The sequence below is a fragment of the Melozone crissalis genome, unplaced genomic scaffold, assembly GCF_028551555.1.
Source record: "Melozone crissalis strain CALT ecotype California unplaced genomic scaffold, PUWL_Pcris_2 ptg000039l_1, whole genome shotgun sequence".
NCBI classification, from domain to species: Eukaryota; Metazoa; Chordata; class Aves; order Passeriformes; family Passerellidae; genus Melozone; species Melozone crissalis.
In genome coordinates, this window is record NW_026535817.1 from 4,392,561 (window position 1) to 4,464,649 (window position 72,089).

Sequence of the window (72,089 nt, forward strand, 5' to 3'; positions counted from 1 at the left end):
TAATATAGTAATATATACATAATACTATATTATTATATAATACTATATTATGTACTATATAATATATATACAATAATATCCTATAGTATTAAATAATATTTTTATCAGCAGAGATCAGCAAAATTCCCATGGTACAGAGCCCTTTTAATTTTGGTGTATAACCAACTTCTGTAAGAGCGTTTTTACCAGGATTTCCAAATTTCTTTTAAACACAATATTTGAGGTTTAGATTGTTTTATTAGCAGTCATACATTTTTATTTGTACTATTTATTATATCAAACAGACAAAGACGTGTTTTTAACATCCAGCTGTGTTTCAATTCATTCTTGATTTGATTAAAGGGGTCTGTTGCATTTTGTTAGTATAGAACCATTAACTAAGAACTTTTTTAAAAAGTGCTCTTCAGGTAGTCTAATCTACTAAATTCAGATAGTCTTTATAAAAGAGCTGCATTTTATTCCTTTTGTATGATATTCCACTATAAATGAAGATGAAATCTGTTGGTCTGCAACTCCTTTTCTTAATATTTCTTCACATTTGAAAAACCTCTACTCCTTTTTATTTTTATTTTTAAGAATGACATTTATATTAATTTTTACTAGTGAGGACTTAGCGTCACCCAGTGCAAAGATATAATGAAAAAATATAATCTTGACCACCACATCATTTTGCTTTGAATTTCAGGGTCATTTTCTTTAAATATTGTTATATGAATAATCTCCATTTACACTGATAATAAAAGGCTTTCTGGTGTTCTCAGACTCAAAAATTTATGAAAATAAAAAAACATGATGCAGACACAACAACACAAGTTTGTGAAACTGGAACATCCTGTACCATTACTTGAGATAAAATTCCAAGTTAAAATTTAAAATATTGGTGAAATGATTTCCTGAGGAAGTTATTTTGGGATTTTACGGTTAATTACACTTGAATAAAACCTATTCCTGTGAACAGCAATATTTTAAGTATTTTAAAATGCTCCAACTTTAAATAAATTGATGACCAGTGAGATCATCCCTAGACATTCAATAGCAACGGTGTTACAGTAGTGTCACTGAGATAGCAATAATGATATCATCACACTAACAAGCAAAATGTATTCTGTATGACTCACTGCTGCTTTTTTATGGAAGTCTTAGCTTCAGAAATGAGTATGTGAGATGATTGGCTTGGTGGATGAGCAGAGAAAACAGACAGAAATATAAAATAATCCATGTAATTTCTAATTTTTTTTTCTGACTTTCAAGATGCTGCCTGAAATCCAGACTTGCCACAAACTGAAGAGGTAACACAGTAATTTTTCTTGTTCAACTCTTCTGTGGAATTAAGTTTCAAGTCATGTTCATGGGTGGCACAGTTTAACTCAAGAACCTGACAACAAAGGGAATCTGGTAAAGCAGTTGCTTAAAAAGGATTTATATGTTTATAAATATGTTTATAAATGTGTTTATATGTTGCAGTAAATACTTCCCAGCTTTCATATTCTAATTACTACTTCAAACTGCTGCTTGAAAAGCAGTTGGTCATTATTACATTGAGACATGGTTTTGGTTTGTTTTCTTTCTGGTGCAATCTCTTCCAATTCTACAGGGATATATATATATATATACAAACACATTATATATGCATGAAACATTTCCCTTTAATTTAGATATATATATATATATTATATATGTATGAAATATTTATTTTAATTTTTTGGTTACAATCCTCATGCAAATTATTGTGCTTATTGCATGACCCAGTTCACTGAACTGGAAAGAGAGGTGATTTTGTCATTTGGAGCTGCTCTTGGTTTATTACCTCACCATGCAGAGTGTGCACAAGCACTGTGTGTGGCTTTATGGAGTGGGAAAAGAGTGAACAAGACAGACTATTTGGGTGAGAGCAGAATTTGAGGAATGTACACAGACCTGTCCTCCTTTGCCCTGGGTTAATCTTGAATGCTTTCGACAGTAATGCAGAACAGGCCTGGGTGTGCAGCTCTGATTATGTGGCCCAAACCACTGCTTTTATTTATTTTAATCCCATGTATTGAATTCATCACGCAGCTCTTCTGCTACAGGGAGAGCTGACAGATAGGATTTCCCCCCCATTTTCTCCCACAGAAACATTGAACAATAATCTTGTACTTGCCTAGGTAATAGTGTGTGATTTTTCCCAGACACTTAAGCTGCTATAAATCAAGTAAGTACATGTGTGTCAGAGGAAGACATAACCCTTTATTTATGAATGTGTTAGAAGAACTGTCAGAAAGGGATATTGATTCTGGTTTTGTACAGGGAACTAGTGAGAACAAACAATCAATGTAACATAGGGAGAACTTAACATTGGTATGAAATATTTAGGTTGTAGGGAAGTATAAAAATTAAGGAAATTTCCAATGGAAAACATCAGCATATTTTTTTTTTGCTAAAGAGAAGATGAAAAACAGAGATTGGTGATTAAAAAAAAGTAAAATGAAAGAGTAGAAGAAACTAATATATTGAGAAACTAATGTATCATGAAGACTGTTACATAAAGGCCCTGTCCATTGATGTATTTTGATTAGAATATTTTGACTAAGAGCACAATTCTGAGCGTCTGTTTACCAAAATGTATTCTATAATATGCAAGCCTGGACTTTGTTTTACTCAAGCACTCTTGTGGGCTTAACTGAGAGAAATTAATAAACAATTGCAAAAGTACTTAAATTGGTCATTAAATGTTGTGTAAGTAAAGAGAAAATACATATTAACATATATGGGTTTAGGAAAAGAAAAACACCAAAGCCAAACACCAAGATCTCAACAATTATTAAAAAAATCATCTGCAATACTTTATTTTTTTTCCTTGAGTTTTTTCTTACTGTACTAGTGCCCTTTTCAAGCTCAGTTTGTTTGGAGCAAGTGAGGTGTTTTGTTGGATCTAACTGTCTTTTGTTAAGAACTAATTATGTGTACTTGAAATATCTTTATGGTTGATGGCACTGAGGGCAAAAAAATTACCCTATGATATCAATAGCCAACCAAATTAGGCTCATGGCCTTCTTGTATTCCACCTACTGGAGCATTGGAAGAGCTATCTGCCAAAAAGATGGAGTTCATTGAAGCCCTTCAAAATGAATTAAAATTTGAGTCATGGAGTACTTGACAATTGTAATTTTTGTGTGTAAATTTTATAATTGATAAAATACTACAATTTAAGTGCACGTGGTGTTTGCTATTACAATTGGCTAACAATTACCTGAAGATTTTGGTGTTGACGTAGTGGCCTTTCCATATTTCTGAAATTTATGCCCTGAAAGCAGAGTGTACAATGAAGAAATAAAGAGTGGTTTTTCCTAATTTGACTGCAGAGTTCGACATTGTAAAAGAAAGTTTCTGCTTAAATAGCAAAATCATAGAATCAGAGAATGGTTTGGGTTGGAAGGAACCTCAGATTCCACCTGGCTGCCATGGGCAGGGACACCATCCAGTAGACCAGGTTGTTCAAGGTCCCATCCAGAGCAGCATTGAACACTTCCAGGGGAAGTCTTCAGAGGAGAAGTGCCCCAGACCTTTCATCATCTTGGTGACCTCCTCTGGATTTGCTCCAATAGGTCAGTGATGTTTCTGATGTTTCTGATGTTGCTGATGTTTCTACCATCACAGAATGGGTAGGTCGGGAGAGACCGCAGTGGGTCACTGTTGCAGACATCTTTTCATGAAAATCCTTTCCTTAGGATATTTTCCTCCTGAGAAGCTGGGAGGCCTCAGGAACAAAATGTAAACATTGATTATCTGCTGCTGTGACATGCAACAGGTGCATCTGTGATTGGCCCATGTTGGATGTTTGTAATTAATGGCCAATCACAGCCCAGCTGGCTTGAAGAGAGTCCGAGACAGAACCTTTGTTATCATTCTTTGGGGATTCTATTCTTAGCTTAGCTAGCCTTCTGTGATGAAACCTTTTAGTCTATTCTTTTAGTATAGTTTTAATGTAATATATATCATAAAAAAATTAATCAAGCCTTCTGAAACATGGAGTCAGATCCTCATCTCTTCCCTCATCCTGAGACCCCTGTGAACACCGTCACAGGTCACTGGTCCAACCTCCCTGCTCAAACAGGGTCATCCTAAAGCACATGTTACAGGATTGCACCCAAACATTTCTGGAATATCTCCAGTGGGAATACCTCTCCAACCTCTCTGGGCAAGCTGTTCCAGTGCAGTCACCCACACAGTACAGCAGTTCTTCCTCAGGTGGAACTTGCTGTGCATCAGTTTCTGTCCATTTCCTCCTGTTCCATTGCGTTGCACCACTGAGCAGAGCCTGATCCATCCTCTTGGCCTTTCAGATTCCCCTAGACACTGGTGAGGTCCCTCTCAGTCACCATTTCTTAAGTCAGCCCTACTCCCTCAGCCTTTCTTCATAAGAGAGACATTCCATCCCTCCATCACCTTCCATCTTTGCTGGATCTGCTGCAGGAGCTCCACATCTTTCTCGGAGTGAGTATCCCAGAGCTGCTCCAGATGCAGCCTCACAAGGGCTGACCCCCTAATTGCTGAGCTACCTAAGGAATCCTGCTGTGCTCTTCAAATACTCACAAGGGTGATGTTAACCTGGAAGAAACAACATCAAAATTCTGTTTTGCTCTAGGGTTGAACATGAATCTCGTGGCTCAGGTCTGTCACAGGCAGGGGGGAGGAGATGCCCACCATGACATGTCCTGCTCGTACAAAACATGGCCTTGTTTTTCATCAGAACAAATTGTTTTGCTCATGTCATGTTTAAATGAAGCAAACACTTGATTTTAATAGGATTTAGATGTGTGTTTAAGCACTTTGAACTGAGTTTTATAAACAGTATCTGTACCCAATCTCAGGTGCTTCTAGTCAGTCTGCTGCCTGCTTGTCTTCAGCATCTACGGCAAGGGATAATGAATTCTATTAAAATAAAGCTTTAGGGGGAAAAAAAAAAAAAAGAAGCAAAAAAAGAAAAAACTGAATTTTTTGTCTTTTTACAACACTTCTAAAGTGCAGAAAGGGGAAATTTAAAATATATGTTGAACCAAGAGGGCTGAGTATTGATCTGAAGTGTTTTGTGACATACACTAAGGATCTGATATCTCAAATGTCTTATCAGAGTCCATGATCAAGGAAGTTCAGTTTTACTGTCAAAGACAGAGACACAAGATGTTTGCACTAATCATTTTAAGAGGGTTGGTGCATAGAGGTGGGTAGAAAACTTCCAAAAGTTGAACTTCAGAATAAATAGCTACAGTCCAAAGGGAAATGTGAATTTCCCTGTGGCTTTTTTAGATAGGGCTGCTTCTTTCAGTAATGTTCACCTGGATCAAGAGCTGGTTCAACTGAAAATTACTCATAAGTTGTTGTTGTTTTAACTAACTGTCATTATAAAAACTTTTTTTTTTTTTGCTATTAAGGAAAAAAAAGTAACATTTAGCAATAAAAAAAAGATCATAAAGTGGATTTAGAAATTTAAAATGCAAAATCTCTGGAAATATTCAACCTTAAAGGTAAGACTTTGAAAGATAAGAGGTTTAGGCCAAATCTGGATTATCTTTCCAATTGGAATATCCTTAGGTCTTTTTAAAAACCATGAAGCTTTCCTTCCTCTTGCCCTACACTGATGTACAAAAAAGACCATGTTGTGACTTGGAGAAAATAATTTCTGTTAAACAAGATCATTATTAACTGTAATGTTTCATAGTAAATGGTCTTCCTAAATTGTTGTTCTAGCAGTGCAGTATTTGTTATGCCCTTCATTAATTCATTATCATTAATTCTAATGACTGAATTTGTTCTTTAATTTAATAACAGTATTAATGGAAGGGGGAGAGAGATGCATTTTGAAATAATTTTAATAAATCAACGTGAAAGATTATTTGAGATATTAGGTATAGATCTAAGAAAAGAATTCTATTTAAAAATGTATTTCTCACACTACTTTCACAATAACATTTATTTTCATGGAAAATACTAAATGAATGCTAAAATAAAGCAAATGTGGTTTTGCTGCCAAAGCTGAAGTTTTAATGTTTTGTATTAACATATACAAAACTGGTAAAAATATGTTAAAAGAAACATCTGCTATCATAATTCATGATTAATAGTAGCCTCTATCTTCAGTCATGAGTATTCCTCACTATGTACATAGTAAAACTTGATAGAGATTGTCGTTGGAAATAGGCTGGAAACTGAAATAACTTCAGAAAAGGAAAATGTCAATATCTTTCTTTGTAAACAGGATGTGATAGCCATCAAAGAGACAAAAACAGATGAAAAAGGACAATAGGTTGTGTGTAAGTTACAAGAAACATGCAAATATTAAACAAGTCCGCTACCAACATCTGAACTATGGAGAATCTTGGATGCTTCTCTTTACATTGGATGTCTGAGCACCCACTGAGGTTTGCCCTGGGATGTCCTTGAGCAGTGGCCAAGCATCCAGCCAGAACCAAACCAGTTCATCCATGTAACTCTAGGGAGCACTGCAGTGCTGGAAATCTGACAAAAGAGAACACAAAGATGAGGTTCTGGCAGTTCAAAGTTGTTTAGGAGTCCATGAATCTTTAAACAAGAGCAGCAGTCATTAAAATTAAAACATTAAGTCCTAAACTGAGTTATGACATTTTGCTACTTTGCATTTCCCTGTTCTCTTAAAATAATGTGCTGTGATGTTTATTACAATATCCTGCTTTTTTTAGTTCCTTCTTTTGCCCTACTAGCTCTATGCTAGTATTGACAGTGAGGAAGAATGGGGGATGAGAAGTGCTCAGGTGCAATTTTCAAAGTTGATGGGGAGGCTTGTTGCTTTGTTTTCCTCAAATTTATTTTCAGAGATCTTAAAGATGGCCTTAAAAATGTTTTTGGTTTAGTAATCTGGGAAATATGCTGATACTAAACTTCAAAGTAAAATACCAGACACTATATATGTAATTCCTAATATTTATTATACACAGGCCTATTTGCTGTGACAAAAATTAAAGGGAAAAATTGCTAAGTGCTACGGCCCACAGTTACTGAAACAATACAAATTGTAATTTTGTTAATTGATTTACCTGTTTTTCGTGTCTGAATTTTGATTCTATATATGCTCTGTTTCTTTTGAATGTGGCAACTAAATACATTCCAAATACTTTGCACAAACTCTTTCATATTCCCTTAGGTCTGATGGTGGTCAGGGTGGCTTAGTGACCTATGACTGGCTTTATTTCAATCTCAGAAACATAGAGTACCATGTCCAAAGAAGACCTTTAGGATTATCTGGTCCAGCTTCTTCTCCTTCTCCTCCTCCTCCTCCTCTTCCTCCTCCTTTTCCTTTTCCTTTTCCTTTTCCTTTTCCTTTTCCTTTTCCCTTTTTTCCTCGTCTCGTCTCGTCTCGTCTCGTCTCGTCTAGTCTCCTCTCCTCTCCTCTCCTCTCCTCTCCTCTCCTCTCCTCTCCTCTCTTTTTGCTTTTCTTTTTCCTTTTCTTTTTTCTTTCCTTTGATATAATTGATTTCTTTTCCAGCATTGCACCTTACAATTTGATATTAAGGGAGTAGAGCACACACAGACTGGCTGGAAAGGTTTCTCTGGAGGAGTGGAGAGTTCCAGTGCTGCAAGTCTCTTAAGGGCTTGGTGGAGAAATGTTGTTATGTTTGTGCTGACCCTGCTAACTTGGCTTGGCCCCTTTGGGCTGCTGCCTTGGACTGCTGGAACCTTGGATGGACAATAGCAGCCTTGAGGAGAGACACCCTTTTACCTCTCAAAATGTTTTCACTCCATTCACTGCTGGAGGGAGGTTTGTGCTGTAAAACCACGAGCTTTTCTCCCAGCAGCAAGGATGGGAAAGGCATAAGCCAGGTTCACTCTCTGTTTCCCAAGAGAAACTCAAATTATTGTCACGGACCAGTATCACTGAGGTAAAGATGAGTCTGGGGAATCCAGATAAATCTGTTCAATCCTAACTGGAATTTCAGCTCAGCCTATGGGGATATAAACTGTCAAATGCAGTGGATCAGGCCTGTCACTTCTTCCATCAAAACCAAAAATAAAACACTTTTTTTTGTCCCATTATTTAGTTTCAAACTGTTTCTCACAGTGTGAAGAAAAATCAGAAAGCAAAGGTTTTATTATAAGACATTTGAGGTGTAACTGATTGAGTAATCAATGTATTTGAGTTCTTTGTCACATAATAACAAAAAAAAAAATCTAATGAACTTCTTAAAAATTGTATTTCTTGAAAGGATGAAAGTATGTAATTAGAAATTGATTGGTGTAGCAATGAGATTAAACTGAGGGCTTAAAATGTAATGGTTGAAAATTAGTTTTTAGGCTACCCAGTCATCACAAAATAAGAGAAAATTATACACACAGTCTCAGTTTGCAACAGCAGCCCTTTGATGGCCAGGAGGGAAAGAAAACATGTAAAGTCCAATGAGTTAATAGCAATCAAAGTCCAGCACTTCCCATGAAGCCTTCTGGTGGAATAATAATTGTAAATATAAACAAAAGCTGTGAAATGGGCCATACCTTCCATTGCCTGTTGTATATTCTGCTGGAGCATTATTCTCAGTTCTCTGGTCTCTCTAGGATCTCTATGCCTCAAGAATTCTGAAATAACCTCATAGATCTAGTTCTGTATTCCTGTCAATGGAAGAAATTACTAGGTTATTAAAGATATTGCCTCTTATTTTGCATGTTTAGGGGAAAAATTGCTAATATTTAAGTGATATATGATTTTTATTACCAGTTTTGATTGCAATTTCTTAAATAAGAGACCTTTCTTAAGATTTTTTAAGAGAGATTTAGAGAGGGAAAATATTATGTCTTTTTAAAAGAAAATGCAGTCTTAACTTCTTTGGGTTAGAGATATCTTTATTCCTTTTTCCACTGTCGAAAAGGTCATTAAAAAAGCTAACAAGAGAAAAAAAATCCTTAATTATCTTAAATGTGAAAATGTTATTATATTTTGTTTGAAAAATATGGGGTGATAAACTTAGATTCTCTGTGAGAACCAGAGCAGATTGCATTTTATTGTAAAAGCAATGGATTTTTTTTGTTCCTCCGGCCTTGCTGAGGATGAGTATGTCAGCAGACCATTTTGACCACTCAAAGCTGATTATTATATTGAAATTCTGCATAAACATGTGCAAGTTAAGATGCAATATTAAATTAGATGCTTGAAGAAAACTGATGCAGAAGAAGGGGTTGAGCTTTATATTTAGCACCTAACATTTGTGAGTCTTCATGCTTGATGAACTTACATGAGCTTTTGAAATGTAGCAAATCTCTTCCCAAAATTAAGTTATGCTTTTATAAATGTGATTTTAGCAAGGAGCGAAAGCAACTAACACAATTTATTTTCCGTATTTCATCACGGGAGAAAAATTTTCTTCACTGAATTTTTATCTGTGCTAAAAGAGCTTTCTTTCTTTAAGTGACTCAGTACCCCAGTTTTATTGTGCAGATAAAAGAGTTTGGTTTGTGCAGCAAAAGCATTATTCATTTTATTTTAGAGGTAATTTTAAAATACGGGCTGTATATTAATATAGCCTATTCATTGTAGGTGACACATAAAGCAGGCTTATCTTGACTTAGCTTTTCAATGGTGCAACTCTGTGTTCCTGCTTTCTTCATTGTTATACCAGTAGCATACTGGACCCATTTTCTTTACATCACCTGATATATATTCTTTTTTTTTTTCCTTCCTCTTCCTAATTCATTGTTTAATGTTAAATAGTGTGGTCTGGTATTTTCTCCCCACATCTTTTATGCATTATTTCTCACTTTCAAAACGTTATACGGTCTGATTATTTTAATTTATTTCTCATGTGCTAAATATGGATTGGTCCTGAACTTTAGACTGCTAAAATTTTGGACTGGAACTTTGCATTTTAAAGAAAGTAGATAGGGAGTAAAACTAAGTAGTTGAGACATTCACTTAAAATAAGTTAGATTAATGGAAAATTAGAGTTTTCTGAATAGAAATGAGCAGAAACAGAAGGGTTTTACAGAGATTTGTAACCCATATAGGCTCTAATACTTTTTCAAATAGTAGAATGTAACATGTTGGCAATTCATTGAATGCTATGAAAAAAGAAAGACTTTCATCATCATATTTGCTCATCTAATTAAAATTAAATTGCTATGGGATATCTGAGGATTCTATAGAACTGCCAAAAATAAGATCAGAACTGCAAGAGAAATTAAGACCAATCATTGTGTGTTCCTCCTACCACAGAAATTATGTGCTATATGTGATCACTAGTCAACAGCCTAATAAACTTCACTTACTGCTTCATAACCCTGGAGTTTTATTAGAATGTGTAATATTTCTTGAGATATGTAAGGCATGTTTAATTGTACTCACTCACACCTTTTAATGAGATGAAACTTCTTAGCCATCCATTTTTATTTGTTATTGAAGTGGTAGGACTGCTGAATTAATGGAGGTTAATAAAAAATCCCTAATGCCTTAGTCAAACTTTGCCAGTCCTGGAGACGGAGAATTGATTTAAGTTGTGTTTGCTATAGACACAGATAAACTCCATAAAGGGCACATTTTCATATTCCTACCTATGAATAAATTATTTTAAGGAGAACAAATGATTTAGACTGTTATCTCTGCTGGGCGTCTGTGATCATGTGGGACATAATGAGCTCTTTCTCATGCAGGCTGTACACTGAGGCATCACAGAAGACATAGCAGGAATTTGGGACTCAATTTCTGATGTGATAGAAATACGATGCTGTTTCATTGAGGGCTCCTCTAACCACGTATAAGATTCACTAAACAGCATTAAACTGAATTTGGGATCACCTTTAAAAAATTTTTGGGCCATAGTTTTAATTTCCTATCAGTACACTTTTATTAACAAACTTGGAATGCTTTGAGTTGCTAGGTTTTCTTGGATGAATAGTTACCTTTTTCTTTTTTTAAATCAAATGTACTATATGAGAACAGTCAAATGTTCTTTTTTGTGTGTTTCTGGGTTGCAGTTTAAGCTCTTTCTGAAAACAGAGAGTTTTGTGACATAGCATTATACTTTGTAATGAAATATACCAAGATCTCCCATATCAGGTCAGGAAAGGCTTATGTAGCCCAATTTTCATGTTTACCAGAGAAAAACAATTAAGGAAAAAAAAAAATGAAAGGAGGGCATGCTAAAAGTGATTTTTCCCTCTTTTGCAGTCCTTTTCAGTTTCTTTCTAGTCTTTTCCCTCTCACCTGCCTTGTGCCAGCAGAGAGCACAGGATCCCTGTATTTGCTCTGTGGATCTGTGAAAGGGCTCAGACCTGGTAAGTGAGAAGCCAGGTGTTGCTGCAGTTGATGTGCTGTGAGATAGCACAGTACACATGTGGGTTTCACATCTGAGCAATGGGTCTGTTCACCTGGTTCTGTCAGGGACCATGGATAAAGGTTTATTCCTGCAAATCCTAAAATGGGGGATTTGCTTAATTTACAGAGCATAATCCTGGTAAACTATACATTGTCTTAAAAAAAGAATTAGTGTTAAATAAAGAAAAACTGATAATAATTTACAAGTATTTTAGCTCACTTCAGTTCTTCAGCAATATGGTGATACACAAACCCTCAGCTCTCATGGTTTGCTTTTCCCTCTCCTACATGTACCCCCAGCTCCCAAACTCTTCCTCTTTCTCACATCTAACAAAAAACATTTGAAAGACAGCTTCTAGCAGCATGTCTGCATGCTGCTGTGAGAGTCAGGGAGGATGGAAGGCATATTGCTCTAACTGTACCAGTGTGTCTAAATTGAGTGCAGATGAAAAATAACTCAGGTGCAAAGGTCTGGGAGAGATTTCATAAAAGTTATCAAGATTTATGTCACCTCAGATCAACGTATTTTATTACATCTGTTCTGAGCAAGGATGTTTTTTTGCATCCACACCATCATTTTGATGAAGAGGCACCTGAATGTCCACAGCAGAAGCTATTGGGTGAGAAAGAACATGAAATTGGACTTGGAGTGTTTGACTCATCCCAAACCACACCTCTTTGAGCTGAAGAGTCTCATTCATGGGAATTCTGTTCTTTCTCTCTCTGTACTCCTGGATATTTCAGCTTTATCCTAGGGTAATGGAGTTGAGAAAACTGCTAACAGGTACAACTGTGGGATTTTGTTTAGTTGTTGTTTATTACAGCACAAATAGCTGCAAAGCTACATAGCTGTGAAATGTCCCATTTGGTTACAAAATGGTGAATATCCTGCTACCAGTTGTTGAGCTTGATCTAAGTACATTTGTGTTGTTCCTATTAATTTTCTTTATTTCTAGAAGGCAAAGGTGATATTAGCATTTAAATTAAAAAATATTTGTTTTTCTGATTCCTTATTATTTACTGTTCTATGGACCCATTTAAAACTACTAAATTGTTTTTCCTCATTTGGTCTGTAATTTTCTGAAGCAACTTTTATTCCATAATGTTTGCCCTTTACATACAGACATTGCCCTCAAATGCTGAACCTTCATCAAAAGCACTTTCCAAAGTGGAAATAACTTTGTCATTAGAAAAAGGAGAATTGTGTTCTGAAACAATTCTTTGTTTAATCTTCAAGATTATCAGCACCTTTCATCCTTTCGTATCCATTTGATTTCTGGCTGGAGTCTTCAATTATATTCTCCTGAAAAGAAATGAACTGTCTAGTGCCTGGCTCAGTGTTGAGTTTGGGTTGCTTACCCAAACTTTGTATAATACCTTACTTTTAGGTCATGTAACCTTCCAAAGAGGTGCTGAAAATGAAAATAAAAAGCACCTTCAAGCAAAGATGATTATAACATTACATGACAATAATCATCTTACCATTAGAAGAATTATTACTGTCTGTTGAAAGATAGGAAATTTGATTCTTTGTTGCAGTTTGCTATCCTGTAACAAGCACTCCATTTTGGATATATTTTAGTCAGCTTTTGGTGCAGAGCCGAATGTTTCCTAGTCAGAACATAAAGATGCAGCTGTTCAATGTCTGGGCTTAAATATGAAGCTCAGCTTGATATATTGCTTTAAACGTGACAAGAAAATTAAAACTCAAAAGCTTGACATACACAAAAGCTTTAGAATGAGCTGTAGAAGAAAAAAAAATATATATTACTATAGCATATGTAGCTAAGTTATCCCTAAAGCTGTCTACACTTTAAAAATACATGGAGTACACACCAGGCATCCCTTTGCACATCTATATGATGCTGTAGACAAGATATTATTCCACACATTTTGGCTAGATTTTCCTTGTACAGAACCTGATGATTGCATGTTGAATTATATAAAAGGTTACTACAGGTTACATAATCATTTGCACCACAAAATAATTCTACACCACAAAATGCATTTCAAAGTCATTTTCTTGAACAATGTAGATTACAGGATCAGAGCTGCTCAGCAAGTCCCAGTCATCTTATGCCGCACATTCCACATCAAAAACAGGTTGGGGATTCTTGTGTGGGCTTTTTTCTTTTCAGTTTTGCTTTGAACACTTGAGGTGAAAACCTTGTCCTTTTGAAGTCATCATCAGGAGTTAATCCAGCATGAAAATAGAGTCTACGAAGATTGGATCCCAACAGACTAGGGATTTGTGTCTCCCTCACAAGCCAGTTTCTTCAGTTTTTGTAGATTGGGTATGTAGAACTTTTTAAAATTGTTTCTTTTCTTTCTTTTCTTTCTTTCTTTTCTTTCTTTCTTTTCTTTCTTTCTTTTCTTTCTTTCTTTCTTTCTTTCTTTCTTTCTTTCTTTCTTTCTTTCTTTCTTTCTTTCTTTCTTTCTTTCTTTCTTTCTTTCTTTCTTTTTTCTTTTTCCTTCCTTCCTTCCTTCCTTCCTTCCTTCCTTCCTTCCTTCCTTCCTTCCTTCCTTCCTTCCTTCCTTCCTTCCTTCCTTCCTTCCTTCCTTCCTTCTTCTGCTGTCTATTTTCCTTGTCTGAACACAATGACTAATGATATCTAAAGAAAATAAATATTAAAGGGAAAGCAAGTACATTTAAAAGGGATATATACTCAAAGGGCAGAACATCAACTTTATCGCAAGCTCCTAATTATGATGAATGACAAAATGTTTTCAGACTGTGCTTGTCAGCATGAGTTTGCTTGCTATCGTAAAATTTTAATGCAACATCAGTTTGGTGAGTTATAGCCTGGTATTTTCATTGTTTAAAGCACGGTACCCACGAGCAGGAATGCTTCTTTTCACTCATGCTTGCAAGGTACCATTAGATAGCCATGGCCTGGTCTAAGTGCACGCTCTCCTGTTGTGGTAATTGGGAAAGTATTGCTTTGGCTTTGTTCTTTGCATTGTATGAAACTGATCCCTTGTGAAGTTTGACCTAGAACAGAGACTAGGCAGTTAAAGAATACAGTAGGGATTTATTTGGAGGCCTCAGTGGATCCACCTTGGGCATCACAAGAGCCCAGCCAGGGCTACACCCAAGATGAACCAAAATGGGCACAAAATGGATGGTCAGTCACAGGGTCTCACACTTTTATAAGTTCTGATTCATTTGCATATTAGGGTTAGTTGTCCAATTACAGCTTTAGGTAATGAAGTCCCATCCTTCTTGTTTTTCTCTCTTCATTCTGCCATTGTTTATGCTCTTGGGCCTGAGATCTGGATTCGCTGTCCTTGGTCCCCATCTAGAGAAGGAATTGTTTTGTCTGCCTATTCCATGAAGAGAGCTCACCATCTCCTAATATAAAGCTCAGATCCACACACTGAAGCAGCACAGAATCTAAAAAATATAGAAGCTAAAACCTTATAAAAGTTAAAACCTGAGGCATCAAAACAAGTTGGAACAAACCAATGGCTCTTTCGAAAAAGATAAATTAATCTAGGCCTTCAGGTGTGCCCTAGGGGTGGTGGGTTTCAAAGGCCACAAAAGTAGGTGATGGAAGGCTACAAAGTCTGGGCTCTGATGGGTGTGTCTTCTGCTGATAGCAGTCACAGTTGATAGAGGTTTGCAGGCAGCTCAGAGAATATTATGCACAAGAAGGGGAATTAATTAATTGGCTCCAAAGTATTTCTTCCACAGGAAGAAAAACTACTGGTTTGTGTAAATAAGTTGCATATGTGGTTCTATCTGCAGTATGCTGTAATTTTGGGCAGATTAGGACAAAAAATGGTTAATAATGAAAAGTTAAATGAAAAACAAATGCATAGTTTTATCATTAAAAGTCTAATGAAAAATTGCATAGTTTTATCTCATGCTACAGCTAGTAACGAGACAACTTGTACAGTATTAAACCCCTGACAGAGGGGTGCTCTAGCAGTTCTACCTTTATATTTCATTAATGTTTTTTTCTTATTATTCTTCTTCCTTTGCATGTAAGAATGAAAAGTGAAAGATTTTTTGTCCTGACTCATTCTTTCGAGGACCTGGAGTTACCATAAAATTGTTGTCTGCAGTTGTCCCACATGACAGCAGAAAGTTTTTGTCCAAGCAGATCTTTAGAATTTCTGGTGAGGAGAAAGCAAAAACCTCCTCCCAATCCAGCCGACTTTTCTGAACAGTCAATAAGAAAAAATAAACCACAGTCAAGATTTCCATTGGCACCCCCAGGTTTGACTGAAGCTAGGCACATGATAGTATCCCAAATGCAGAGCCATTGTACTCCCAAAATTAAAATTATCAGAGAGAATAAGAGGGAAATCAGACAGAAGAAAAAATAAAAGAGTACAACATAGCTTGCATTACTTGTTGAAGATGCAAAAAAACTTTCTGTAGATAACTTCAGTGAGCTCATTGCATGGCTGGGAATCCAGCCAAGGAAAATCCAAATTTCTGAGAGTTTACTGACTATAGAAAGACAATTAAAAAATAGAGGATGAGGAAACCATTATAGGAATAAAAAATTTGGAGCTTTTTCTTGATATCTTGTGTTCTTTTCTTTTTCTTTGTCACAAAGCAGGTTGCCTCTATTTCCGAAGCCAGGGTGGAAAAGAAAGCACCACCACAGCACAGCATTTCTTTGACTGATACTCTTTCTCATGTCATGAGGAGTCAGGTTTTCCCAATGAAAAATGCCTCAAACCCTTCATGAGCTTATGATTATGGAAATGGAGCCACAAGAGAACAATTTGGACTCGAAATGGTGAGAAATTTGTCAGGAAGCACAGATAAATCTTACTGCTGCTGAAGATGCACTTGATATTATCAGTCTGGTAACATCTGTGCTTGTCTCATGTTGAAACAAGCTCTTTCCCTCTCTCACTTTTGCAATGTGTTTAATTATTATAGTGAATATTAACTTAGTGTGTTCATTGTCTTCTCTTATGACTTATTTTTTCTCCTTGCCATTTCATCTGGTTATTGCTGCTTGAGTTCTGTTTCCCATGATGCCAGATCCTTATTAGCTGACAGTGTTTATTTCTGGAGTAAATCTGTCCGTAAAAACTTGTATTTCATTTACAAGTTTTGACCTTACTGAATAAGTAGTGCCAAATAAAAATGTATTTTGTTATGGAAGAGATCATCAACAGTGACAACATGGATAGGATTTTTTTTCCTAAACCCATATCTTTTTTCTTTTGGCCTACTTATGAAAAGGATTAATGTCAGTTTATAAGCCTACTCAACATAATAATAACATTTTTCAGTACCATAAACCATATAAAATTCCAAACACAACTTTACCACCAAATAAAAAATGAAAACAACCAAATTTTCACAGAAGTTCATATGACAATTCTGATGAATCTGTATTACATTTGTCTATAGAAAAAAAAATCCCAAACACCTGCACACTCTCCTTGTCTCTTAGACTAAAAAAATCTCAAGCCTTTTATGTGCAAAACAGCAAATGAGATTATGGAAAATGTACCTGTTCTCTTTGATAAATATAAAATCTTATTTTAGCAGTATATTAATGCACAAAATACTTATTGTTCTATTGCTAACAATTTTTTTGAGTGCGACTAGAATTTTGATAAAAATGTTTTTCAAGAAAATAAACCAGAAAAAGCTGTCTTTACAGTAATGGAAACCATTGTTGTATGCCCAACAAAAATCCATTTTTCTCCACATGTTTTACATGTAGATTTTAAGTAATCTTTCTCTAAATTTACTGTGGAGAATCTAGTTTCTAAAGTAAAGACCAGACTGGCTATATTTGTGTAATACTTGGCTATCATTTGTTTTGTAATATAAATTACTTCAGAGGATTTGTTCTCATCGATTTTTGTCATGTACAAAATAGTATTTACATTGATAAGAATGGTGAAATATGCTGCAATAAATTTTCAAACTCTAGACCCAGCCTGTTTAGCAAAATATTTTCATGATTTCACAGAACTTATTTTCCACTTATAAGCAGAGGCATAAATGGGTTTAAGGGGCAGATGCTTCCTAAAAATATTCAGTAGCAAGAGAAACCACTCCAACATAGTCACAGAAATGAACTCTCAGACAGGGGCAGCATCTTTGTGAATGTTCTCTTGTCTTTCAGGTCCCAAATACCTCCCTTTCTCCCCATTCCCCACATGGAAATTTGATTTTGCTTGAATACAACTGGTATTATTATTTATATTTTAATTCATTCCTGTTTGGTCCCACATTTGTTGTCTCCTTAAGTAATTCTGTTGGTCTGCTGTCGATTTTCAGTTTTATGGCCTTAGCATCCTGAAGACTTTTCTTCATAAGCTATCAAAATGCTACATACACTGAGGAAAAAGGTTAACATCTTTACTTTTGTTCTTCTGCTCATCTTAGTTGTCTTTGCCTGTTTAATACAAAAAATGATGAAGTAAAAAAATGGTAAGGCCTGCCTGTGGCTTCCAAACGGATAAAGCCTTGGTAAGTCCTCTCCCTCTCTCTCTCTCTCCCTCCTTTAAATCACTGAATTTATGGGTAGACAGGAGAGCTGACATTTCTAAGGGAAAAATTGTGAGGAGAAATTGTCTTCACAGACATTTGTGGTACATGGGTGAAAACTGAATTTCTCCCTATGCTTTCTTGTAAAAGAGGGTGCTGGTGAGGGGCAGAAGAAAATGAATTTTAGGCCAGGGCTTGACAAGTGTGCAGGATTCTGGTGAATTTGGTTGGAGCAAGCTGTGTGTTAGCAACAAAAGGCAATTTTCTCTCTGTCGTCCTTACAGTTTTTATTTAATCATATTTTATGCAGCACTTTAGTCTAGGCTTTCTTTACATCATTGCAAAGGTTAATGGCCAAGGAAAGGACATTAAAATTCAAAAAAATATAAGAACAAATCTCTTAAAGATTAAGTAGAAAATATAGTAGTAACTGTAAGAAAGAGAGGTGGCAAGGGACTATTTTTGGTGTACAAAAAGCCCCCCAAAAACTTTCCATTGCTGCTGTCACACCGTGTTGTGCATGGGAGTGAAGAGTAACAAAAAAACACTCCTTGAAGTGCTCCATTTTTGTTTTCTAATTTTGAAAGCACTTTCTGTAATTCTGTTGTCATTTCTAAGTAATAACTGCTTACAAGGAACACTTCTCAGCCGTAGATATCACGGCACTTAAAATAGACATTAGTTTTTCCTTTTTATATCTGAGCAACCTGAGAAGCAGGGAAGTGACAATTCTCTCCTAAAGTGACATGCAAAGCCAGTGCTGGAATCAAGAAGAAAACCAACCACATCAGCTGGAAAACATATAGTTCTATTGAAAAAAAAAACATGGAGAAATGGGATTGGAAGGCAGAAAATTCTTGTCACTCTTCCACAGAAAATTAAGGAGGGGGCCACAATTCAGAAAATCAAATACCTTTTGAAGGTCTGGGCAGGAACCACCTCTTCTTCCAGAATTTGTAAAGCATCCAGCTCAGCAGTCTTGTTCCACCCCCACAATCCTTTGCTGTGATGGGGACATTTGGGGACCCCTTCCAGTGGCATTGTTGTCAACTCCAGTTGTGCTGTTTTGAAGGGTTCAAGTCACTGGCTTACTCATATTTGAAAGTAATTGTGTATTTAATAGAGGAACTTTGGAAAACCCTGAGCGCCATGAAAAATTAAGTAGGTTTTTTAGAGACTGGTGGATGGCTGCCAAAATATTTGGCATTCTCGAAAGTTTTAAATTTTTATTTGATGTGTCTTTGGTGGATGATAGGCAGTAGTAATGCTTGACTCAGATCCAGCAAAACTATAAAATGGGAGTAATTGATTTGCTTCAATAATAATTAAAATGAATGTCTTTGTTAGAAGTTCTTGAATGCTCAGGATGCCTCCTGTTTTGTGATGAGTGAATGGTCCCTAAATATTTTTGTGGCCAAGGATTGTCAATGTCGGAAAGCAGATAGACTTATTAGAGATTTACACTAGGAAAAAAAGGATCCCTGAGAATTTAGGGATGCTGTCTGGGAACTCACCTATCCATGGTATAAAGAGCTAACAGAACATTTGCCATGACAGATGCATGTGATTTAAAACAGAAAAGATAAATATTAATACATCAGCAATGCAAAAATTGTGGGGGTTTTTTTGTCATGTCAGATAATGAAATTGACGCCAGAAGCTGAAAATAAATGTAAAAGAGCTTAAAACAACATTATAAAAATACAACTAACTGTCTATATAATCTTTAAATTACAATTATAAATAATAAGCAAGGCATAATCAGTTTGACTAGAACTAATAGCAAATGCACAGAGTATGCTGCTGGTGGATAAAATTCAGAAGCAGCCTCAGAGTGGAACTGTTCCAGAAGGGAAGGACAGAAAAAATTTGCTCTGTCTTTCAGTTCTAGTGGAGTTTGGTTAAAACTGGAGTATCAGTTAAGTGGCTGCCTGCTAATGCATAATTTATGGAGAGTAAAAGATCCATGCATTTAATTGAATTCATATTGCAAGGCTCTTGCCACGCGACAAATAATTCTTCATAAACCCAATTCAACTTTCTTCTCTTGAAAGTTACTTCTTCCTCCCCTGCCAGAAGAACGGCTGGTGTATCCTGAAGCACATTTTTCAGCCATTCAGGTTGACCTCTCTCCATTTTGGGGTGCAGAATCTGTGGCAGGAAAGGGAGATGGCACTTCTTGGGGGTACATTGAGGAAGCAAAGAGAGAAGAGGAGGAAAACCATAGGCTCAGGACCAGCCATGATGGGGCAATTTTGGAAAAGTCTCATGTGCTAGCTTGAGCCACTGTCTTTTCATGATACAATATCTTCAGCTGAAGGAAAAAGAAAGAAATTTTAGAAAGGCTCCCTTTGGGGTTTTTAGACCAGCTCAGCCTTTGGTTGCTTCTTTAGGATGGCAGTGGGACAAAGAGAAGCCAGTCCCTGGAATGAAGGATCTGAGCTAAGCAGTCTCAATTGAATGAGCTGGAGTGAGATAAATCCTTGCATATCCCATGATTTCCTTCTGCTGAGAAACTGTTGTGCATTGCCTATAACTCAGCAAGATTGCATCTTTGTTCTGGATGAAAAGAGCATCTGCAACATCGATATATTATGTGCTGTAAGGTAAGCATATTAATGATTCTATATTTTTTTTAAATTATTATTATCTTCTAGTCTGGTGTTAGGTCTGCAAAGAAAAAATGGGTAACAGTTTATCATCTATGTGATTTTTCCTCTTCAGTTCCCTTTTAATTCCCCCACACTTCTTTGAGGGTATTATGTATTTAATCTTAGAGCCAATAAAAACTTCTTTTAATGCTGATTTTTTTCCAGTAATTTAAGAATTGACTTTAAGTAGCACCACTTATAGTGAAGGTGAATATATAAAGCATTTCGTGAAAAAATTCCCAGTGGGTCCATGAGCAAGTTCCTTGTTTATTTTTTGTCATGAATTGAAGTCTCTAAAAACTGTGAAATCAGTCCACTGTACCTAAGCAGGTAAGGAAGCACATTTCATTCCCTTCTATATAATTTACAGATGTGCAGATTTGAAAACCTGAAAACACCTAGACTATAAAATACAGGCCACTAAAATTTCACAAAGTTGTACTCAGGTGGAAGGGTATACATAGAGATATAAAGCCATCAAATAGTGTGAAATTCCCTGGTGACTTGGTCCTTACTGATTAGTTATTCATTAACCTATTCCAGGGCTGAAGTTTGTTCATTTTACTTAGCAGCAACTAAGACTTGCAATATTTAAAAAACACTTTAAAATGTGTCAATATGCTTTACCTTGGAATATGTATTACACTTCTGGCAGCTTTTTGTATGGAAAGATTAAACTCCTGTAGTTGGTGGATTTTATCATCTTTGTGACAAATTTTGACCAGTGGATTGTTCTCAAATGGGCTGGCCTACATTTTTTCAGAGTAAAAATTACACCAGCGTGTTTTGAATGTGCCCAAAAATCTCTCCCTTACTTTTCAATCAAGAACCATGAACCAGAAACATGTGCTGTTGGCATCAGGCATTTGGCTATTGCCCACTGAAGGTGAAAGCTAGTGTATGTTTGTTTTGTTACAGATATCAAATCCTTGAAAACCCAGAAAAAATAAAGGTGATTTTGAATTGGTAATAGAAACTTGCCGTTCCTAGAAATGTATCCATACACACCACACCAGACCATTAATTAATTAATTATTAAAATTAATTAATTAAGATCATTAATTAATTATTAAATTAATAATTTTATTAAAGGTTCAGAAATGTTGTGAGCTTCATATGCCATCGCTCTTTTCCCCTTACCTCTTTTTCAAGACAAACATTAAGTTCGATATACAGAAGTCTACAAAAAAGCTCTTTGGAGAAACCCATCTTTTTATTTAGAGGAAAGTCACAGCTGTTATGCATTCCAAGTTCAGTTCCAAAAGGAACATTACTGTTCCCAGCACTAGACAGCATCAGCACACTCAAGACATGTTTTAAGAAGGATAACTTCCTATTTTCAATTGCACCAGAAGATGGCAATAGTAATTTTTAATAATCAATAGCAATAATAATTTCACCAAAGTCAGTGAGAGTTCATGAGGAAAGGAGCTTGCAAAGATGGTTTCATACTCTTTGGGTTAACTTGCATCTCTACTTTCCAACTTCAATCAAAATTTGAGATGCAGAGAGTTAAGAATGTGGGTTTAAAAATAAGTATTCAAGACAATTTGTATTTATTCTGTTTTTAAAAGTACAGTGGAATAGAATACTTGTAAACTGGAGTACTTAAATCAGCATTAGCTTCAGAATACTCTGCTTCCATCACTGGTGTGTCGTCTTGCTAGAAGGTGAGGGTAACAAAGCTTCTTGTTATAGATCCCTTGGGGCTGAATAGAGGAAAATAACACAGATTGACCTGTGTTTATACATATATGTAGGGTTAATTTTGGAACAGTTTGATTGCAGTGGAAGGCAGATATACAGCCATCTTCGTTGTTACCTATAGAAATAAAAAAAAAAAAATTTCAAAGTATAGAGATATTACTTAGGAAAGTACATAAGGGAAAGAAAAAGAAAAGCAGAAAGATGTCACCACCTGTGGATGTGTAAGGACTTCAAGAATGTAGTTAACTTCTTAGAACACTGTCAAAGAAGGAACTTCCCATAGGATAAGCCTCCACAACAGGAATTTATATAAGCAGAAACAGCAGAAAGAAGATAATTCCAGGCTTAACAGAGGTGGAGGTTCAGTTTGCATCCAGACAAAAGTTCCCACCATGGCAAACTGTGGGAAAGGAAGCAAGTGCTTATACACATACCTTCTCAAGTTATGAGAGTGGCATCCATGACCCAGGAAACTGGAGCTTGGACTGCATAAGGTGATACCCCAGGTAAACAAGTCCAGGACCCCCACCACTGAGAAGGCCGGGGTGAAAAAGGACCAGTGGGATGCCATAGGGATCCACATGAGGGGGATATCTTTTGGTATCTCTCCTGTCTTAGGTTAGAAATGTGGGATGTGGCTGGAGGTGTGTGTTCTATTGCCATCTGTAAGAAGTGGGGCAGTTACCTTCTGTTAATTGGGCCACCTGTAAAAAGTAGGTGGGGCAGTTTTTTTTATCTCTTCCGCAACCAATCCTCCCTCCAAGGAGATATCTGCTGTTAATGGACCACTGAGTGTCACTGCATGGCTGATAAAATTCCATCATCCCATTGTGAGATGCTCCACCCAGGGGGAGGAGCCAAACATTCCTACCTGGATATAATCTGAGATTTGGAACACCACAGGCAGCCTTTTCCCCCTGGATTCCCAGAGGAGCAGCTTTCTTCTCCACTGGATTCCCAGAGGAGCAGCTTTCTTCTCCACTGGATTCCCAGAGGAAGACCAGGCCCATCTTCACCACCAATGGATCTTCAGAGGAAAACTCCACCCTTCTACAGGATCCCTGCTCCAGCAGAACCACCCCTGTTACTGCAGGAGGGCTGCAGCCACCATTTAATGGGACTGCTGCCAACACCCTGACCCACAGCGTGTCAGGCCATATTCTGGCTCTGTCAGTGGGGGTTTTTTGTACTATTGTATTTTTTTTTTTAACTTTCCTATTATTATTGGAAAATTATTCCTATTCCCATATCTTTGCCTGAGAGCCCCTGAATTTCAAAATTATAGCACCAAGTTCAATGGGTTAATGCACATTCAGGTTCAGGTGGGAATGCCCAGGTAACTCCCCTTGTGACGGTGTTCACAGGGGTCTTAGGATGAGGGAAGAGATGAGGATCTGACTCCATGTTTCAGAAGGCTTGATTTATTATTTTATTATATATATTACATTAAAACTATACTAAAAGAATAGAAGAAAGGATTTCCTCAGAAGGCTAGCTAAGAATAGAATAGCAAAGAATGATAACAAAGGTTTGTGGCTCAGCTCTCTGTCCGAGCCAGCTGGGCTGTGATTGGCCATTAATTACAAGCATCCAACATGGGCCAATCACAGATGCACCTGTTGCATTCCACAGCAGCAGATAATCAGTGTTTGCATTTTGTTCCTGAGGCCTCCCAGCTTCTCAGGAGGAAAAATCCTAAGGAAAGCATTTTCCATAAAAGATGTCTGCGACATCCCCTGGCAGGGAAGGTGTTTTGCACTGTCTTTTGCAGCACTGTGGATTATGGGCAGTCCTCTGGTGGAAGGCCTCAGAAATGAGTCTGGGGGTGCTTCAGGGGTCTATGACGGTTTGTGACCCCTTCTGAGACATGATTGCTGCTTCTCACACCAGTGTGATTGAACCAGTTATTCCCCATCAGAAGGGATGAAAACCCTCAGACCTATGTATGAATGACCTGATACCTCTCCTGGAGGGAAATTTTCCACATGAGCCAGTTGTGTAAGGGAGGACATTGGCATGGTAAAAAGCAACATCCCAGCTCCTCAGGAGATGTTTCTTATTGTCCTTCTCCTTTATCTGGCTCAAAACCCAGTTTGTTGCTAAACAAAGGTTGGTTTGTCCTGGTCACCACACATCAAAAAACTCCTCCTGCCCTTTGGTTGGTGGTGCAAACCTGGCCTCAGCAAGGCACCCAGAAGATTTTGCAAATGGCTGATTGTTTTGAGTCTTTAACCTTCGACATTTCAGTCTCTCACACAACTGTGTCTCTTGGCTTTTATTTTATTCATCCTATTTTTCAGGAAAGTCATAGAAGCAAAGTCTACTTCAAGACAAACGCAAAAATCCACCTTAATTACTGCAGATACTAGAACATGCAGAACCACAGCAAATTTCAAGCATTTATTAGTCCATGTAAGAGCATGTGAAAGATCATCTTGACATTTCAAAATTGGTTCATAAATTCTACTGCACATGTTGTGATTTCTGACTGAGCCCTCACTAGTTCTTAGTTTACTCTGCTGTGTGCTGTAGTGACTTCCAGTCCTGATACACAAATATCAGGTAACAGCACAAGTGGTTCCTCTACTTCCCTAAGGTGCAATTACTGTGATTACTGTTGGCTTGCTCAACAGCAACATCACTAAAATTTTTGGGTTTGCTGATAATTTCTTAGTCTGGCATCCTTAGCAATCCTAAAGTGCTGAGCATGCCTTCTAATATATAAATATATATGTATTTATATAAAACATATAAATGTTAATTTAATCAAAACCATAGCTCAGGGTGTCTTTCAACATTTAAAAAAAATTGCTGGGAAGCAATATTGGGTTAAAATATTTCATCCCCACACATTGCTCCTGCCCAAAGCCATACAATGAAGAGAACTGATCTGAGATCCTACTAAACTATTTTCTTCTTAAGGAAAAAAAAAAGAAAAGTGTGTTGTTGGATGGCTGAATCCATTATCTGCTGTGGTTGAGGGCTGCCCACAGAGATGGTTGAGATGGTTGTTTCTCGCATGTAGAAAAAGATCTGTACTGCTTAAGGTTCTAAAGCCCAGATCATATAATTAGAAATGAGATGTTTGTTTCTGCAGGCTCCTACCTCTGTCTGTACTGGGGCAGCTCATGCTGAGCCCCATCACTGTTGTTCTGATGTCTCTTTACAGCCATGTTGACCCCTCAAAGTCCAAGGAGACATTTCAGCTGGTGAATTAAGGCACCAATCTGCATTGAGGCACCAATCTCCATTCTCCAGATTTATTTTCTGTTATGGAGGCATCAGTAATGAAAAAATGGTTTGTGCACTATATCTCAGGCAGATGCAGGTGGGTTTGCCTGTGCTAAAAGCTGATTTGTGTCATGTGAGCACAGCCAAGGGCACAGTAAACCCATGCTAGCAAGCAAAGCAGAGAGGCAGAGCACAGGATGCCTGAATGTGGTGCCTTATGAAATTTATGGTCAGTGGGCAATGTGTCTGGGACCTCTCCACATCTGCCCAGATGTGTGCTTGCACCAACACTGTCATTCAGGTAGGCAGAGCTGTGGGTAGGGCACAGGGTCATTTGATAGAAAAACCCAGACAACAGGCTGACTGAAATCAGCCATGAATTTTAAATTTTAATTGAAATTGCTTACAGATGTTTTAGGGTAGACTTTTTCTCAATTATTTAACTAATGCTATAAGAGCATGTCACTGAGAAGAACCACTTTGATCCGGGCTGTGTACAAACAGCCAGCTTCTGTGCATCAACACTTCCCTAAGCATGCCTGTAAATTAGACATTCAAATATTTAAGATCACAGCAGACTGTAAAATAAAGATGTTTTAGAATGTACTGTATATTTCCACAGGGACTTGGCATAATCAAAGTGAAAGTACTGGCCCAACAATTTGACTGAAGAGCTGGGAAAGGAGAGAGAAAGAGAGTAGAGGTATTGGTGTCAGCAGGGGGTTCATAATCTGAATAAACTTTGAAATGGAAACGGTATGGAAAAGCTCTGTACCTTAAGGGCAGAACAGCTTTATTGTATCAAGTAGTTTATTTGGTTTGTTATGGCTCTCTCTGCAGAACAAAATTACCAGTGTCTGCTGGCTAAATGGAAAACACTTGGATCATAAAAATATCAAATGAATCTCTTTGGCAACCACTAAAAATCTACACATGTTTATGTAACTGTTATTTTTCTTCCTGTTATATACTGTCTGGAAATATAGCCTGAAGCTTCCTTAGATCTCTTGGAAAGAGCTAGCATGCAGATCCTTGCTGCAAAAATACATTGCTTAGTACAGGTTAATGTTTATTAAGTTCTTTGAAGGTTTTTATTCACTCCTTCATAATGATTTTTTTTTTGTATTAGAAGAGCTCCACTTATTCATAGCAAACACAGATGTAGACAGGAAAGCCCTAACATCTGCTTTCCAGTGGCCATCAAGCTTTTGTGAATTAGTAAATATGGAACAGATTGTAAATTTGTTTTGAATGCTTTAAAGTGGGGGTATTTAATACCTGCCTCAGAGCTTTTGGGTCCCAGAGAAAAAGTGAGCTGCTGATGAATTTCTGGTTGTTTAGGAGGCTTAAAAAGCAGCACAAGGCAGCCTGCAAATGTGGGAATTCCCAGCTTCTTAAAACAAACCTTTGTATAGTTTCTATATAAAGGAAAAAGCCAAATAAAGATAATTATTTCTGCTAACAGAGTCAGCCTTTTCTACAAGGTGATAGATGTGTATCTTTCCTGCATAGGTCATGTGTCCCCAGAAGAAATCAAATCTTTGCTGCAATTTGTCTTTAATCTTTTTTTTGTTTAGTAATATCGTTTTCCAACAGAAACAAAACTGTTATGTGACTTACAGATATGATCTCTCTTTTTGTCTAGACAAAATAATAAGCCAAACACAGCAGAATCATGTTAGACACCCATTGATTTTATTAAGGTCAGTGACAATATGGCTCTAAATTTAAGAGAAACTAGTTTGTGGGGTTTTTTTCTCCACAGACTTGTGTCAATTGACTTAAAAGCTCCAAATGATTAATATATCTACTAAAAATAATTTTCTGGTTTATATCTATTACCAGATTTTCTAGCCACTTGGAGTCCCTTCCATAGAAGTTCTTTCAGTGGTTGCAAGTAATCCTGTTTTTTTATCTGATGCTCTTTCTATTACCCTTGGCTTTTCCACAAGAAGTTATTCTTTCACTAAATGAATTTGCTCAGATCTGTAAATTTTATATTTAGAAATTATGTTCTAGAAAGATCTAGACTGATGGGACATCTACATGAATTTTGGGATGTGGAAGATATTTAACCTTAGAGAAGAAAGAAGATAGGAGTGTCAGACTTTGAAGTGATTTGAAATCCCAGCTCTATACCAAGATGTTCACTGGTGCTTACACAACTTTTCACTTAGGAAAGTTGCTTGCAAGTTCTGAAACAATACTTTTGATCAAGTGACAGCATCTCAGCACTCATGTCTTTCTGCAGTTATTGTGTGTTGTCCAGTTCTTCTGCACACTGGTGTCACTTTCCCCAAATAGCTACTTATTTTTGATCTCCAAGATGGCTCATTTTGCTATGAGGCTTAGGACAAAACTTCCCATTGGTGTTGATCAAGAAGATGATGGTAGAGAAGCCAGGTAGCGCCTGGCCTCACATACCCTAATAGCCTTACAATAACCCATCACAGTTATGAGGATTCTCTGATGCTTTTGCCATTTTGATTAGAAAACTTTATGAGGAGTATGCATTTCAATTTTTAGTTTGGGAGCGCAGTTGGAGAGGGGTTCTGGGAGGATGAGTGAGCTGGAGATCAAAAGTGAGTTCTGTCACTGCAAATGGAGCCATGTGCTGCATCTGAAAGGCAATCAACCCCATCTGTCTGGTGTCCTCTGAAAGACAGAAGATCCCTTCAGAGAGAAAATGCCTTCTCCCTGGCTCTTGCATGCTTTGTTCTGGCTTTTGTGATCTTCATTCTCTGTGCTCCCTCAAAAAATATCTCTGTTTCTGTGATTTATAGATCAAAATGAATTCTCTCATGTAGCTGGCTCTTGATCCCTTAACTGTTTTGAAAACTTGAATTAAGGTTTTCGGCTTGTGCAAGAGCGTGCCTGGATGCCCATGGAAGCTTTTCAGCATAAGCTTCATTTTCTACCCAACCCAAAGCCCTGGAAGGAGGAAATCAGTCACAGAGTCACCATCAGGATCTGTAAGTAACTCTGAAATTTGGACATACCCAACAATTACAAAAATAGAGTACAGGATTATGAAGCCATGTGCCAGTTTAGCTGTGCCTTCATCCAGGAGAAACACATTTCCAGAAAGGTATGGGTGGTGAAAAGCACTTTTGGAAAACACTGCTATTCAAAGTCTAATTTTGCTTCACTTCAAGTGGCAGATTTTGCTGGCATTGGAGGAAAAGGTGGACATCATGAGGAGTTTTTCTGCTGTCTGACATGAATTTGATCTTTTCTCACTTCTGTGTGTTCATTCACAAGCTAAGGGGTCTTCTGTTTTGAAGAAGATTTAAAGATTGCTTTAGCTGAAAATAAATGGTATATAAAGGAAAGTTACTGGAGCACTGCTGACAGCTAAACCAGCCTGTCTTGTGTCCTCTGCCACAGGTCCATAAAGAAGAGGATCAATAATGTAATAACTCTCTCCTTTGAAGCCTCTGATTCTTTTTTTGCTTTTTATGCAAATTTTACTAACCAAGATTTTGTTTCTCTAATCATCTGTAACAACATTTCTATGTAAAAAGGGGCAAACCCAATTTTTTGGTTGTAACTTATGCAATTGAGGTTCAGTTTCATTAGCAATTAGGTTCAATTTCATTAGCCTACTTCCAGAAAAAAAAAAAAAAAAGCCTAGTCTTTGAACCTGAATGTAGATGTAATATCCAGAGTTATTATTTCACATTTATTATTTATTCAGTGCACAACAATCAATCCAATACCTTAAACTGAAGTAATATCAGCTTAATTTTCTCTTGGCTCCCTCCCCTTTTTCTATTTGAAAACTAGAAAGGGATAAAGTGGGCCAATTGCATTCTGTAGGAAATTGCCTTGCTGATTCCATATTTACAGCCTTTATTAACCTGACAGGGAAGAGTGGAATAGCCAGCAAATCAAGGACAGGGTTGAAAATGTCAAAGTTGTGGAGCATAACACCAGCATTACCAAAGTACATCAGGTGTTATTAAAAGTTTGATAGTTCTCTCTCATGACAAGTACAGTAATGAGAACAGAAAATACACAAAATTAATTTATTTTTATGCCAAAAATAATAATGAGGTGAGATGATTACATCCAATTTGCAATCTCAAACTTGTCATTTCCCAATGGACTGGACCAGTAATTTTAGTAGCTTAATTAAATCAGAGGTAATAATTCCTCCTCCCTTCCCCCATCTGCCCAGAAGAGGGAAAATTTAATGGACAGGGCAGAAGATTTCCACAATAAAAATTGTCTTTAGATTTGCACTCAAGAGAGGCAGGGATTAAGCAGTTGAATATATATTTTTATGTATGCTCTTGAACAGTTTTGTTTCAGAACTTGTGAGTTAATATTTGGAAGAAACCTCAAGAATTGTTTTTACACCTTCCTGAAGGTGAATTACTTATGCTGCATGGGAAAACTTTATAACTTTATTGTTTCTATAAACACTATATATATATATGTCTTATTTTCATAGAAATAATAGTAGAGCAGTTTTCCTGTACATAAATATTTCAGGATGTGATCAAATAACACTCTTTGGCCTTAATATCTGTTCATATTGTAAACTTCTTGGTGCAGAATAATTGAAAGGTTAATAAAGTAACTGACATCCACTTTAAAATCATACTCAACAGCACTACACAAACCTCCAGTAATTAGTATTTTAATTAGTCACTTAGTTGCACCCATATTTCATTGCATTTCTACCTTGATATGTCCTGTAAAACTGAAGTGTCTATTTTATGTCTCCAATAACCATTAATTACAAATTAGGCCATCTCAGTGTTTAAGGGTTACAAGAGAAGACAATTTAATTCCATCTCATATTTTTTGAAACCTCTGTGAGGTTTAAAACTTTATTCTGTTAGCATCATCTCCATTTGATTGTTGCTCATCAATTTAATAATTTTTTTTTCATTAAGATCTTCCAATCAACATCAACTTCTGAGTATAAAACCTAATTTGCAAGGTCTCTTAGGTTTTCTGTTAGCCATTTGGCTATCCTAATTATTAGATAGATATTTATATCTGGTGGATTTTTTTTTCTCTTACATTCAGGTCCTCTTAGAAGATGGACACAGGGTTAATGGAAACAACCTTAAAGGACTAAAGTGCTTGGTCATGCTGCCTAAGTAGTAGGTGGCAAAAAGTACTTTATCTAATATTATATCATCATCTACTGTGGATATTTCTAATGAGAATAGAAATCTAATGAGAATCCTTACTAACTTGTTTCAGTGCCCTTTGAAACATAGTAAAAATCTGGAGGAAAACATATGGACTTATTACTAAGAAAATGTGTAAATAACATTAAGGCTTATTGAGCAGTAAATAATTATGAAGATAGCTTATATATATGTATATAAATGTCTAATTTGGGTTTTTTTTTTTTTTTTTAATTTTGTTTTTTTTTTTTGAATGGCCAAATGCAAGTTTGCAAGATTGAGAACAAAGAATTTTGGGCAGTCCCTTCAAGCCGTGAGGTGATATCCTGGGAATACCACTTGGAGAAGGAACTGTGGTCACAACCAGGTGAGAGTCAGCAGTGTGCAAGCTGCCAGAGGTGTGTGTTGCATCTCTGGGAAGATATCTGAGCTCTGAGTGGAGAATATAGACTAAAAATAAAACTTCTGCAAAAATATTGAGGGTCTTTCCAGACAAAATCATTAGAACGTCAATAGTTGCATCATTGGATGCAGCTGCCAAAGGCACCCGGATGAACAGAGACAAATCAGACCCCTGAGAGTTTCCAGCTGGTGTGCAAGGTAGTAGTAATTATAATGAGTAATAATAATAATAATAGTGATTAATAATAACAATCAAGTAACTTGGTGTTGCTGGCTTTGTAAAACTCTACTCATAAGAAACTCCCCAGGCTCTCCATGGAGAGCCTGTGGTTTAGTGTTTCTGCCCTAGCTCCCCCTTACCCATATGCAACATCTTTTACCCCTCATGGTGCTGTCCCTGTAGGTGTTTTCATTCTCATTTTGTTCTCATTTATATAAGCCTGCTGTCATTTCTCCCCTTTAATTGTTGTTAAAGAGCCTCCTCTTACACTGCATGCACTGCACACTGAGATTTTCATCTGACATTCTACTTGCCATTCACAAAATTCCTACAGTGATTTGTAAATACTAGATAAATTCTGAATCCTTCTGTGAAATCCAGTGTTTGGGGTTGGAGCTTTAACTTGTAATTTTCTTAATAAATTCATGTGAACACATAAGTAGCAACACAGGCTGTGAGACTACACCAGAACTTAAATGAAAAAATAAGCTTTCACTTATCCATTAACCTTCTATTTTCCTGGAAGAAGTTGTTTCTATATTATAAATACATTTTGTATCAATATTTTTATTATGACAGGGATGAATGGGAGAGGGAGGTGAAGTCTGCTCTAAGCAGATGGTTGTCAAAAACTGCACATAGAAATAGAGAATGTAAAAAGAAATAAGAGGAGATGTTCCCCCATTTTGTAGTTATTTCACAAATAGTGAGTAAAAGTTACATTATAGACACAAGGAAAATGGTAAAAAACTCAGTAATGCCAGAAATGAAAAAGAAAACCAGCAAAGTTGCTGAGAAATAGTTTGTAAATTAAGTTGTGTGGTTACCCTAAGACCTTTAATAGTCAATGTTGATTGGACTGAAAACAACAAAAACAATCAAAATAATAAGCATATTTGTTGATTGATAATCTCATACTTGAGATATTGAAAGGAAAATTAATTTTTTTACCAAAAAAACCAATGTCCTTGCTTCTGAGAAATCAAGTGTCTGCCATGGATGCAAAGGAAAGCTAATGAAAAGATAAGGAAACTTATCAGAGAAGCTGCTGTCATCTGGTTGCATTTGATTGTGGGTGAAAATCTAAATGCTCACTTGGTCATTTCTTTCCAGTTAGAGAATTCTTGTTAGTCTTCTCCCTGATTCTTTCTGGAAAATCATAGATTGGAACAGTGTTTTCATATTTAGTTAAAGGAATTTCTGCATAAGAGACATTGACTAACTATTTGTTATGTAATGAAAAAGTGCACAGGTTCAACAGGAAATTGAACTACTGGGCAGGTATGTATCTAGCAGTCTTTAAAAACAGAGTTTGACTGCTTTGCAATCTTCATCTGTACAAAGGTGCCTGTATTTTGTTTCACAGATGAAACATAGGAGAGCAATTCCTCAATGGGAGTTTTTACAGGCTCTTTGTGAAACTGCAGAATCTGTTTTCTTGTTTAGGTTATGGGGTTACTTAACCTCAAACTTTAGAGCTTCTGTCAGAATTTATTGAACTGACAGAATAAAGAGGGGCTGAAACATGAATCCACTAAAGTACTTTTGAACTGTATTAAATTGAGGGTCTTCACTGACTTTGATCATACATATATTTATAATATATAGTAATATTGAGGCTTTTATATAGTCTGTAAAGAATAGACATAATGTTGTGCTATAGTAACATCGATAATTCCAATGTATGAAAACTCTATAAGATCAAAGGAAAATGAGGGTGGGTTTTTTTTCTCTTGGATAATTTTTATTTGAATTTAATTTTGAAGGGTAGCATTTCCTCATTTCTTCTGGAAAAAAAGTGCTTTAAATCCAAGGTCTGCTCCCAACTAGTACTTCAATTACTGATGCCTCTTATGCAAGAAGTAGAGAGGCATCACTTTTGTACAAAAAGGTATTGCTGTTCTAAACCCAAAGGTTAATTTGAGTGCTGAAAAAGTGTACAGCACTTTGGCAGTTTAACAGGTACTTTGAGCCCTTGTAAATTGGTTTATGCCAGCAAGGATAAAAATTACAAGGGTTACTAATCTTCATGCTGAAATCATTAAGCTAATTACCACCAACTGTTTTATTATCCAAGCATATTAAGGGAAATGTAGCTGCATCCTGGAGGAATGAGTAAAACCTGAGTAGGTATGTACCAGCCTGTGCTTTAAATGACGTGCCGAAAAATGCAGACTGAGGCTTGTGCATGTGCCTGACACAACTTTCCCACTGGAAAACTTAGAAAGTATATATATATATATATATATATATATATATATATATATATAAAGTGGAATATTATCTCTGCAAGCAGGTCCATTATTTCTTACAACATAACCACATCAGAGCTCCTTTTCTGGTATTTTTTACTAATTATTGTGCTCCCTCTCATTTGGCTTACATCTCTTCCACGCATCAGATAAGGCTATTATGTGTTATTATTTTTTCAAGTCAAATCTCCACACTTGCAAAATCTATTTGTAACACTGTAATTTGAGTCTTCCAAAGGAAATGAACAAATATTGGATGATTCTCTTTTTTAATTAACGTTGCGAGTAGGGTTTTGATTTCCTTCCTTTTGTGTTTAACACACAAAATATTTCCCATTCTCCCAAAATGGGAAAGTGCAAATGCTTCCAAGAAGTCTTCCTAAGCTGTTTTAAAATTCTAAAAATGTTCAAAAATTATTCTGAAAGAATGAGTATGCTGTGCTACACTTTACACCAAATATATGCCACTACCTTTTCCAGCACAGTTTGGCAAAACAGGTTCACAACCACATAAAAATAGTTTCTAGACTTTTTTCTTTTATAATTAATAACACACAGGAAAAAAAAAAAAGTAACCTGAATTTCCCAAAATGTATTTTAATTTTTTTTAAAACAACAAGAAAGCCTTTAGTGAATAAAAGTAACCATTTATTTCAGTAACAGGATAAAAGTTGTTAATAAGAAACATTAATTTTCAGTTGTTGTGTTATTTAAGTATTTTTATATTAAAAGCCAGGTGGTGATAGGAAGCTGGTCAGGTAAACTTTAGCAATAAAACCACACTAGGCAAAGTGAGCATCATGAGGAAAAAAATCAGGCTTAATATGTAGCTTTGAATATATTTAAATATTTCCTTTTGGGTGTTGGGCCCTTGTAAGCAGGACAAATATTCTGCATAGAAGGGAATTAGAGGAGGGAATTAGAGGAGAATAGTGAAAAAAACAAATATTAACAAAGAAAACTTTAAACAGTTTAGAATAATTGGAAAAGGGATAATTTTACTTTTCTGTTCATGTTTCCTGCTTACAGAGAGGTGCTTTCCAAAGCAGAAGGATGGATTGCACAGAAGAACAGCAGACTTGTTTTAACAGCCCAGCACACCTCAGATGCTCTCAGCTCCCCAGGGATGAATCACAAAAATGAAAGGCAAATAATCTGTGGGAAAACAACGAACTAAATCAGTACAAATAAAAGATATAATCCCAGGAAGTTTTTGTTGGTTTGGGTGAGTCAAACTTGTACACAAGACTCAAATTTCTTCTTTTCAGAGCATGCCCTCAGGTGGCTACCACAGTGATTTCTTCCCAGGGTGTTGTGCTGTTGTTTTACAACATCTGGAAAAAGAAGGCATGCACCAATACATAATTCTTATAATGCAGATGTTTTCAACATTATTGTAGCATAACCATTGTGCATACACCAATACATAATTCTTATAATGCAGATATTTTCAACATTATTGTATCATAACCAGATTGTTAAATTTTTTCCTCTCCTTTCCCCCATACATTTCCTCTGTATGTCAGAAGAAATCCTTTTTATGGGAAGCCCCACAATTGTATTAAAGGCTCTCTCAAGCCCATGAAGCTGTCAAACCCAGGATGATTATGCCAAAAAAATCTTCTGTACACACTGTCATACCCTTAACTGGTGTAAATTGACTTAGCCTCATTGAATTTAATGGCACTATATTTGCAAAACACTTATGTCAACTCTGAATCTGAACCACTGTATTAAACCCATTACAATGTGAGATAACTACCCAGGGACTATATTTACACTTTCGATGTTCCTGTGTAAATACATAGGGAAAACATTTCCAGGAAGCTCTACATTTAACCATTAAATGACATTCAATTACTCTGTATTTCATTAGAATTACCTTTTCAAAGAATTAATGAGAGGAAAATAAACAGCCATTAGAGCTCATATTTGTGATGGGTCTGCCACAGATTCACAGAGGGTCCCTTGAGGTCCTGCCTCATTGAAAATATTTTTTTTTTTACCTTAGTGAACAGAGTTCAGGCTTTTAGTCTCACAAAGATAAAAAAACCACGATGGCCTTACAGATGTATAATATTATGGAGCTCAAACACATAGTAAAAACAACAATTCCCTGGAGTTTTGCAAAGGACCAGGGAAAACAAAGGTTAATTTTTTTAGATGTGACACCTTTCTTGTTTTTGTTTCAGCTTTTCCATTGTAAGGGATGTGTACAAGCCTGGTGCATTAGTCTGCTGTTGGGAAGGAACATGTAGCTACAGAAATGTCTGACAGATGGGAAGTGCCCGGGGGATCTGAGGTCAGAGGATAACTGATTGCTCATACATTATCTAGTAAAGTAAATAAATAACTGACATTTCAGTCTCTGTAACAACAGTGAAAAGCCCACAGCTTGACTGTGTTGGACAATATATGGATTCCTCAACACAACTGCTCAGAGATGGTATTAAATGATCTTTCTGTTAGGAAATAAAATATTGAATGCTCCTAAATTTTAACTGTTGCATACAAGTTGGAAACTATGGAAAATACAAGCAGTATAGATTTTTACACAGTAAATAATACATTAAATTTCTGGAAAGAACAATGGTTCTTTTGAACTACAGGACAATGTGGAAATATGGCAATATGGAAGTTTCTTATTTCCTACAGAATGTCTATAAAAATTAGGTAAAAATGCTTCACAGGGAAGCACTCTTTTCAAATGGATAACAAAAGAAAATGTATGCTAGCTAGATGACACTTTCCACTCTTGAAAAACAAATAAAATCTGTACTGCAAGTCATACCAAACATTCCAAGGGCTGGGCCATGACTTGAAGTTTACAAGAGCAGTTCACAATCATAGGTAAAGAATAAACTCTCGACAGAATGTACTTGAATCAAATTGAAAACTCTTTCTGTGCTTTTCTTTCACTTCTCTTTGGATTTTCCCCTTCCATGACCCTCAAGGAACAGAGGTGACAGCACCTGTGTGTTCAAGCACTCTACATAACACCTGTGAGTAGAGGAGAAGAGGAGAGGGTGGGTTTCACACTATTCCTTGAGCCGTGCTTTGTCACCCTTGTCAAAGGGCATTTTGACAAATTTGGTTCATACTATAAGTTACCAAATGGGATGTAGTTCCCATTTGGTAGCAAAATAAGAAAAATGTCGGTTTTCTGCATGCGATTTCTCTAGTTGCAGGCCTTGCCTTTCCTTCCAAAAGCTGGCTGCTAAATCTTTCTTTACTCATGCTAACACCATTTATTAAACAAGGGTTTGGTGATGCTTGGTAAAGCTCTAATATGTTGTTATGGGGTTTTTCTTTTTCCACTGAACATCCAACAGCCATGATATGTAGGTTTGAGAAAATAACTCAGTTTTTAAGTCAGAATCCCAACTGGGTTTGCATGTATGGATTGTCAAAGGGCATTATAGTATGGGATGTAGTTCCCATTTGGAAGCAAAATAAGAAAAATGTGAGTTTTCTGCATGTGAAAGAATAGCTGCTGCCCACTCTACAGTTGCAGGCCTTGCCTTTCCTTCAAAAGCTGGCTGCTAAATCTTTCTTTATTTATGCTAACACCATTTATTAAATGAGGGTTTGGTGATGCTTGGATTTTTTTATGGGATTTATCTTTTTCCACTGAACATCCAATAGCCATGATATGTAGGTTTGAGGAAATAACTCAATTTTTAATCAGAATCCCAACTGTGTTTGCATGTATGGAAAGGACACTACCCTCACACCAACCTGTGAGTTTATACTGATGGTTTATCTTACCCTGAGACATTGGTACTGCTGAATTTGTTACTGAGTGTCCTCACAACACCATGAACTAACCAATGTTTGCTTGCTGCAGACCAGGGTCAGAAATCTGTGGCTGTTTTTACCTCACATCTTCTAGGAATTCACTGTGCTGAGACCATGCAACAGCCTGCGTACAATTCAGAGATTAAACATAATCCTCTGCTTTCCACTGCTGCCCAAAAATACTTTGCCCTGGAAACTCCTGCTGGAGTGACTCATCTGTATCAGAGGATACAAGAGTGCTTCTGTCCTGATGCCCGGGGGTTTTTTCTGAAGTGTTTCAGATGATTTTTGTCCTTGAAATTCGTGGAAAGAAAAGATTGCTGGCCCAGTTCACATCATGCCAATGTCTAAGCATCCCATTGTCCATGACTCAGAAGCTGACTTTTTTGCTGAAGACAAGCTACTAGTAACTCCAGGTTATCATTATTTATGTAATTCTGGTGGCTTATAGGAAAACTGAGTTACAGTTCAAATATGTTGTCAACAACTTTCTTTATATAAATACAATACAGGATAAATATCTGGGTAGTGGCTTACTGTCAATGATATATTTTATGAAAAATCCTTAAAAATCCTTTTGACAGGATCTTTTCTCCTGAGAAGCTTCAGCTTCTCCATGTTTTGCTGCTTTGGAATGTGATTTGGAGAATTGTTTACCCAGCATGTGAAATTGTTCTTACTTGATGACCTATGACAGCCACCTGTGTCGAGGCTGTGAGCAGCCACAAGATTTTATTATTCATTCCTTTCCTTTCTTTGCTAGCCCTCTGATGAAATCCTTTCTTCTATTAGTATAGTTTTAATATATAATTTTCTTTTAATATAATGTATATCTCAAAATAATAAATCAGCCTTCTGAAACATGCAGTCAAGATTCTCATCTCTTCCCTCATCCTGGGACCCCAGTGAACACCACCATAGCGTACCAGAATTTATTAAGAGCTTATTCTTCTCCATTTAAAAGTGTGGGACTTTCCCACACAGCACTTACCACAGACAACTTTAAGGAAAAAGAATAAAACTGTCACATTCTTCTCCATTATAATTCCACCTGACCATTTCAAAGGAAATACAGGTTTTACGCATGCTGTCAAAGGATTTATGACCTGAAAACCTTCAGGCTATATATTGCGCTGAAAAACTTTTTAGATACTTTCAACTGCATATGTAATTATTAGTGTACAGATATAATTCAAGAAAATACTAATTCCAGATGTAAAAAATGATCAAGTAAGAGAGTAGTTCTATCAATGTTAGTGTGACTTTTCATGTAAAAATGTAAAACTGGGTCTTCAGTCTTTCTTGCTCTTTCAAGAGTACATTCGCCAAGTTTGTGACAGACGTTCTGCAAAAATAAAATGTATTTCTAAAATTCAGTATGAATTGTATTTCAAGGTGTCTTGCAGTTATTTTAACAGGTGGCTGTGACAATATTGTCAACATGTTGATTGTAAAATTAAAAGAGGGGAAGGAAAAGAGAAGGAGTTTTAAATTTTGACAAATTTGGTTCATACTATAAGTTACCAAAATATGAGAGCTTTACACAGCCTGTTTCACAAAATGAACAATTTTTAAAATAATTCTGGAAAATATGCACATAGGCTTAAATGTTGGTTTAAACATAAAAGAGACCATTAAGCATGGTCTTTCATCAGCAAAAAAAAATACTTAATCTTTTGTTAAAGGTATTCCAAAACTTTACAAATATTAGCTTTTTAAATCCATTGATTCAGCTCAAGTGTCTTAAATGATGAAATGATATCTGGGATTTTAAGCTATTTGTTTTCCTGACATTATAATATACCTTTAACTGTCCAGAATAACAAGGAAGAGCAAAGGCTGCAGATAATCTAGTTTATTCTGAGCAAAATCTAGCCTGAAGGTGGGCTTGTCTTTCAAAGAGGGGGAAGAAACAACAGTTAAATGATGCTTTCAATTTACTAGGTTGATTAGAAGTAATTCAAGTACTTTAAGTGATGTAAAGCTTTAAATCTATTGATTAAATTTGCATCTCTTAATTTTGAAATGATCATTTATGTGGAGTGTAGCCTAAACTGCAGAATCTTTTACAACTTAACTATTGATTTTTAATATGTCAAATGTACTAATTAAAATGAATATTTTTAGATTGCATTTTTAATATTAATGTTTGCTTTCATTTTAACCACTGACATCAAAGATATTTCACAGAATTTTATGGGTCACTACATGTTACTCCACTGGACAAAGAAAAAAAGAAAACAAGCAGAAGTAGCTGCTTTCAACACAGAAGACTTGAAGACTATGGCATATAACAGAAATGTAGAAAAACTCCAGTTTTGGTTGAATGCAATGGTTCTGGCACTGCATGGTATTGACTGCATCCAGTCTTTAGTTCATTTCATAGGAATAAATGGGTTGAATAAACTGACCTAAGGCATTATGTCCCTCAGAGCTGCAGTCTGACAGAGCTGTGCTATGTGTTCAACACCTTTTTCAACTGGGGTCTTGCTCAGCAGCACCTGTTTGGAGACTCTTCCTGGCAATTTTGGACACTTTCACCCGAGAGATGCATTCTACATGATGTAATCTTGGTGATTTAGACCAGTTTTCCTCAGGACAAATTTGTATTTGACCTTCTTCATGGACCTTTCACAGGTTATGTGATTTGCCTTTTGAAGTTCAATTTCACCTCTCCTTGGAACCAGAGACTTGAAGTCTATACTTTTTTTTTTTTCAGCAGACAGAACACCTTTCATATTATTTAATATTGACTAAAATATTGTTATCCCCATGTGAAGAAGTAAGGCAGTGCAATTATATCAGTTTTACAGGCAATCAAATATACAGAGCTGCCATTTGAATTCAGGGCTCTTCCAAGAGTGAGTCCAGTCTGTGGAGGAAAAGAGGCTCTCAAAGGAGCTTCTGAGTGTGTACAATAAGTTCTTCAACTATAACTGTCTTTTTCTAGTTCTTTATCCTTATTATAACTGTCTTTTCCAGTCCTTTATCCTGATGCCCAGTGCAAAAGCAATAGACCCTAGAAATCTATTATATGGATGTAGCATGTTCCCTATAGACAAGGACAGTTTAAATGAATAAATATAAATGAAAGCTATATGGCATGAAGAATTAAGAAACCTGTTGCTCACCATTACACAAGGACATAAGAAGAATAGGATCTACAAAAAGGCATAGATCATTTAATGAAAATGAGAGTGGGCATTGGCAGTGTTCATGCTTTGCTAATATCATCTGAAGAATCTTATTGGAAGATTTCTATAGGGGACAGAGAATAAAGACATAAAGGGACACTTTATTAATGAACAAGGAATAATGTTTAAGGAAAGACATAGCAATTCACGGAGAGAACAAGTAAATAGTACAGCCTACTGGAAAATTAAATATGTACTTTGAGCTGTTTGGTGGTTTGGTGACAGTGATTTAGATGTCCTAATTTAGTTCAAGATGAATTAAGGTTACTGTAAAAGGCATTCAGCCAAGTAGTTTGAATATACATGCCTGCATTGCGCAGTTCAATACTTGGCAGAGGGAATTATCTCCTGTAATCCAAGCTAATTGAGCTGAGATCCAAGATCACCACTTTTGGGAGAGCTCTGAAATGTGGAAAAGAAAGAAAGCCAAGCCTCTGGGGCCTCTTAGCAAAGGCCTGAGGCTACACTTTCCTGAGGGGTGTGTGGGCAGGGCCATGCTCAGCATCCTTGTGCTGTCCTTTCCAGGGAGAGCTTCCAGTGATATCAGCAATGGGAAGACATGGAAAAGGCAATTTGCTGCTGGAAAGGTCCGGTGTTGTACTATGGGATTTCAGAAGACTCAGGGTGAGTTAGCCAAGGTTATTCCAGGGGTGTTGTGTTGCCACTTTGCTTTGGATCCAGTGGGTCAGATGGGGCCTGGACTATGCCTTTTTCTCTTTGGAAACTTGAATTTTGCAGAATTATACAACCAAATGGTGAAGATGGACATGTGATTCTAAAGCCCTGCTTCTATCATTGTACATCCACTTTTGGGAGAGCTCTGAAATGTGGAAAAGAAAGAAAGCCAAGCTTCTGCTGCCTCTTAGCAAAGGCCTGGGGCTACAATTTCATGAGGGGTGCATGGGCGGGTCCTGGCTGTGTCTGTGGATGCTCAGAATCCTTGTGCCGTCCTTCCCAGAGAGGTCTTCCAGTGAAGACATGGAAAAGGCAATTTTCTCCTGGAAAGGTCTGGTGTTGTACTATGGGATTTCAGAAGACTCAGGGCGAGATAGCCGAAGTTTTTCCTGGAGTGTTGTTGTCACTTTGCCTTGGATCCAGTGCGTGAGATGGGGGCTGGACTATGCCTTTTTCTCTTTGGAAACTCAAACTTTGTAGAATTATTCAAGCAAATGGTGAACATGGATATGTGACTCTAAAGCCCTGCTTCTGTCATTGCACATCCACTTTTGGGAGAGCTCTGAAATGTGGAAAAGAAAGAAAGGCAAGCTTCTGGTGCCTCTTAGCAAAGGCCTCAGGCTACACTTTCCTGAGGGGTGTGTGGGCAGGTCCATGCTCAGCATCCTTGTGCTGTCCTTCCCAGGGAGATCTTCCAGTTATATCAGCAATGGGAACACATGGAAAAGGCAATTTGCTCCTGGAAAGGTCCGGTGTTGTGCTATGGGATTTCAAAATACTCAGGGTGAGTTAGCCAAGGTTATTCCAGGGGTGTTGTTGTCACTTTCCCTTGGATCCAGTGGGTGAGATGGGGGCTGGACTATGCCTTTTTCTCTTAGCAAACTTGAACTTTGTAGAATTATATAAGAAAATGGTGAACTTGGAAATGTGACTCTAAAGCCCTGCTTCTATCATTGTACATCCTTAAATTGAGTTGCTGGGGTCTCAGGTGAACTTCACTGTGCTTTTATGTTCTGTTTGAATGTGTTTTACATTAAAACAAATGGCAGTGTATGTTTTTTTGCTACCAGAAAGCACAAACTGGATATTTCTGCCTGAAGGAGTCTCCAACTTGTTTAATATTTAGCTTGAAATGATTCTTCTTTAATGAAAGGGTTTGGTTGAAGGCTTTAAGTACATATAAGTGATACATTTCTCCCAATCATAACATTCATTATTTTAATTCTGTAATATGCATATTTCATTTTTAAAAATACATAAAAATGCTCAAAATCCTTGATTACTCAGGAATTATGTGCAATGAATTTATGAAATAATGTTTTCAGGCTTGTCAATAAAGCCTAAACCCCTGCTGTGATGAAGCTTATGTCATGTGCTGCACACACATTTCTGGCATGATAATATGACCTGGTTTTACCTTCCTGTATTTAACTCTTATGAAATGGGTCATTTATCCTCTACTAAAAGCACTGAAGGAACAAAAAGCAGGAGCAGATAATATCATAATAAAATAGAGCTGCAGGTATTATTTAGATTGCTATTTAGAGCAAATAACAATCTGTAAGTAATAGAAGAGTCATATGGAGTACTGCTGACTTGGGAGTAGCCTTTGGATAAATGGATGTTCTTCCAGTTATGTGATTAGAGGAAAACATTTAAAAGTGCTAACAGCTATATTTCCATTCTTGTTCAGTACCTTTCAAACACTTTTTCTAATTTCTGGTAGAAAACAAAGTCCAGTGCATGTCTGCTGAGCAGAGAATTTAAGCAGCTGAACATGTTCCCCAAAATTGAACTGCAGATGATTAGCAGATAGAACTTGGCAATAGAATCACTGGTGCGAAAGGGGAAATGTTTTCAAAGAAAGCAATATATTTGGGACAGGGAAGGGATTTAGTAGACACAGTAAGGATTATTTCATTTAAAGCCCACTATATATTCGCACAATATGTGTGATGTTCAGCTGGTATATCTAATTTGTGACCAACATTTCACCTGCTAATATGGAAACAGCTTTGGCAGTTCCAGCTCTCTACAATCTTATGACCTCACCAGACATCAGGGATTCAGAGATCTCTCAGGTTTTGTATACTCATAATTTTGCAGGGGAAGTAAAGCAGTTAAAGAAACAAATATCAAATTATTTTAAAATACACACAAAGTAGTGTCTTATCAGTTAAAGAAACAAATATCAAATTATTTTAAAATACACACAAAGTAGTGTCTTATATCAGCATTTTTTATATCCAATCCTTACTTTAAAATTGCAATAAATATACCTGATATATTAGAGACTGAAAAGTGATTTTAGATGCAGTTTTGGCTCTCCCTTTATGTAGGACTTTCATTTTGATAAGAAGAAGTCTTAGCTCTTTAAATTTCTGTATCTCTTACTATTCTATCTTAGTTATAGTCTCTCTTTAGAATCTGTGTTTGCAGCCTCTTCTCTGTTTTCTTTTTCTTCAATCAGACACAAATATTTGTGTTACCTCAATGAAGGCAAGGCTTCGATAATTCTGTCTGATAAAGATTTCCTCTTCTCATTATGCTGCTTCCAAATTCTAACAAACAAGAAACACTGTTATTTAGCTGGTTACCAGACCCAAATATGCTTCAGTGCTTAAACAAACACAGCTGGGAGCATGAAAACTGTAAAGGAGAAAGAAAACAACTACAATATAAATGAAGCAGTGTTTCTTGCACTCACCTTAAATCACTACATATGAGTTAGTGACACTTAAAAAATCCCTTTTTTTTTACACAGCCATTTGGCACATTTTACTTAATTGCAAGCTTTTTAATTTTTCCATTGTTTTAACAGTTTTCAGTGCAGACAGCAAGTAAATGATCTAATTTCTTACAGTAGTTGCTTATATAGAATTTAGATTTAAGCTTAGGCTGTCTAAATACCTGCAGCAAAATCTTGTTCCTCTAACTTCAAACAGTTTTGTGATGCAGAGTTTAGTGGAAAGGGTGGATATAGTAAAAGGATTTAAGAAGATGCACAATATGCTTTGAAATGCTTGTTATCATTGCTGAGCATTTGCTGATTTTTTTTTTTTCAGAATTTCTGCACAAATTCAGGAATGGAGACTTGAGGTGGATCCACATTAAAAACTCACTATGAACAACAGAGTTGGAAATCTACCTGAAACAGGAATTATTCTGTAAACTAAAGTTACTCCGTTTCTCATCCCACCAAGAAAAGATAAGTGTGAATTCAGTTTTCCTCTTTTGAAAATGCAGAAATTAAAGTGTTGCAGGAACGCTGTTGGAAGGAGGCAAGTGGCATGCAAGTAAAAGAATAAGAGTAATTGAATGCACCTTGAAAAAACCCCAAAAATATAGAGAATGATGAGTTGGAGACTTTTGTATAAAGCAATGCACACAAACTAGGTGGGAAGCAGCAGGTGCCTAGAAAGAATTGATATTATACAGTAGATAGTGGAAAAGCACATGTGCATATAATTTTTGTTTTCCTTTCAAAGCCTCTCTTTTATTCTTCCCCTGGTTTGTATTAAAACCTGAAGCATGTGAATACTGCAAATGAGAAAATGTTGCAGAGTAATGTTGATTCAGTAACTCTTTATATGCTCATTAGCTGTGTACACTGTAATTGAACTCTCTTACATGTGAGAGCCACAGGAATGCCAAATGAATACATTATGATAAATGCTGATATGATGAATGCCAAATTAATTGCAAGTGAGTGAACATTTCCCATTTTCCCATTGATTCCATGGCATTCAAAGTTTAGATTTTTAAAAAATAGGGTTTGGAGCAGTGACATGAGAGGCTTACTGTATTGTAATAGAGAATATGATCAGCTGGTGCTAAGTTATTCTCTGAGGCTTCATGAGAATTTTGTTGACATTGTAAAACAAGGAGCAGGTAAAGGAACTATTTTCCTAGAAACTGAAAACAGATGAAGGATTATTCACTTGCATCCCTTGTAAGATGTGCTAGACAGAGGTCCATGGACACTAACCAGCCATCACAAGCTAAAATGGGGATAACTACTAAAGCAATAAGTCATTTTTCATTTTGCAAACCATGGGTCTGGAGTGATGGAAAAACAGAAGTAAAAAGTTTTATTGTTGTCATGCGTGGATTAAATGCTGCTTGTATAAACAAACAAAATATTCACACTTTAAACACAAGCTTTGTTCTTTATTCAAGTAAGCAATGCTTCCACCAGGTTTCTCAGCCCTCAGGTAGTATTTATTTGCAGGGAGCAGTTGTCATTAATGCTACTTTGTGTAGGGGTAAATGAAAGTGGTACAGAATGTAATCTTTTCCCCCAAAGAGTTGCAGCTGGAGCAATTACTAAAGATGAGGAGCAGGCCTGATGTTAACAGGCCACACCTGTGACCAATAAGAGCAGTGGTATAAAAGAGTGGATTGGTGGGATCTGGAGCCAGACGGCTGCTGCAAGGACCAGGAACAGTCAGTGCTTGGAGGAGATGCCTGAGAGAAACATTGAGGAGGTATGGAACTCTGGAGATATGGAATCCTTGCACTATAATGATAATAGAACTCTTGATATGTTAGAAAACAAAGGGTGACCCCAACATGATTCAGGAGAAAAAGGTTTTAAATGCTAAACTATATTGACCTGTGGATTTGGGACTAGACCATATAACCCTGTGGATTCGGAGAAGCTGGATTTGACCATATAACCCCATGGATTTGGGGAAACAGGGTTTGAACACTAAACTACTGACAAAATATATCAATTACAGCTATTAGTGTTTGGTAAAGATAGTTTCCTTTGTAAACTATAAAACTGAACTAAAATGTAGAAATATATATATCTGTACTATAATATGCTGTTTGAGCACTTGTATAACTCTTAGTTCTGAATGAAATGTATAAATATGTCATAATGTTAATTTATTTGAATATGTCCTGGAAATGCTGATACTCTGTAATTAAAAGAAAAGAGGGAATTGGAGAGGGATACAGTGTGGGTAAATGAAGGTGGTACAGAATGTAATCATATCCCCAATGAGTTGCAGCTGAGCCAATTACTAACAATTAGGAGCAGGCCTAATGTTAACAGGCCACACCTGCAGCCAGTAAGAGCAGTGGTGTAAAAGAGTGGATTGGTGGGGTCTGGAGCCAAATGGCTGCTGCAAGGATCAGGAACAGTCAGTGCTTGGAGGAGATGCCTACGAGAAACATCAAGGAGATATGAAACTCTGGTGATATGAATTCCTTGCGCTATAATGATAATAGAACTCTTGGTATATAAGGCAACACCCTTGAATGCACAGTAACTTGTTTTATAAATGGACCTACTCTGGGGAGTGTTTACCAATGACTGAAGAGTTCAGCAACCGTGTCTCTCATGAAGAAAATATAAAATTAAAACCACATCTGCTGTGTTTCTGGGGGACAGGAAGGGCCTGGAGAAAACAAGGTTAACACATGACATGCTTATGTGAAGTTATTTTTACTGTGTTTTCATGATCTACACTAAATGTCCTGTGAGTCACATGCCTGTGGACTAGTTGGTCTCTTCAGACATAGCTTGCATGAACTTCAAGAAAAAGAATTCAGATTTGTTCTTGACTTCACTAACCCCAAGCTGTTATTCCTTCTCTTTGACTTATCTTGGAATTAGAGGTCTAAATTGGTATAAAAGATTATAGGGTTGATGTGTGCATACATTTAACACAAGGGTTTATATCGAGAAAGTCAACGTGAGCAAGAGTAAGCAGGTGGCTAGCTAGGTATTCCATGAGAAACTGCTATAAATTAGGAAGAAACTTGTGCTCCATAAATAACTGACTGACTGCAGAGAACAAGAATGCCACTCCTCATGGCAGCAGCTGAAATGTCTGCTGATAATGAGAGAGGAAAAAACTACTGGGGCTCTCAGGCAGAAAGAATGAAAGGTCAGACCTGGACACTTCTGTGCATTCCCCTTTCCTTCCCTTTCCCCTGCAGGAAATTTTCAGCCTCAGGGTTTGTCCTAGCATACAAAACACTAAGGTGTGTGGGGATGAAGGCAATTTTTGCCTTTTGCTTTGACACTGGGTGAATTTTAACTGCAAATGAAAGAAAGCACTTTGTGTTTCAGCCTATGAGGCTTTCAAAGTGCAACATTTCTCTCTTTTTGCCCTCACTTCTCTTGATATGCTGCCTGAATTGCATCTCTACCATGATATTACTTTGATAGTTTTTCTGCTTTTCTCATTCCCCTAACATATTAAACTCTCTCTGAGAGTTTTTCCATCATCCAGAATACTAATTTTCTGATGTTTTCTTTCCGTGGCCAATGGAAAGCTATGAAAGGCCTCATATTAGGTTATTTTCTCCAAGAAACTTAGGGACATAAGGTCCTTCAAATAAAGTTGAAAATCATCCAAGCAAGCGTGTTCATGACAAAGATGAGTCCAAGTGAGTCTGGAATTGAGTGAGTAGGCCCAGATTAGGAAATACTTGATGGCTGGACTTGGAGGTGTTTTCTGTCTTTTTTGATTCCTGCCATCCTGCTTGCACAGAAGAAAATCAATCTCCTTTTAACTCCCTACAATATCTACCCAGTTCTGTCGCATAATGCATATTTTTTACTACAGATTGTGTCTCTTTACGTGGAGTACAAAAGGAATTAGTCTGAGGGAGGTGCAGTCTGAACAGCAACACACAGGGACAGGCATTCACTCTATTCACAGTGTTCTGTAAGGAGTAGACCTTACAAAATTGTTTTATAAAGGGGAGGAGGACTTGAGGTGCAAATCCTTGTTCAAGTTCACCAAAGCTTTCTGCTGCTGTGCCAACCTTACCCTTCCCCAACCTTGCCCAGTCTCTTATGCCCAACATCACCACTCTTTTCTTATGCCAAGTCCAGGCATTTTTCTAACACAGTTAAATTTAATCTCTGCTGTACACTGAGGTGTTTTGGGACTCTGCAGTTATGGGTGGGCCCTAGGGTATGTGAAAGGTGAACATCCTGGGTAAATTTGGAAAGAGCAGCACTTATTTATACACATATGCTGACAAGTACTTGTAAACTTCCCCTGCAGAGTTATTTTTGTCTGCTAGCACAAATTTGTCAGCTGCAGGGAGATATTTTGGTGAGCTGAGAGGAGGATGCTTTTCAGGGATGGAGCAACACTGGCATGGACCAGAGGGCTTCCCACTCTGAGGGATTCTAGGGACAACTCAGTGACTGCCCAGCATCAGCAGGGCTCCTCCCTCAGGTCTGGGTTTGGGGCTGCTGCTCAGCAGTGCAGCTCTGAGAGAAGCACAGGAATTCCACGACTGGTGTTTCACTTCTTGCTGTGGTTTTGTTTTCATCAGGAGATGCAGTGATTAAAGGATCAGCAGAGCTACCCTGAAGTTTGGAGCTTTTGTGCTGTACTCCCCCAGAGTAGTCCTGTGTCATTCCAGGGGCCTATAAATTAATGAGTTCTCTTAGGGCTCTGTTCCACTTTTCTTCTGTGCCATGTGCTCTTTAACTTTGTAACATTATTTAAAATATCATCGGTTTGAATATTAGATCTCCATTTATAATATTCATTTCATATTTCAGGTTTTTCTCTTAAAAGGTGATGGTGTCTCACTCTGTGGGGATCTTCTATGTCTCCAGGCAAAAATAAAAAAAAAAAAAGAAATCTAAATAAACCAGCCAGAAAAAGCTGGAGTATTCTTTGTAGTGCTATTGGTTTGCTGATTTTTTTTTTTTTCCTCAAGAAATATGTAGCCCGCTCTGCTATCATGATTTGCAACATTGATTCAGATATTAGCAAGCCTCTTAATCTCTAATTCCATGCTATCATTTTTTCCTGGTAATTTACATAGAAGGAGCTTAATATTAATGCTCCCACTTTCACTATGTCATATAGAAATTATGATAAAGACTTTTAACTTGGAATGTATGATAATGTCCACTGAATATTTCTTGTAAATAAATGTTTGTTAAATCTTCCCCTCTGAGATGGCAGTTTTCATCATTTCCTCTTGTGTGTCAATGAATTCTTGGTTAAATATGCTAAAAAACATACAAACTTCTTTTGAGAAAGGTGTGTTCCTATTTGAAAAATGAAAACCTTTTGCCTCTGAGGTTAAAAGTGTGAGGAGGAGGAGGTCACTCTGTTCTTCTTTTAAGCTCAGGAGTTCTCATAGCTTTATGTGCAATCCATGAGCGAGTTCTAAGGAACCAATAAAAACCCATTTTGTGCAGACAAGTGGCAGGAGATAGATGAAGATGAAGAATGAGCAGAACCACAATTTGCCAACACACGTGATGGCACAATGACACTGGTGTTCCTTGGCTCATGCATCACCCCAGGTGGAGCTATATGTCACATCACTTCCATCCAGCACAAGGGACAGTCTGTGAGGGATATTATGGCTTTTTAAGTCACTGCCTCTCTGCCAATTTGCTTTGGGGGCTGTGCAATTACATGCTTTTCTGCCTGTGGGCTTGATTTCAAACTCCGGCATGCAGCTACAGAGGTGATCAGTTGTCACAGACATCTTTTCGTGAAAATCCTTTCCTTGGGATTTTTTTTTCCTCCTGAGGAGCTGAGAGGCCTCAGGGACAAGATGTAAATGATGATTATCTGCTGCTGTGGAATGCAACAGGTGCATCTGTGATTGGTCTCATGTGCTTTTTTGTAATTAATGGCCAATCACAGCCCGGCTAGCTCAGACAGTCTAGGACAGCTGCCGTTGTTATTCGTTCCTTTCTATTCTTAGCTTAGCTAACCTCCTGATGAAACCTTTTCTTCTATTCTTTTAGTATAGTTTTAATTTAATATATATCATAAAATAATAAATCAAGCCTTCTGAAACATGGAGTCAACATTCCCATCTTTTCCTGCATCTGAAAGCCCTTGTGAACACTGTCACAATCAGGTAAGTTAGTCCTGTGTCTGTCTGTCCTGTGCTGCTCCTTCAGCCTCGCCTCTGCTGAAGTGCAGCCTGTGAGCCCCTGTGGGGCTAACACCACCCTGCTCAAGTTCCTGGGATGCACACAGGGGAGCTTTAGATTGCATTTATGGAGAATTTCATCAGTGAAAGAGCGGTCAAACATTGAGACAGGCTGACCCTTCAAGGGGTGAAATCACCATCCCTGAGAGTGCTGAAATATTGTGTGCATGTGGTGCTTAGGGAAATGGCTCAGTGGTGCTGCTGTTAGGTTGATGGTTGCCTTTGATGACCTTAGAAGTCTTTTTCACCCTAATGACACTGTGAAACACCTCCTACAAGGTGTAAATCTTGTTTTTTCCCTCTGTATCACAAGGGTGCAGATCAAATCTGTTTTTCCAACTGTGACAGACAAAAACCTTGTCTAGATACTCTATGGAAAGCTGTTGACAACTAGGAGTGGCAGGCTGAATTTCAGACACACATGGAATATCTTAAATGTTTCTAATAGGTCTGACCCTGTGTTCCTTTCTCCCCTAAATCTTTATTTGCTTTTCCTCCTAAAGGACCCATGTGGAACTATGTCCACACATGATGAAGAGCTGCAGGCTACATTTCTTGTGATGTTACCAGATGCCCATATCAACACATGTAAGAAAGAAAAAAATCATGATTTATACTGAGCATTGAATTTTCCCAGTAAGTCAACAAATCTAAGTCAGATCTCAATTACTTGCACTCTTGTTGATGTTGCCCACAACATGTTTTTTTTTTCACCTTGCAAAAATCCAAAAAAGGCATTCAGTTTTCAACACCTTTAGGCTTTGTTATGACATAATGCCTTAGTTTTGTAACAACAAGATGAAATATTGACTGTCATGGAATTGACTGTCAAACTGAACGTTTTGTGGTTTGGTGTTTTTACAAATTAAAGCTGTCTTCTCATTTTCAGCTCTGCATACAATACCTGTGTTCTGAGAAATGCGTAGTTTGGAAAGTCTGTGTACTGTGACAAGATGAAGACTGTTCTTATTTACTGTGATTAAATTTAGGACTGAAAAAGCTACAAATGCAAGGCACATGGGACAGGTGGTTCATCTGTAATAGCAGCTATTTCTTCTAAGTTTGATGTCTGGACACCAAAAAGAAACAACAAAAAATTGTTGAATGAAGTTTAGTTTTAAGATAATCTAAACATATTACAACAGCATTGATTATGTGATTTATTTTGCTGCAAATATCTAACATTAATAAATAGACTCTGTGATATGTCTGAAAAATGCAGTCACATGGGTAGCTCTTGGTATTAATCATGGACACCTCTCTTGCACTATATCATGACTTCCCAAAGCAAAATAATTTTCTTTGGGAAATAAAATAAATGAAAAAATTTACAAGAACTTCTAGCAATCCTCTCAAAACCCCACACTTACAAAAGGCATTTTTAGAGAAGAGAACCACTGAAAAGCAGTGGTTTATTGGACATCAAATGCTTGAGCCATCTCAGCTTTTTCACAGCAGGAAATGTGATCTAGAGCATATGGTAAATTCACATGCAAAAGCACGACAGACTTAAAATGGCAGTTCCTAATTAGCACCTTATTAGTGTTCAGGTTCTGGCAGTGTTAGCAGCAGCATGAAATATATGGTCTAGATTTTTGCATTTAGGATGGGATGACACCAGTTTAAACACAGTTTGTGAAATTTGGATTGATTTTTAAGGGCAGCAGAGGGTGGCATAGATCTTCTACAATGCAAAATTATATTTAGGCTTTTGAAATCCTTGAACTTTTGGGCAACTGTACACTAAACAAAATTCTGTGTTAATATACTACAAATGTTCCAAAGGCTGCATTTGCTTTTTCCACATGCAATTTTAGACAAACTATCTAAACTTGCCAGGAGTCTGCCAAATGTAATTGTAGTGCAGTTGTTAAGAGTTCTCTGTGAGCAATCTGTATTTAGTTTACACAAAGTAACAGTTAGTGAGTAAAACAGGAATATTACTTCTAGTTAGATTAATGAAAGAAATTTTTTTAATATTGATTTTATCAAAGCAAATATTAAGTTTCCTGTGATTTGGGCCTGTCATATGGACATGTACAGACTGAGAATAATGGGATGAGTAGGGTGGAGAAAAGCTATAACCTTACAGAAAGGTACCAGAAAGCTGGTATTACTTATAATTTAAAATGTTTTGTTTACCTGCTAGGTGTGTCTGGACTGCTCATCTAAGCCGTCTCACAAGGTGTATTCTACCTTTCCATTTGACATTTAAATAAAATGGTAGAGAATCACAGTTGACAAAATTGTTGTAAATAATGGCAGTGAGAGATCAGGCTGCCCAGCAGCAGGTAACAAGAATGTAAGATTTGTTGTTTTTTTTTTTAATGCAGCAACCACATTGGAAGGCTGGTTCTACCAGGAAACAGAAAAGTGTTTTCTTGCTAAGAGAAACCATTAAACACATTTCCAACACACAAACTCTTTTGGGAAGTTGCTTGTATATTTAAATCTAAGCCCCCCAACTATTCAGCACTCTTTTTCATAGCCAGAATGTCTACAATTATTCAGGGTGGGGTTGGGTTGGGCTGGATTTCCATCAGACAGTGACCAGAGGGAAAGCCATGAGCTGCAAACCTTGTATATGACATTTTAGGGAGAAAATAATAAGGTAAAGCACTTGTCCTGCCTGAAAACCTAAATAAAACCTAAACAAGGAATAAGATAAAGCACTTGGCCTACCTGAAAACCTAATTGCTATTGGCACTTCTGCTGGTTGGTCTCCATGAGGCACAGAAGCTGATGGGATGGGACAGGGAAAATAATTCACAAGGCCACCAGAAGTGGTTCTTTGCCTGATTAAGTAATAACTGTTTCCATTGATTTGCATGTGGAAAAATACTTTGATAGAGTGAAGTTATAGCAAACAAGTAAAAAAACAGTTATTTTCTTAGTAGCAATGTGGGGTCTGCTGTTCTCAGGAATTAGCTCTGTAGCTCTGGGTACACTATCTGAATTTTCAGGAAGACATAACATGAGGACAGGTATGTATTCAAATCAGCACTAATAGTCTTTTTAATGCCTGGAACAGAGTGAAAACAGAACTGAAAAAAACCCACCTGTGATAAATTAGGTATCTGGCTATTGGTTTTTTGTTTATTTCTTCTATAGTCAAATTAATGTGAACAAGCGCTACTTGCTTCTTGTTTCTTTTTTTTTTTTTCTTTTTTTTTTTAAATTTGTTTGCTTGTCTTGTTTTTTTTTTTTTTTTTTTAACTTAAGGGGGAATGTTGTCTGATATTGGCAATTTTTGTTTAATTCCATAGGTGGCTATAGTAATGTAATATCACTTAACTTCCTTAAATTAATACATTTAGGGAATATGAGCACTTTTAGCACAACCTCTTGCCTAATATTGCAGCTTGAGTAAGCAAAGGGATTGTTATAGAGATGAAATGATTAAAACAAAGATTTAAAAAAAGGTCTTATTACATTTAGAGGTTTGAGTAGTCACCAAAAATGAACACAGAGGCTGCATGTTTTTTCATTAGTTTCACTAAAATGTAGTGTGCCTAAGCAAATTAGTTAAAGCTGTTTAGAGAATTAAATATGACTGCAGGAGGATAATTTTAGTGTCTAATCTCACATAGTCATGCCAAGCTAATTTTATTCTCCATTTTCAACTCAATGCATTTATATAAAACCATGATAACTTGATTTCCCTCTTTATGAATATATATGTATATATGGAGACTGATATATATACTTATGTATATAGTGTATATATATACATGTACAAATATTTATAAAGATATGCACCATCATCTGTAGGATTAAAATACAGGAAAATATCTCAACTCTACGTACTGGCTGGGAGAAAGGGAACAAAAATAATTGTCAGATTAAACTGTGGATTAGTTTCTTTTCAGTGCTGTGTATTTGGTGACACTTTTAACTTTCCACCAGTGATTTTTGCCATATTTAGGGAGTAAGCCAGAAGAACTAAATTATGTGTTATGAATCAGATCATTGAAAAATATAAATTCATCTGTATCCATTTGAGTAACTTACGTTTTATTACTTGTGCTGTGGCAGAAGTCAAAGTGTGTTTTGCTCTTGATTTCAAGGGCCCATATTGGTAAACATTGCCTCTATGTGATATGGGGGGGACTGAGGATAATCCATGCCTTGTGAGCAGGAAAGAAATTACCTGTAAGTTCTTTTAATGGACATTCTCAATTTTCAGACCCCAGCAATTATCAGACATGTGATCTGAAAAGAAGCAGATATAAAGAAGAGGATTTCTTTTTTTTTTTTTTTTCAGATAATAATAGAGGAAAATAAAAATAGTTTCTCTTCTCTCTGGATGACTTACCTGAGGGTTATTTTTTTATTTTAAGTGTTCTTCCTCACTTCAAAAATAAGGATCATCACTTCTGGTATCATCACTAGAACATATTATTACAGGAACCATTAAAAAATGTCTGAGGACCTAGATTGATCATTATGTATATAATTGATATAAATTATATATATATTAAAAAATTATATAATTGATATATATGTAATTGATATATATAATTATACCAATATATAAAATTATATATATTATATATATCAATATATATAATTTTATATAATATGTATCAATATATATCAATTATATATATCAAATATATATATCAATATATAATTATAATTATTTTTTATATAATTGATATATTGATGTAAATGATCAATATATCAATTGTAAATGATCATTACTTTTTTGATAAATAGGGAGATAGTGATTTTGAATGTAAGCTGCAGGATAAGAGCATGCAGTACCTAAGCAGGCTGTACAGAGGAAGAAAGTACCAACAGAAAACTTCATTGTGCAGCACAGTCTGCACATTTTGATGTTTCTTTCTGATGAACTTGTGAAAAAAAGTTTTATTACTTTTATTACTTTTTATTACTATTACTAATATCTCTGTTAGAAACCATTGCTGCCATAAGGAAGAAGCAGTTTGATTAACCTTTATAAGAAAAAGGCAGTACTGCACTTTTACTGCTATTTACTTAATATGTTTTTATATAGAAAAAAACTTTTTCTGTGTGTTATCAAGAATTGTTATTCTCAGAAAGAGAATAAAGAGCTTCATGGGTATTTACCCTTGAAGACTGGCTGCTTTATAGCATTTAGTCAGAGTAGCAACAAAAGTGTATTTAGGGCTGCACTTGCAGTATCCACATGCACAGCAAAACAAGTGAAGGACAAACCAATGTGTGGCCAAGTACAATTTCACCCTCTGCTCTGGATTTTTCTTTCTGTTGTTGAATGAAGCCAAATACAGAGCCCTTTTTGAATGTTTTGTTTAAATTGGGAACATTTGGATTGTATTGGTTCATCACCCCTTTGCACAACCTGACTGTCGAGGGGGTAGCTGTGCGGTAGGAGGGACAAGACTTGCTCTGCTCTTAAATCCATCCTGGCATAGCAGCCTGAAAGTCACAGGACAGGCCTTTCATCCTTTCTTTGATTAGAGGTTTGGCTTGCATAGACCCAGCCTTAATGTTTGTTATAATATGAAGTGACAGCTTTGAGAATTTTTTTCCTAAAGTTGATGTTGTTGGGGATGGGGAATTCGGCTGCAGCGTGCAGATGATGTCCTCAAACTGTTCCTGTGATGTCCTTGAAGAGTTTGTTGAGGAGGTTAAACTTAATTAAATATAAAGAATTAGATTAGAAATATGTGAGGAATCTGCTGAATTGCTTTTCTACCTGAAAAAAACTATGTTTTCTTCTAAAATAACTCTTTATAGTTTGATACATACACACCTAGCTGTGGACTAGGTAAAATAAAAGAATGCTGGCTGCTCCTGGAACAAGCCATCAGTGTAAGGGAAAGGGCAACAGTCCTCAGCACAACATGAGGAAAATAAGAAAACAAACAGGCTGTAGTGATGGGTGATTTCAATTTCCCAGTATGAACTGGGAAAGCTGAAAAGCATGGCACAATGAAAAATAAAATTATAGAAGAAATAAAGAGTTATTGACCTGTGGTGTCAGAGTACTAATAGGACTTGTCCTTTCCAATCTCAGCAAAAATGTGCAGTTAGTAGATTAGAAACAGCAAAGCCACTTGGTTCAAGTGACCCCATGATTAAATTCAATATAACTTAGAACACTAAGCCAAATAGATCAAAACCACAATATGAACTCTCAAAGGTCTATATGGGAAAAAAATGGAGAAAAGGAACAATAATGGAAGGTGTTTCAAGTGATGAATTAAGTTTTTTTCTAGCATTGCCAAGATTCAGATTTCTTGGGGGAAGCAAGATATGAATGTGGGGAATTAATCCTTACAATCTGACCATTGTATTTTCTGTGAACTTTGTATTAGATCAATGTGTTCTATTACTGAATCCCTGCTAAAATTATTGTGCAAGATCCATAGTTACAGCTTTACCTGAGAGAGTGGGGACAAATATCACTGTCTATTTATATCTATTTGATAATCACAGGAGGGTGGCTTGGGTTATGGCTGTTCCTCTGTTAAGTGATTTAACCTCAATCCTTGACTACAGCAGAGGAAAGCCTTTGTAGAAGTTTATATTTTATTGTTCTGGCATTACAGAAAAAGGTACCAAAATCTAGGAATCACACTGGAGAGCTCCTAGACATGCTCTGAACATGGTGATGCAGATGTGGAATTAATGCATTTGTGCTATGTCTCTTCTAAAATAGCCGTGTAGACACTTGAGCCATCTTTGGTTAGATTTTAAACTTAAATACCCCTGCTTTTTCTGTCTCATTAAAAAAGTGCAAACTGAAAATAGGAAGGAAAGGAGAAGTGTCTCTTTTTCAAAGAATATATCACAAATGGTCAAAATACTCAGATGTGACCAGTACAAGGCAGTATAGGCAAATCTTGGAAGATTCTGGTAGAGCCTTTCCTTATGTTTCAAGGAAAAAGCTGAAAAAAACCCCAAACACGTCATTTCTATGAGGTTTGGTGCTAAAGCTGCAATTTTGTGCCCTTTGTTGGACAGGCTGTGTTTGTGGCTGTTCAAGCTTCAGTCAGCTCCTCGAGGCACACTGATAATTAATTTAATTTTGCAATGATATTTTCTCTGAGTGGTATACAGAGTATTCCACTTGTACTCTCTTGCTTAATTTTTGCACTTCTTTGATCATTTTTGTAAGTAGAAAACATCATGGAGATTAATAAATCATAAAACCCTCCCTCCCAAGAAGCTGGTATATTTTCAGCACTTAAAGTCTCTTTAAAGATACATTTTATGCAAATTTTGGAACTTACTTTCAAAAAATATCTCCAGGGATCAGAGAATTTCTTATGGCTTATCCAAAATTTCAATGAGTGTGGGCTGTGGCTCTCTGGATATATTTTTTTCAATTATTTTTAGGTATTATTTTTACCAGAAAGAAGTCTCTTGTCATACTTTGTATTAATCTTTTTTTCTTTAATCCACATTACTGAGAACCTAGTAACTTCCATTTTCTCAGTACAGTATTAGAGTCAATGCCCATAAAATGGAAAGAGAAGGGGGGAGCTAAACAACAATTTAGGAACTGAGAGGAAGAAGTACCTTTGTACCCTAGAATATTATGAAAAATGCGCAATATCAAATATTATGACATTATATCAAAAGAGAATGTTTATCTCATTTCTAAACTTTTTCTCATCAGACATTTCAATTTTTTTTAATTGTTTGAAAAATAAATGGAATAGAAAAAACTTCAATAAAATTTTCAGAGTATATAGACCTAGTATTGGATTACTTGAGCATAAGGCTACAATATGGGATCTCCTGATTCTTGATAAAGACCTTGCAGGTAAGGTTATTGCCCAAGGTGGATTAGTTTTCCTTTTCACTGACCAGAATTGCTGCTCAGCACCCACAAAGTGTTGTGCGTTAAAAGTGCTGGAGGACAGCTTTGTGCAAATTTATTTTTCATACTGGAGTTTTCAGAGCAGCCTTTTAGAGCTAGCTCTGCTCATTTTGTTCTAACTGTGGGTTATGGCAGAGCAATGCACGTCTGAGACCTCCTTTTTATTGTCAAAATAAATATCTGAGTTTAAAAAAAAAAGTTAATCTGCTTCAAATACTGTCTTGGGAATTCTGGCAAGCATTTATAAGGACGTACCTGACAGAGCATTTGTTCTGTAGCTCACAGGCATAACGAGGTTGAGAGGCTCTCCACTTGTTCAGTTTGTGGACCAGCATCCAGATGAGCTGAAGGATGACATTTTTGGAGTGTTACATCTGCAGATCACATCAAACATATGCAATGCCATATGGTCACCAAGTGGTTATGGACTTTTTATTTATTAGGTAAGCTACCAGAGCTAATATTAGGTATGGAGCAGTTTATATGCCATCAAAAGAGAAAAGAACCCAAAGTATTAGAAACAAGATGAAAACTCAAAGAAATGAATCTTATTACTGTTTTTTACAGAGGTGTGCAATAGCAATAATGAATCCTGTGGAGACAACCAGATCAGACTTCATCCTGAAGGAATCATGCGCCCAGGTATGTTTGTTCAGCCCTCAAACTTGCAATGATAAAATTGCCTTTTATCAGCAGTTCCTCAGGCCAGGCAATGCACCAGTATCTTGTACTAGTAAATGGGTAAAACTGGCAGCATCTGTCCCAGCTTTAATCAGCACCTAGTTTTACATCTGCTGTATCCATCTGTGGTCCTCTTATTCAAAAAGTTGATTTATCTTCACTTCTTCCTCCCCAGTCTTGCCCTCTTCCCCTTTAATCTCTCTTGAGTTACCCTCATGCCCTCAGCTTTAAACATGGATATCCTAAATATCCCTCAAGTTGGGCAAAGAGGGATGCTATTCATCTCACCGCACCCATCACCTTTAGCCATAGCAGACCTAAACTCATGCCTAATCCTCTCTGTCAGTATGCTAGAAAGCACCATGAGGCAGATTTATATTTTAGTTTATATTTTACCAGGAGTAAAAATATAATAGCTTATAATAAACCAGGAGTGTGGTATTTCCTGGGTCCCCCATTGTGGGGAAGAAAGATGAATCTGACTCCATGTTCTCAGAAGGCTAATATATTATATATTATATATTATATATTATATATTATATATTATATATTATATATTATATATTATATATTATTCTAAATAACAGAGAAAGGATACTTACAGAAGGTTTCACAGATATTAATGAAAAACTTTCGACAGAGCCTCAACACAGCTGGCTGTGATTGGTCATTAAGTTAAAACAATTCACATGAAACCAATCAAAGAACCACCTGTTGGATAAACAATCTCCAAACCACATTCCAAAGCAGCAAAACACAGGAGAAGCAAATGAGATAATTATTGTTTTCCTTTTTCTCTGAGGCTTCTCAGCTTCCCAAGAGAAAATCCTGGGCAAAGAGATTTTTCCAGAAAATATGATGGTGACACAGAGTTTATATTTTAGTCCTTTTAAAGGCCAGGATGTATTCTGCCATTGCCAGGCACCTTTTTTTCCTAGACATTGACCACAGTACCTGCCCTGACACTACAACATGAGATGTGATGCTTGGGGATATTCTGGTCTCAGGCACTGCTGCAAGTCTTACAGTTGTCTGCTCTGAGCCTGAAAAGTGTCACACCAAAAGAGCCTCTCAAAGTTTCCCAGTAAAAGGCTTCAAATAACCAGTTTCTGATTTTGTTTGTCTCTCAGCAAATGCCACAAAATATAATGCCTACTCCTGTCCCCAGACCCCATGAAGCTACACTTATTCTTCATAATGCCATACACTCTGCAATGAAATATCTAATTATCTTCTCATATCTCTCTCTGTGGGGTTTTTTTGTGTTTTTGTTGTTGTTTTTTGTTTGTTTGTTTGTTTTTGTTGTTGTTTCTTTGATTTTTTGTTTCTGTTTTTTTTTTTTTTTATTTGGCTTTTTTGTTGTTGTTGGTTTTTTTTGGTTTTTTTTTAATATTTCTGGACAGAAACCAGTGTGAGTTGCTCTTATTAACAAACTTAGCTACCCGTGGGCAGGTGCTAGATGCTTCAGTTGTCTATGTACAGGTACCTACAGGTACTAAATTTAGGTGAAAGTAGGGTATTTCTCTTCCATAAACACCTGAAATCAGCTCTGTGCCAACTTTGCCAACTGGAAAATGACAAATCTGGCCATTAATTCAATATAATCCACTGTGAACATCTATTTACTCCAAAACACTGGAGAATGCTTTAACAATTTTGAGAATTAATTTGGAAGAAAAAAGGCAATGAACCAAAATAATTTCCAGAACCCTGGATTCCTAAAGTTTTTTGTTTTTTTCTTCTAAAATAGGATGGAAAATTTCTGGTTCGTTTGGCTTTTTGAATCCCAGAATTATTTAGGAAAGATTTTCTTCTGTCTATGATAATCCAAGGGAATTAAAAGTGTTTCAAAGAACTCTACAGGGCTAGGCACACATTGCAATTATTAAAAAAATATTTGGAATAGTTAATTTATGCTTAAGTACAAATAACTTCTCATTAAATCAGTGCTTTACCATTTATCTAGGTTACTTGTTTCCAATTTCTGTGATTTTTGCACAGAAATTAAAAAGAAGTGTATTCTTTGGTTTTGAAAATCTTGAGTTATCACAGCAAGAAGCATATGATCAGCCAATGGAACTTATATGTATTTGAATTAGGAATTAACTGAGTCTTAAAACACACTTATTAAAAAATAAATAACATATAAATAGCAGCATTATTCAACATAGTTGGACATAGTCCATCTTGTATTGATTGATGTTTTCCTTGAGCAAGAAGCATTTTGAAAAACCTGAAATTGGAGTGTTTTGTTTCCTTCATTTCAGAGAAAATTCTCTTGGTTAGAGCTGGCCAAAAATCACAATTTCTATCTAGTGGGAAATTTTTGTATTTCAGCACTAAGTTATTTCCCCAAATGTAGTCAAACTTGAAAGACTGAAATTTCACACAATTTGTTATCAAGCGTCTGGGGGAAAAAAATCCCCAAAAAATGTAGAAACAGTAAAACATATTTTCTGTGTGTTTCCAGTATTAAATTGCATTTTCTATGCTACTGATGTGCCCCAGTGAGTTGCATTTCAAAAATCTCATGGGCTCAGCCTCCTTCCATGGCTCCTTGAACTGACAGCATCTCCCTAGGTGCAACCTGCATGAACTGGAGTGGAGAATTCCCTAAGGGAAACTTTGATTGCCAAGGCCATGGGGGACAAAATGCAATAAAAGAAGGAAGGAGTTGGGAAGGAAGCAAACACCATTCCAACATAAAGAAGTAGAATTTGCTGGAAAAAAAACCCAAACCAACTTGTTTCTGCAAGTGATACAACTTAAAAAAAATAATGACAGAGTAGAGGAGAATGATGGCATTGCAGTGGTTTGTCTTTTGTTCCTGTGTGTAATTCTTCTGATCACTGTGATATGCTGACACATGGGTTTGGAATGTTTATACTAGATGATTGTGGATGTTTTGATTGAGTGGTTACAAGGCTGGATTTTTCTGACCTCTGCAAGTACAACAAGATATTTATAAGATCCCTGTAACCCCCAATGATGTTATTAATGTAGGTATGCTATACACACAAGTGACTTATAGTCCAATAAATAGAATAAAATTCAGTGTAAAACATGCTTTATGGCTTTGAATGCATATATGAAATAATACATGGACCTGTTTATAAAATGGAAGACTTCAAAATGCATTCTTCACTTCTTTCCCTGATGCACTGGTTTCATTATCAATTACCACCACATCCTCCCACGCCAGGGAGACTGAGCAGATGAAAATCCCAACTTTTGCTTTGTGTCAGGGACAGAGGCAGTAGCTGTTACAAGTGACTGTGGGGTTTTTCTGCTGAAGAACAGATTTCAGTGGAAAATTCCTGTCCATCTCCAACATTTTTTGATCACTATGCACAGTAGTTTCCTGGAAGGCACAACCAGCACGTGTGAAGAATCAGTCAAGGCTGGGTGCAGATGCAGCTTCTTCCAGTGCCCTCAGCTTTTCCCACTTGGAAAGCAGCTTCAGGACACACTAATTAGCTCCAGCAGAGGACTCCACTAGGATTTCTGGTCTCACTTCAGGTTTCACTTTACGTTAATTTGATTTTAAGTGTCTGAGGAAAACATGTCCTTTAAGCTATACTCGGTGGGCAAAAGGTCTATTCAGAAGCTCAGGAGCATTTTCCTGAAGATTTTAATAGATTACAATAGAATTATTAATGTATCTCTTTATTAGCTTATTTCTCAAGCTTTTTTTTTCTTTTTAAACTTTTTTTTAGCAAAATTAATTCTAATTTTTGCAGAGTTGTGTGTATGCTGACAAATGATTAACACAGGCACAAAACACCAAGAGATTAGTTGCATGCCTAAAATTACACCAGTCCTTAAATACTGTGTTTGTGGGACACCTGAGATATTCCAGGAATAAAGTGCTCATGCTCTGACTAGACTAAAATACATCATTTCAGAGCTCATGCCTTGCCCATCTCTCCTTTTTGTAGCCACATTTCTCTTCACAGAGAAAAGCAAGGCACAACTTCCCAAAGATATTTTCTACAATTCACATAATCTGAACCTCAGAGGAAAAAAAACCAAAAAAACCAAAACAATTCTTATCTCAATTGCTGCCCCTCTTATTGTTCACAAGTGGAAGGTATTGCAGAAGATTATTTACCTGAAAGAATTTGCTTGATTAAATTCTGGCGTGAGTTTTTTAATTCATTAACCAATTAAATCCATGTGCGCGTGTGTAGGGACTGTCGGCTGACAGTCACGAGATTCTGAGCAGTTAAATTAAGTGCTTGTGCAAACTCAATTTAAATTCAGTGCAATATAGTGTAAAATATAATTTTACAAATAATATAGTAAATATTAGTAAATATATAATATATTTAAATAATATAGTATATTATAGTATATTAATAATATAGTAAAATATAGTGTAAAATATAATATATAACATAAAATAGAATAAAATACAATATGTAATACAATATATTATGTATTATATATTATATATTATATATTATATATTATATATTATAAATATGTAATGCAATATAATATATATTATATATTATATTATGATACTATATGAAATTTATTATAGAATAATATTATATTGAAATATAATATAATATAATGTAATGTAATATAATATAATATAATATAATATTTAACCTTCTAATATCAATGGAGTCAAATACATTTTCCTCCCTTCTTTGGGGGCACTCTAAATCCAACACCGTTTTGATTCACAACAAATGCATGGCAGGATAAAGGTGGCACAACAAGCAGCAAATCCCCAGCTCCAGGTGCTTCCAGGATGGTGGCAAGGCCCCTTGCCATGGCCAGGGAGCCAGGGAAGAGCAGCACCAGATGGCCCTGCAGGCATGGAGCCAGTGGCAGCTCAGCCCCAGCCGCAGCAGGCAGAGCTGGTTTCATCCTGCACAGCTAAAACTCTGCTCCTGGGAAGTGCCATTCCATGGGAACTCAGGGAATTGGATCAGGAGCACCCTGGAGCTCAGGGCAGAGAGATCCTGAAGGAGCAGAGAGCCAAGGGACACGGAGGCAGTTTGGTGGCAGTGCAAAGGCGCAGCTCGGGTCAGCTGAGGACAGATCTGAGCCGTGGCTTGCAAGCCCTGCTTGATTCCAGCTGAGTCTGCAGAGCCATTTAGATCCCTGCAATATGTCTGTAACCTTGGAGTGTTCATTAACCAGACTGTTTCAGTCCCCCTGTATGACAGAGCTGACTGTAGCTAGCAGGGCTGGACTAGCAAATATTTCAACTGTATGACTCTTTTTCTTAAGTGATTTGTATTGTGCCTTTGCACTTGACTAATTTCATGTTCCTGATACTTGTTCCATTTAATAGTCTATTTGTATTTTCCATTCCGTTTCTACCAAGATGTGCACCTTCACCAACATTACTGCTAATGATTTTCTCTTCTTTTCATCAATAAAACATATATTCTCTGGAGTGACAGTGAGTTCATCTGTTAGAAAATGCATTACTGTTAATAAGACAACACAAATAGGGAAGAAAATTTATTTCAGCCTGGCAACAGTAGCATCACTTTTGCCACTTGTGTGTATGTTAGGGAGGAGGAGTAGGCTTTCTTCTTCCTTCCATTTCCAATTTGAGAGTTTGGGATTTAAGGTTTTGTTGTTCAGTTGCTACAACTAGAGGGATAATTTCTTTCTGTAGTATCTATTTACAAAATGTGTCAAAATCAGAAATAACAGATAATGGAGATATTTTGATAAGCAACATGAAATACAGAGTGTGAGATGAGATGGTGGGGCTTATTTTCTAATGGACATCTTTGCCTACTCAGGATGTCCATCTCACTTTCTTATCACAGAACAGGAACATTATTTATAATAAAGTTTCCCCATGTGCAGGATCCCTGCAGAAGTTGATGTCTCAGTAAGTAACAATGCTGTTGTCTGGTTGTACACCTGTCTCTGACTGATCCTGCAGGTTTGTGCATTAGCATGGAGTGGAATTTCATCCAAAGCACACAACTGTAGAATGGTTTTGCGGGCTGCAGATGTTGGCCTTTGACAACAAATCTGGCTCCTGCAGGACAAAATGAAAAATTTCATGGCACATTTTGTTTTTTGTCAGCTTTGTGGTGAATGACACATGAGCCTGTAATCTTTTGTATAGTCAAAACTGCTGCTGTGCTTATTTATGGGCAGCATAACCTGAGCAAAATAGTTTCTTGTCTGGGTTCCCTCTTTTGGACAAAATCACCAAAATCCACAGAAGTGTTTATTAGTCATCTAAATCCTCAATTTTTACAAAGTTAGTTTAGTAATCTCAATTCAGTAATTTATACACATGAGAAGCAAAGTGGCCTAATGATTAGCCAGCAGACAGTGGGCAGAGTAGGAGACACTGTCCCTCCCATGGTTCAGTACAGAATTCACTCTCCAAAGACTTTCATGCTTGGGAAAAGTGTTGGGTGAGGCTGATGATTTTATTCCCTGCTTCTCTGCCAGCTCTGCTTTTTCCACCTCTCTGCAGCAACAAATGACTGTGCACATGGCTGGGTGTGAAAGTAGAAATAATAGGTTTTGTCAGCTTGAATTTTCAATCTTTTTTTTTTTTTTCCCCAGGAAAAACTGCATCTTTTTCTTGGTGTAAAGTTACCACCACAGCTGCAGTCTCTGGTGTGTGTGTGTGTGCACATGTGTGGGAATTGCAAGGTAATAAAGTGCTGGACAGTCACTGGTTGTTTTTTAAGAAGGAACCAAACCGCTAATAAGTTCGGACTTATTAGTGGTCCCAACTTATTACTGGCCCCATTACTTTCAAAATGTAATAGTGATTAAACTGGTTACTACATGGCAATGAATAAACACCTCTGGTTATCTTTGTATCCCAATAACATTAAAGAAAAATAAATCTTCCCTATCTAATGGCTCAAGGTCATACTATAATATCCATGATGATTTTTGCCTGTTGACACAGATATCCTCAGTAGACACAAACAGAAGTTGCAAAAGAAAAAAAAAAACAAAACCTCTCCTATGTCTTTAACCCCTTTAAACCAGAAAAGAATTGTAATAGAACACTGAATCTGGGGACTGAACATGACATATCCCTAAAATATTGAACATAAATACGATAATGCGTAAAACAATATAAAAGGACAAGATTAAAAAGCTCATTTGACTACATGCATAAGAGAAAGAAACTACATCAATATTTAATTCATTAGTCTTATCTAAAAAGAATTGGCTTACAACTAGATTGTGTAAAAAGAGCATAATTTTGTTTAAGTACATACTTTCAGACGTTAATATAACCACTTTCCATATGTTTCTACAATGATAATTATAAAAAGGACCTTTCTGTGCCTGAGATTTTGCCTAGAAACTCTGCCAACTCCTATAATTCCTAAAGTATGTGCCTTCTTTGGGGGCGTTAATTTTCAAACCTGCTGAGTTTTGTTAAATAAAATTCCTATTCATAAAGTAATTCTAATTAATTCCTGACCCTCCCAAAAGGAATTCCCCCTTTTCAAGGACCTTTCCAAGGTAAAAAAAATATCTTTGAGAGGTAGTGTAATAACTATGTAAAGCTGCAGTAGTTCTAAAGACATTTTCAGGTGTCTACTAAAATATACAAAACCAATTTGCTTTCAGGATGTGGCTGACCACAAGATAAGTGTTTGCATGAGCATTGAAGCTGGTTGTATGTTCACTTCCCTTCCTCAAGGGATTTTACTCATAAAATTTGAAATCAACATAAAATATTGGAAATGTTTGGGGTACAAATTTTACATTGCCTCGAAGGGTCAGCCTGTGTCTTCCCTTGAGTAGTATGGTTATGATTACAGTCTTCCTTGGGCTCTGGATCACAACAACAAAAAAATAATTTAATATTCTAGCAGTATAGTTGTCTTCCATCAATGGTCCACTTTTGCAAGAGGACAAAGAAGCTGTTTGAGGAAGAGGTATTCTTCTCATGTGCTTAGGAATAATTGCAAAAATCACTATGCTACTTTTAAATTAGTACCTACTGTCTCAATTATGCCTTCTTCTTTAATTTTGAAGACATTTGTTTAAATATATATAGGCTTACGTCTGGGAGAAAAGAAGACAAATAATTTCTCTACAAGTACAGAAGAGCTCCAGATGGTGCGAGAATGTACACAAACAACGCTTGTAGAAATCCTGCTATTAAAATGAAGAGAATCCTAGAATTTCCTGAGTTGGAAGAGACACATTGATGTCATTGAGTCCAACTCCTTGCACAGGAGAGCTCCAAGAAATATATCATGTACTTAGAAGAATTGTCCAAATACATCTTGAACTCTGTCAGGTTGGTGCTGTGACCACTGCCTTGGGGAGCTGTTCCAGTGCCCAAATATCCTCTGGGTGAAGAACCTTCTCCTGATATCCAACCTAAACCTCCCCTCACACAGCTTTAGGCCCTTCTCTCAGGTGCTGATCATCAGAGAGATGAGATTGGATCTTGCTCCTCCTCTTCCCCTCACAAGGAAGTTGTGACAGCAATGAGGTCTCAACTCAGTCTCCTCCTCTCCACCTCAGCTGCTCCTCATAAGGTTTCCTCTCTAGATTTACAAGGCTGATCTTTTTCCAGTTGTCAATTTGGACACACAGACTCGTCAGCCACAGTAGGGATTTGCTCCCTCACAATGCACACAAGTAGTGTGTGGTTAATTCCTGTGGAGGGATAAAATGTAAGAAAATAAAGATAGTGCAGAAGGTAATCTCACCTGAGGAGTTGCAGCTGTACTAATCACCAAAGATTAGGAACAGGCCTGCCCTTAATAGGCCACAGCTGTGTCCAATAAGAAGATGAGTGCTACAAAAGAGTGGGTTGGTTGTGCTGTGAAGAGGGTTGGAGTTTGTTGGTTGTGCTGTGAAGAGGGTTGGAGTTTGTTGTCTGCCCTGAGAAAAAGGAGTCAATGCTGTGAAGAGGTGACCATGAGAAATCACCAAGAAGGTATGGAAGATTTACAATAAGATGACAACAAACTCCGAGGGACTTTGAGCCTAGGTGTGAGGTTTCTGACTTTCCCTGAACATGGAGGATGTTGTGTGAGGGTGGCGCCATCCAAAAAGGTGCACATGGTCTGATGGGTTGATCCCATTGATCTGAAAGTCAAGTTTTCCTGTTACATCCTTCACGTGCCACTTCATGTGCTTCCATGGATGAGCAGGTGCCTGTTTCACACACCTAATCAATCACCCTTGTTTAAGTTTCCAAAAAACGTGTTCCTTAAACTGGAGATTTTAGCAAATTACAATGGTAGGGAGAGAAGGTCTTGGGGAGATTTCCTGTGCAGACCCAAATAATTTGTACTTAGATACATGGTGAAGTTGAATGGACTAAGTTAATGTTTTGGAAAGTGTTTCATGTTGGCTGAATGCTGCTTCAAAACTTTTGCCAAAGTTCTCTGATTCTCTAAATTGGCCAGTAAAGCTTTTTTTGTTACTTTGTTGAGAATATCTTGCCACTATTTGTCCCGTGTGTCTAATTCAGACTACATGAACAACTGTAAGCCCTTTCACAAGCCTTGTCAAGAGAGATTTTTGGGGCCTTACAGAGAGCTTCACTTTCACATTACTAACTCTGGTTTGTCTTACTTGGTACTTGAGTAGAAGGAGCCTCTTTCGTCCAACATGCCAAATAGAAATAGAGGACACCACAGAAAAAATTCTGTCTGCCTTAGCTACAGCAAACACTGGGGGAAAATTAATTTTCAGGAAAACCTTAATGAAGAGTAATGATAGCTGAAGGCAGTGTAGAACAATCTACAGTCTCGTGGCTATTAGTCCCATGTCTGTTTCTGAGGACAATGAAGACTTTGTGCCCTCAAACTGATAGAATCCTCACAAATGAAGTCAGAAGCAGTTCTGAGCAGGCTGTAGGAGTTGTCTAATATCTGGATGAAGCAGGACTCAAGATTTCTTGGCTCTGAGTGGCTGTTGAGCAGGAAAATGCTTATAAGTCGTTGAACAATCACTGTGATAAATTCCTAAAAAAGCTCTTTTGAAAAATTAATTTTCATATTTTTTACTACTCCAGTTACATTGAAATTTATATACAAGTGAGTTATGTCTGCTGTGGGAAGCAGTTTTAAAATTTCTAGTCTATTTTGCATTTAAATTCTTAGCCATAATGTTACATTAATGTAGTTGCATTGAATATTAAATTGATTTAAAGGTATTAATACTATATACAATATGCAGTCTTTAGCATGTAAATATCTTAATGCAGTAACAAAATGCAAATTGGAAAATATTATTCACATTCTTGATACAATATTAGCTTTTTGCATTAATTCCTGATGGCTTGTAATCATTATAGCAAAATGACTTGAATAGGATTCTTTAATTTATAAAAGTGTAAATGAGCTCTGACTTGCTTGTTGGACCTTGTAGTGTCACAATATGTCTATTAATTTTGAGTGCAGTGAGTGAACCCTTTTAAAACCTTTTACAAAATAGCTACCTCTGGCAAGTGTGTTGAATTGAAATTGTGAATGCCACAGTAAAAAAACTGATGTGGTCTTGTGAGCTAGAATAAAAAAAGTTCTAAACCTTAACCACAGGAAAAAAACATGCAGTTCTAACACAATTAGGTGTTTACCAAAAGTATTGCATTTTAAAATGTGTTTTCCTTATGCAGAGTGTTAATGGGAACACATTCTATACTGAAAAAATGTTTACTGTTTGTTCCTAAAATCAGCTCCTTTAACACAGATCTCTTTAATGAAAATATATTGTAAACACAAACTCTTTACAACACAATATATTTTTCTGCTGCAGCACTCTTCAATAGAACTGCCCAAACTATACATTTCACTGCTTGTTTTCTATTAAAACACATTAAACAATGTGTTTAAAACCTGTTAAAAACCAACATCTAGGTCAGAATTTTTATGAACAGTTTTAGCTAAGCATTATAAACACAATCAACTTGACACAGAAAGAGACGTTTAAGGTACTCCTTGTTGATTCACTTTAGAGTGACTTTTTTCATTTTCAGTGGGAAAAGTGGGGAAGTAGGGTAATACAAGCAAGTTTTGAGGGCAGTCAAAATAAAACATGCTTTACTTCAGGTAAAATTGTTCTTGAACTGAGTTATATAGAACTGCCTCTATAATCTTTTTTCTCTACTCCTGGGTTAGGAGACTTAACCACTACTGCCCTTAGGCAGAGCCTGTATTTACACAGATTCACATACTAGGGGTCAACCACACTGAAAACAACCCCACTGGGAAATAACCTGAATTTGTCAGTGCCCTGTCAAGGAAGATTTTGGTTGCATATTCTCTCAGGAGAAGGTGGGTTAATGCACAGTCTTGCTTTTCCAAAGAAGCGCTTCCCAAAGAAGATTTGTGGCTTTTGCCAATAGCAGCAGCATCTCCACTGTGGCTGACAGGAGCCTTGTAGGCATGGCCCTGTGCTGCTTCCCTGGAATTTCCTCTCCAAAAATGTGTTCCCATCCTCTCCATTCCTGCCCCTGAGGCTGTGCCAGGTGGCCGTGCCTGGGTCTTCCTCGCACAGAGGAGCTGTCTGTGACCTGAGCAGGAGATTGCTACTGAAGAGTATCAGTTCCTCTGGCTCTGGATTGAAGGCATGTGAGACAATAGCTCATGTTCAGACTCAGGTGTTTATTATTTCTTATCAGCAAAACAGTCTCACAACCATGAGTCCAGCAGTTTTTCATCAGAAGGCACAAAATGGCCAACAATCCCTTGTTACAAGGTCTTTTAAGACTAAACTATCCAATGAATAACTGGCACCTGGATTATTTTCCCTTTTAACCCAATAACTGATACCAAAGAGCCCACAGCGCAGATTTTTCTGCCCAATTACAAAATGCCACCCAAACCCATGAAGAAGCAGCAAGAAGCAGCATGAAGAAGAAACCCAGGACAACACCCTGTGCCCTCCACCTTGCTTCCATCCACAGCACACTAAAAATCCCAAAACCTCAATTTCTCACCCAGTGATACACCTACAATGCTCTCTACAATCTCTTTCACACTTTTGTGGATTCCAGTCAATCTTGAAGTCTGGAAAACTTTCTCTATGAATGATGGTCAAAGTCAGTGCTGCCCTGGGGGTCAGGGCACCCCAGAGCGGACAGAGAAATAATCCCAGTGCCCTGGGTTTCCACAGAAGAGGGACAGAGTATTAAAAAGTTAGAGGTTTGAGGTTCAGATGCCCTAAGATGACACCTCTGCAAAGCAAGGAGTTTGGTCACCGAGGCAAGGAATCTTTTTTTTCATTGTCAGACCTTCTCCTGTCACATTGTTGGAAATTGCTAAAATATGCAGCTGCCAAGCCCTCCTATTCTCACTGTTTCTGCAAGAGGTAGTGACCTGTAAGAGCAAATTGACTTTTTTTCTTTTTTTTTTTTTTTCCATTGAATCTCAGGGTTTAAGAGAAACTAAGCAAATTATGAAGAATATATTAGAACCCAGGTTTTTAAGAGTAACTGAGGAAATGTTTTATTTTAACAAAATGGACTTATGGGTCCCCCCCCAAGGGTGACTTATCTGTCATTGAATTCCATGAAATGATGCACCAGGAGCCACCATATAGTTCAAGCTGGGAAAGATATTCTCTGCTTGTTAACTTAATAGGAATGGACTGGCTGCAAATTGGAAAGGAATAGTTCCTCCTTTAAAGATTAAATAATATCATCGACCTCATTTAAGAATCACTGTTTCTTTAACACATTTGGGTCTTTACAGTCCTGGCAAATATGCTGGAAAGGCTCATTGGTGGTGAAAGTTTTGGACGTGTGAAGAGGAACACACAGGGGGAATGTGGGCCAGAGAACAGACTTGCTCTTTGATTGCCAGTGTCCAAAGGTCCCACTGCCTCACAGAGAAGAGGGATACTGCAAGTTCTGTGTTCTCTCTAAGCCTGTTGCAGAAGTTTCCAGGCTCTGGCACCACATCAGATAGAGCTGTGTTTGAAAGTTCTTTAGGTGACTTTAAATGGACTCTTTCAATATGTGAAGTTATCGCTGCCCATTGTAGAACAGTGGGAAATTGAAGTGCTTACACAGAGGGCTATATTTAAAATCCTAGCATTTTCATACAGCTAGCTTATTTCAAGGGCTAGAACAGCCTTGAGGCAAATTATCCTTTGTCCTGGTTCAAGCTGTACGTGATAAGCTCTCCATCCCATTCTGTTCAGCGTTATTTCTCTTTTTGTTTTTGCTCTCTTTTAAGACTCCAGCAAGAAAAGAAAACAACCTCAATACTCAAATATCTTGCATCATGTTGCAACCATGAGTCTTTCACCCTTACCCATAACAGGAACATGAAATCAGTATTTAGCTAGGATGAGTATTAGGAAAAAGCTTCTGTGCCTTAGCTGATCATGATTTTTCTCTACAAATAAAAGGACAAAATTTCAAATCTGGCTTTTGTTTCAGTGAAGCATTACAATAGATAAACATTCAATAACAGTGAGCTGTGACATTTACAGAGAGGAAAACATTTGAACACAGATTTAGCAAATTCTCAGGATTCTCAAGAGCAAATCTAAAATATTGCATCTCATTGTCCCCAGCTGAGCCCTGTGGACATTCAAGGAGAAAAAACACTTTCTGTCTGCTATGAAGC